Below are 72089 nucleotides of genomic sequence, written 5' to 3'. Positions count from 1 at the left end.
TTCTGGTGCTGGTGATAATGTTGTTCTAGTGCTGGTGATAATGTTCTAGTACTGGTGATAATGCTGCTCTGGTGCTGGTGATAATGTTGTTCTAGTGCTGGTGATAATGTTGTTCTAGTGCTGGTGATAATGTTCTAGTGCTGGTGATAATGCTGTTCTAGTGCTGGTGATAATGCTGTTCTAGTGCTGGTGATAATGTTCTAGTGCTGGTGATAATGCTGTTCTGGTGCTGGTGATAATGCTGTTCTGGTGCTGGTGATAATGCTGTTCTAGTGCTGGTGATAATGCTGTTCTAGTGCTGGTGATAATGCTGTTCTAGTGCTGGTGATAATGCTGTTCTGGTGCTGGTGATAATGCTGTTCTGGTGCTGGTGATAATGCTGTTCTGGTGCTGGTGATAATGTTGTTCTAGTGCTGGTGATAATGTTGTTCTAGTGCTGGTGATAATGCTGTTCTAGTGCTGGTGATAATGCTGTTCTAGTGCTGGTGATAATGTTGTTCTAGTGCTGGTGATAATGTTGTTCTAGTGCTGGTGATAATGTTGTTCTAGTGCTGGTGATAATGTTCTAGTGCTGTTGATAATGCTGTTCTGGTGCTGGTGATAATGTTGTTCTAGTGCTGGTGATAATGTTGTTCTAGTGCTGGTGATAATGCTGTTCTAGTGCTGGTGATAATGTTGTTCTGGTGCTGGTGATAATGTTGTTCTAGTGCTGGTGATAATGTTGTTCTAGTGCTGGTGATAATGCTGTTCTAGTGCTGGTGATAATGTTCTAGTGCTGGTGATAATGCTGTTCTGGTGCTGGTGATAATGTTGTTCTAGTGCTGGTGATAATGTTGTTCTAGTGCTGGTGATAATGTTCTAGTGCTGGTGATAATGCTGTTCTGGTGCTGGTGATAATGCGGTTCTAGTGCTGGTGATAATGTTGTTCTAGTGCTGGTGATAATGCTGTTCTGGTGCTGGTGATAATGCTGTTCTGGTGCTGGTGATAATGTTGTTCTAGTGCTGGTGATAATGTTCTAGTGCTGGTGATAATGCTGTTCTGGTGCTGGTGATAATGCGGTTCTAGTGCTGGTGATAATGTTGTTCTAGTGCTGGTGATAATGTTGTTCTAGTGCTGGTGATAATGCTGTACTAGTGCTGGTGATAATGCTGTTCTAGTGCTGGTGATAATGCTGTACTGGTGCTGGTGATAATGTTCTGGTGCTGGTGATAATGCTGTTCTGGTGCTGGTGATAATGCTGTTCTGGTGCTGGTGATAATGCTGTACTAGTGCTGGTGATAATGTTGTACTGGTGCTGGTGATAATGCTGTTCTAGTGCTGGTGATAATGCTGTACTGGGGCTGGTGATAATGCTGTTCTAGTGCTGGTAATAATACTGTTCTGGTGCTGGTGATAATGCTGTACTGGTGCTGGTGATAATGCTGTTCTAGTGCTGGTAATAATGCTGTTCTGATGCTGGTGATAATGCTGTTCTGGTACTGGTGATAATGCTGTTCTGGTGCTGGTGATAATGCTGTTCTGGTGCTGGTGATAATGTTGTTCTAGTGCTGGTGATAATGCTCTAGTGCTGGTGATAATGCTGTTCTGGTGCTGGTGATAATGCTGTTCTAGTGCTGGTGATAATGTTCTAGTGCTGGTGATAATGCTGTTCTGGTGCTGGTGATAATGCTGTTCTAGTGCTGGTGATAATGTTCTAGTGCTGGTGATAATGCTGCTCTGGTGCTGGTGATAATGCTGTTCTGGTGCTGGTGATAATGTTGTACTGGTGCTGGTGATAATGTTCTAGTGCTGGTGATAATGCTCTAGTGCTGGTGATAATGCTGTTCTAGTGCTGGTGATAATGTTCTAGTGCTGGTGATAATGCTGCTCTGGTGCTGGTGATAATGCTGTTCTGGTGCTGGTGATAATGTTGTTCTAGTGCTGGTGATAATGTTCTAGTGCTGGTGATAATGCTGCTCTGGTGCTGGTGATAATGCTGTTCTGGTGCTGGTGATAATGTTGTTCTAGTGCTGGTGATAATGTTCTAGTGCTGGTGATAATGCTGTTCTAGTGCTGGTGATAATGCTGTTCTAGTGCTGGTGATAATGTTCTAGTGCTGGTGATAATGCTGTTCTAGTGCTGGTGATAATGCTGTTCTAGTGCTGGTGATAATGTTCTAGTGCTGGTGATAATGCTGCTCTGGTGCTGGTGATAATGCTGTTCTGGTGCTGGTGATAATGTTGTTCTAGTGCTGGTGATAATGTTCTAGTGCTGGTGATAATGCTGTTCTAGTGCTGGTGATAATGTTCTAGTGCTGGTGATAATGTTCTAGTGCTGGTGATAATGCTGTTCTAGTGCTGGTGATAATGTTCTAGTGCTGGTGATAATGTTCTAGTGCTGGTGATAATGCTGTTCTAGTGCTGGTGATAATGTTCTAGTGCTGGTGATAATGTTCTAGTGCTGGTGATAATGCTCTAGTGCTGGTGATAATGTTCTAGTGCTGGTGATAATGTTCTAGTGCTGGTGATAATGCTGTTCTAGTGCTGGTGATAATGTTCTAGTGCTGGTGATAATGTTCTAGTGCTGGTGATAATGTTCTAGTGCTGGTGATAATGTTCTAGTGCTGGTGATAATGCTGTTCTGGTGCTGGTGATAATGCTCTAGTGCTGGTGATAATGCTGGTTTAGTTCTGGTGCTATTGCTAGTTTTGGTATTGGTGCTAGGACTGGTGTTGATGCTATTGATGTTAGTGCTGGTGTTGATGCTATTGATGTTAGTGCTGGTGTTGATGCTATTGATGTTAGTGCTGGTGTTGATGCTATTATTGTTAGTGCTGGTGTTGATGCTATTGATGTTAGTACTGGTGCTGATGTTGGTGTTAGTGCTGGTGTTGATGCTGTTGATGTTAGTGCTGGTGCTGATGTTGGTGTTAGTGCTGGTGCTGTTGGTGTTATGGTTGGTGTTGATGCTATTATTGTTAGTGCTGGTGTTGATGCTATTGATGTTAGTACTGGTGCTGATGTTGGTGTTAGTGCTGGTGTTGATGCTGTTGATGTTAGTGCTGGTGCTGATGTTGGTGTTAGTGCTGGTGCTGTTGGTGTTATGGTTGGTGTTGATGCTATTGATGTTAGTGCTAGTGTTGATGCTTTTGATGTTAGTGCTGGTGTTGATGCTCTTGAAATTGGTGTTGTTGGTGTTAGTGCTGGTGTTGATGTTATTGATGTTAGTGCTGGTGTTGATGCTATTGATGTTAGTGCTGGTGCTGTTGGTGTTAGTGCTGGTGTTGATGTTATTGATGTTAATGCTGGTGTTGATGCTATTGATGTTAGTGCTGGTATTGATGTTAGTGCTGTTGGTGTTAGTGCTGGTGTTGATGCTATTGATGTTAGTGCTGGTGCTGTTGGTGTTATTGCTGGTGTTGATGCTGTTGATGTTAGCGCTGGTGCTGTTGGTGTTAGTGTGGTGCTGTTGGTGTTTGTGCTGATGCTCTTGGTGTTTGGGCTGGTGTTTGTACTAGTGCTGGCTTTAGTGTGATAGTGATGGTGCTGATGCTGCTAAAATTAATATAAACAACAATGGTAAATAATAATACAACAACAATGATAAATAATAAAACGAAATAATAATAATAAAAAAAGACAGTGGTTAATTACAAGGCAGGAAGAGAGCGTCTGAGCCAACAAAGCAGCACCCCTTCCCTGGGCCTGCCATAATTATGTCTCCAAAATCCCTCATGATTATAAGTTTGCCTCAGACTGGGTAATGAAAACGGTGAGCAAGTTTTTGCGCCAATTCTAGCGGCGAGAGAAATGTTTCTAATTTCTTGCTAGCAGCTAGCTCTCTCTCTGGCTCTTTCTCTATATTACTATTACTACTACTATTAATAATAGTATTACTACTACTGTTACTACCACTATTATAACTACTACTGATAATAAAATACATAATTATATAATAATATAATTAATAATCAGCCTTCCACCAAACAACGAATTCGCTGATCAATTAGTGGGCGAGACATGACCTGATCACGGTGGGAGAACGACCTCATTAAGTGGTTCCCAAGACAGCTTATTGATCATTAGGTTGTAACAGCTAGTCGGGGTTTTTGTCGCAATTAAGGACAATTAAGGGTGTCAGAATGGTTGTTCGCCAGGACCTAAAATATGCTGAGGTGATTTAGTCTCCTTGTATGGTTGATATGGTAATAAGATTAGTTTTTGTCTTGGTGGGTGGTGATAGACGGTGGTGTAGTTGTAGATGGTGGTAGGGGGGGGTAGATGATGTGGTAGATGGTGGTGGTTTGGTGGTAGATGGTGGTGTGGTTACTGTGGTAATAGATGGTGGTGTGGTTACTGTGGTAATAGATGGTGGTGGTAGATGGTGGTAATGGTAGAGGGTGATGTAATAGATGGTGATGGTGTAGTGGTAGATAGTGGTGATGATATAGCGGTAATGGGTCATATTTTTTCCCTCTTGAATTAAAAAATGAATACATCCGCACTGTGATGCTACCTCACTCCTACAAGTAATTCGTATAAATCTCTCTGCTCTAGATGACAGGTTCCTGTACAATAGCTCCACAGTGGGAACTAAAGTCTGCGATGTTTCCCTGTCACATTCCATCACATTTCCATCCACACCACAACATAGAGAACGGGTTGAGTGAGTTCTCTAGCTATGTCGACGTGAAAGATGGAGTTACTGACGAGGTAACTACCATCTCTCTCAAGATGGCATATCGCCACCATCTCGCCAATACCACAGAACAAAACAAAGGGTTGTAAATATTGTCACACTACATTGCATAAATAATCTTGGATTAATATATTTAACAAAAACTACCACAACCTGACGTTTCGATTTCACATCTTCCCAGCATAACTTGTCCTCTCTGCAACAGCACCTGACCTGTCCCCCGGCATCTGACCTTCTGGTGGCAACTGAACCATCACCATACCTCATCTGATTACCTCATTCTCCTCCTGTTCTTCAAGATTCTCCTTTGTATGGACTGATGAAGCCACTGTGTGGCGATACGTTTCCTCAATACACTGTGGTGTATGGCCATACACTGTTGTGTATGGCCCATCACATGCACTCTCAGTGTGCTTTTGAGCATCTGGCGAAATCTTTTTTAGAGCACCTTGAGATTTAGCATGTTATGCAGGAGAAATCCTGCTGGCTACTCCCAACTGGGAAAGAACTTCACGAAAAATATTAATGTGAAGTTTAATCCCTGGTCTGGTTGGATTCCCCGCGGTGCCCCTGCTTATGCAAAAAAAAAAAATCATACTGTAGTTTATACAGCAGAGCACACATTGTTGCATTGTATAGGTATTGCTTTGGGATAATGAGTAGAAGTACACATATTTGTAAAGAGGAATTCATTACGAATGCGAGCCTGAAGCATGGGGCCAACCCAGTCTATAATAAGAGCCTGGATAACTAGGCTTCCCTATAATTTAAAAAAAAACATGGCACACATCTGGACACCAGCAGACACATCTGTTGCTATTCATGGCCAAACAAAATTCTTGGCAAGTTTTGTAAAATATAAGAACATAAGAAGGAAGGAACACTGCAACAGGCCTACTGGCCTATGCGAGGCAGGTCCAATCCTCCCACCGACTTAAGCCAATACCTTAACCTAGTGAGGTCAGACACGTCACTTAAGGGAGGAGCAGTGCATCCGACCTAGTAGCACAAGCTAGTCAGGTCCAACTCACACCCACTCATGTAGTTATCGAACCTATTTTTAAAACTACACAACGTCTTAGTGTCTATGACGGTACTCGGGAGTTTGTTCCACTCATCTACAACTCTGTTACTAAACCAGTGCTTTATTATATCCTTCCTGAATCTGATTTTTTCCAAATTTAAAGCCATTGCTGCGATTCCCACTCATGAGACTGTTCTGTGCCACCTCCATCACTCTTCTCTTGCCGGAAACGCCAAAGCATTTTCGGATTTTTATCATCTGGTGTTTCTCCATATTAGGTGGCGAATCCTTTCTGTTATAAGTAAACTGGAATGGGTTGTGTAAAATGTTACACTCCTACTGACCATGTCTGCTTCCGAGATGGACCGTGCACAAGCAGAAGAAGCAAGGGTATTATTCTGTCACTTCTCTGTTGGCAAACGTGGTCATGCCTATTACAATATGAACACTGAATCTGATACTGGGACTTATACTGGAGAGCCATTTTGTAGCCTCTGCTGTCCATTCACGGATCGCCTGTTTATAGGCCCAGCTAGGTTTTAACTGATTGTGCCGAGGCTGAACGAGTGATATTTGGCGTTCAGCTGTGTAATGCACCTATTAGGTATCCGCCAACTCACTTACCTCCTCGACTGATGGGTATTCCTTATCTTTAAGATAAGCCCGAGCATTATCCGTCGTGTTGGTTATAACGTTTTCAAATACGATTCAGTTTACCAACCCTTGGAAATAGTATTCTGTCTCTCCTAGACACCAATGTAGGAAAGCAGTCCTTTTCCTCTGAGCCAAATCATTGTCTCTCTCAGGTCTTTCAACGGAGATTATGAATTTTTGTTGGTACTTGGCGACTGATACTCCTGAGAGGACATGGTAGAGGTTCTCTCCTCAACCTTGCCATGTAATTAGGTGTGCAACAGTGCTGCCCAGTGGGTTTTAAGCCAGATGAGCGCAGCTGCCTAGTTGATGAGGATAATGTTGGTAACTGATGGTGGTGTGGTGGTGATGGTAAGGTGAACGGTGGTGGTGATGGTAAGGTAGCAGCAGCAGCAGCAGTGATGGGTGGTAGAGCCGGGGGCAGCCCGTGCATGCCCTTGGGCATCTTGTTGCTAAAACACAGATCATTATTTTAATTGCCCTAACTGGGTGGTTTTGCAGCAGTAGTTAATACCGAGGCACATAACGCCCCGTGATTGGTTGTTGCCGAGACTGATGCAACCTGATTGGCTGTAATTTTGATCTGAGAAGGAAATTAGTTTCAATTTATATGACAGCGATTATTATCTCGGCTGGGAGAACATACGCCAGGAATGACGATGAGTGCAGGTGTATGTACCAGTGGTGGCTACCACACGGTCCCAATACCACTGAGATGATGGTTCCTATCACACGGTCCCAATACCACTGAGATGATGGTTCCTATCACACGGTCCCAATACCACTGTGATGATGGTTCCTATCACACGGTCCCAATACCACTGAGATGATGGTTCCTATCACACGGTCCCAATACCACTGAGATGATGGTTCCTATCACACGGTCCCAATACCACTGAGATGATGGTTCCTATCACACGGTCCCAATACCACTGAGATGATGGTTCCTACCACACGGTCCCAATACCACTGTGATGATGGTTCCTATCACATGGTCCCAATACCACTGAGATGATGGTTCCTATCAGACGGTCCCAATACCACTGAGATGATGGTTCCTATCAGACGGTCCCAATACCACTGAGATGATGGTTCCTATCAGACGGTCCCAATACCACTGTAATGATGGTTCCTATCACACGGTCCCAATACCACTGTGATGATGGTTCCTATCACATGGTCCCAATACCACTGAGATGATGGTTCCTATCAGACGGTCCCAATACCACTGTAATGATGGTTCCTATCACACGGTCCCAACACCACTGTGATGATGGTTCCTATCACATGGTCCCAATACCACTGTGATGATGGTTCCTATCACACGGTCCCAATACCACTCTGATGATGGTTCCTATCACACGGTCCCAATACCACTGTGATGATGGTTCCTATCACACGGTCCCAATACCACTGTGATGATGGTTCCTATCACACGGTCCCAATACCACTGAGATGATGGTTCCTATCAGACGGTCCCAATACCACTGTAATGATGGTTCCTATCACACGGTCCCAATACCACTGAGATGATGGTTCCTATCAGACGGTCCCAATACCACTGTAATGATGGTTCCTATCACACGGTCCCAATACCACTGTGATGATGGTTCCTATCAGACGGTCCCAATACCACTGTAATGATGGTTCCTATCACACGGTCCCAATACCACTGTAATGATGGTTCCTATCACACGGTCCCAATACCACTGAGATGATGGTTCCTATCAGACGGTCCCAATACCACTGTAATGATGGTTCCTATCACACGGTCCCAATACCACTGTAATGATGGTTCCTATCACACGGTCCCAATACCACTGTGATGATGGTTCCTATCACACGGTCCCAATACCACTGTAATGATGGTTCCTATCACACGGTCCTAATACCACTGTGATGATGGTTCCTATCACACGGTCATCATAAAACCACTGTGATGATGGTTCCTATCACACGGTCCCAATACCACTGTGATGATGGTTCCTATCACACGGTCCCAATACCACTGTAATGATGGTTCCTATCACACGGTCCCAATACCACTGAGATGATGGCTCCTATCAGACGGTCCCAATACCACTGTAATGATGGTTCCTATCACACGGTCCCAATACCACTGAGATGATGGTTCCTATCAGACGGTCCCAATACCACTGTGATGATGGTTCCTATCACACGGTCTCAGTACCACTGTGATGATGGTTCCTATCACACGGTCCCAATACCACTGTGATGATGGTTCCTATCACACGGTCCCAATACCACTGTGATGATGGTTCCTATCACACGGTCCCAATACCACTGTAATGATGGTTCCTATCACACGGTCCCAATACCACTGTGATGATGGTTCCTATCACACGGTCCCAATACCACTGTGATGATGGTTCCTATCACATGGTCCCAATACCACTGTAATGATGGTTCCTATCACACGGTCCCAATACCACTGTGATGATGGTTCCTATCACACGGTCCCAATACCACTGTGATGATGGTTCCTATCACACGGTCCCAATACCACTGTGATGATGGTTCCTATCACACGGTCCCAATACCACTGTGATGATGGTTCCTATCACATGGTCCCAATACCACTGTGATGATGGTTCCTATCACACGGTCCCAATACCACTGTGATGATGGTTCCTATCACACGGTCCCAATACCACTGTGATGATGGTTCCTATCACACGGTCCCAATACCACTGTGATGATGGTTCCTATCACACGGTCCCAATACCACTGTAATGATGGTTCCTATCACACGGTCCCAATACCACTGTGATGATGGTTCCTATCACACGGTCCCAATACCACTGTGATGATGGTTCCTATCACACGGTCCCAATACCACTGTGATGATGGTTCCTATCACACGGTCCCAATACCACTGTGATGATGGTTCCTATCACACGGTCCCAATACCACTGTGATGATGGTTCCTATCACACGGTCCCAATACCACTGTAATGATGGTTCCTATCACACGGTCCCAATACCACTGTGATGATGGTTCCTATCACACGGTCCCAATACCACTGTGATGATGGTTCCTATCACACGGTCTCAGTACCACTGTGATGATGGTTCCTACCACACGGCCCCAATACCACTGTGATGATGGTTCCTATCACACGGTCTCAATACCACTGTGATAATGGTTCCTACCACACGGCCCCAATACCACTGTGATGATGGTTCCTATCACACGGTCCCAGTACCACTGTAATGATGGTTCCTATCACACGGTCCCAATACCACTGTGATGATGATTCCTATCACACGGTCCCAGTACCACTGTGATCATGGTTCTTATCACATGGTCCCAGTACCAGTGCTAGTGTGATGATAGGTACAATCATACGGTCCCTGAACCACTGTGATGGTTGTCTCGCAGGGACCAGTACCAATGTGATGATGGTTACTATCACACGGACCAGTAGCAATGTGATGATGGTTACTATCACACGGACCAGTAGCAATGTGATGATGGTTACTATCACACGGGCCAGTAGCAATGTGATGATGGTTACTATCACACGGGCCAGTAGCAATGTGATGATGGTTACTATCACACGGGCCAGTAGCAATGTGATGATGGTTACTATCACACGGACCAGTAGCAATGTGATGATGGTTACTATCACACGGGCCAGTAGCAATGTGATGATGGTTACTATCACACGGACCAGTAGCAATGTGATGATGGTTACTATCACACGGGCCAGTAGCAATGTGATGATGGTTACTATCACACGGACCAGTAGCAATGTGATGATGGCTGTAATATTAATTAAGTAGTATTGAAGGAAGGACGTGAAGACTCCACGAGCCACAACCATCCATTCAATTTTCTTACCTTAAGCTTCGCTTCCAGTCTTATCTTTCTTTTATTGAACTTCTTATCAGCTCTAATTTACTTTGCAGTTTTTCACCCGAATGTTTCTATTTTTGTTGTCTTCCATTACCTGCTCAAATGTATATATAAAATTGTTCAGCTGTATTTTTCTAAAGAATTTCGCCTCTATAATTTTTGGGACGCCAGTCGCATATATTAATTTATTTTGTTGGCTATAAATAGGAGAGGTGGATTTCCATTTACCATGGTGAATTTGTGTGTGTGCACTCACCTATTTGTGGTTGCAGGGGTCGATTCATAGCTCCTGGCCCCGCCTCTTCACTGGTCGCCATTAGGTCCACTCTCTCCTTCCTCCATGAGCTTTATCATACCTCGTGTACTCACCTAGTTGTACTCACCTAGTTGAGGTTGCGGGGGTCGAGTCCGAGCTCCTGGCCCCGCCTCTTCACTGATCGCTACTAGGTCACTCTCTCTGAACCGTGAGCTTTATCATACCTCTGCTTAAAGCTATGTATGGATCCTGCCTCCACTACATCGCTTCCCAAACTATTCCACTTACTGACTACTCTGTGGCTGAAGAAATATTTCCTAACATCCCTGTGATTCATCTGTGTCTTCAACTTCCAACTGTGTCCCCTTGTTACTGTGTCCAATCTCTGGAACATCCTGTCTTTGTCCACCTTGTCAATTCCTCTCAGTATTTTGTATGTCGTTATCATGTCCCCCCTATCTCTCCTGTCCTCCAGTGTCGTCAGGTTGATTTCCCTTAACCTCTCCTCATAGGACATACCTCTTAGCTCTGGGACTAGTCTTGTTGCAAACCTTTGCACTTTCTCTAGTTTCTTTACGTGCTTGGCTAGGTGTGGGTTCCAAACTGGTGCCGCATACTCCAATATGGGCCTAACGTACACGGTGTACAGGGTCCTGTGTATGTGTGTGTAAGTTTATTTAGGTACAGGTATACACAAGTCCAGTTACACAAATTATCATTCATTTTAACGTGTGTATATTACCTAAGACAACCCGAAAAAAAAAATCAGACAAAGTGTGTGTTAGGAAGCAAGATCCACCCCTATAAGAACGATAGATCGGAAAGTTCAACACAAGCAGTGTCTCTGCTCGCAGAACCCACCGCAACAAATGCTCAAGCCTCGAGTATATAGATCAAGCAAACACTAAAGTCTTCTGCCCGCTCCATTATTTACGCTCTTGTTAAACCCCGAAAATGAGCGCAGTCACCCCTCTTGCTCTATCTGGGGTGAGGAGAGACTCAGGTGGTGAGAGATGGTTCTGTCCCAAGGTTTTGTGTGTGTGTGTGTGTGTGTGTGTGTGTGTGTGTGTGTGTGTGTGTGTGTGTGTGTGTGTGGTAATTAATGGGTGTGGCATCAATGTTCTGTCTTTCAAACTCGCTACGTAGGCTGCTTAGCGACAGTTCATATATTATCTTTATGGCACTTAATTATGATGCCACACTGGCAGTTATGGCTGCCGATTACGACGATAAGATGGAAGGGGGGGGGGAAGAAGGGAGAGAAGCGAAGACGGTGAGGGAGACACGAAGGCAGGGAGAATATCCCCCCCCCCTTCCTTCCTTCCTTCCCGGCCTCCTAGTTGTTTACCGCAGAAGGCGACCCACCAATCTCTCCGGAGAGTTTGATTATATTGTTAGGTTAATTGAAAAAATATGATGGGGTTGGTTGGAGGGATACGTATACCGCTCAATTGACTACTGTTTTTAATGTTAGTGAGAACAGACATGTGGTTCCACCTTTGCCTCCGTCTCCACCAGTTTGTCCTGGTGGCGTGTGTGCTGGTGGAACGTTGGTATTGAGTGGGGCTATATACTATTTCAGGGGTAAGTGCTAGCTAGCCTCGTAGGAAGTCATACAGCTCTTAGGGAATGTGAGGCAATCAAGTTTGACCCAGGGAAGGAGAGGGTAGTTCTAATTTCTTGGATCAAGAGACCTTGGTCAGTGTCAGATGCAAGTTGTCTTGGAGTGTAAGGCATGAACTCTTGTTATTACTTTTAGGGGAGATTTTAAAATGGAATATCGAAACAGAGAACACTGGTGCAGTCTACCTATGGTTATTTATGGTGAGCCAAACTGACTGATTGTTTTGCAGTTCGAGATAGCCACCACAGCCTGGCTGATCAAGGACGGTTTACAGAAAGTTATCAAGTGCTCGAGTGCACACAGAGGTCTATCGATACTCCCTCTAATAACTGAAAAGAAGGACGGAGTTAAGAAGTCTTGGATCCAATTTGATACGGGAAGTATATGTCAGTGTTGTTCGACGTTCCGAGAGCTTAAGTGTTTAAATGAATTTGGGCATCAAATATTCTTTAGACCTTCTAGTTCTTGTCGCTGTTTTTATTTGTTTAACCTGTATTTCTTCACTTTTTCTTTGTGAAGCTAAATAATTTCAACGTTGAACATCATGTTATTTTCCGTGACCCGCTGGAAGATTGAATTAACATTGTCTTGAGGGGGAAGTGTGCTGTGTCCTCGAAGGATGCATAGCATCGCACCATGATTTATGTTTGCTTGTGGCACACTGATAAATGAAAAAGAGGATTGAGGTATATACAATGTTAGAATTACAGTGGACCCCCGCATAGCGAACGCCTTGCATAGCGAACAATCCGCATAGCGAACGCTTTGTTCGCCAAAATTTTGCCCCGCATAGTGGACAAAAACCCGCTCAGCGACCTTCGTCCGAGACACGTTCATTGTTTACCAGCCAGCCTCCGCGGTAACATTACTTTTAATGTTACTTTACTTTAATGTTTGTTTTGTTAGGAAATTCACGATCCTCTTCTAGCTTTTCCAGCTGTTTCTTTTGAACGCATTTTCTTTGCTGTTACACAGTAGTCACACTTTTAGAAAGCTTTCACTAACTCTTTCTATTTTATATCGGCATTTTTCTTGTTTTTCAGTGTATTCAAAACTGTCATAGTGGTCAGGAGAGTCCTGCTTTCGATCTATGTTTTCATGGATTGTTTAAATGTTGTGATTCCACGTGTTTAACAGTTATACTTCTTAGCACTCTTTCAGGTATTCTGATGTATAAATTGAGTACTCAAAGTCTAGACCTTTGTTTTCGATTGTTTTACTGCCATCTTTGTTTAGCAGGATTATGGTAGCTTTTCACAAATAACTTGTACTTAGAGGAGGAAGAAACTTACGACGACGTTTCGGTCCTGTGTAATAAATCACCTTACCTAAGTGCTGGTTATTAGTTAATCGTCCCAGGCACGGTATTGCGACTTTTATTCTTCATGTCATCGTTTTTCAGGGAGTGTTACCTGTATTTAGACTGTCTCTGTAGGATAGGCTTATTTTTGCCATTCTTGATCATTATAACTTCATAACGATGGGTGTGATACAGAGTGCAGTTAGGTGAAGGTTCACAGGCGGGGCCAGGAGCTGTCGGAAGGTCAAGTTGGTTAGTACAGCTCGATGACACCCACCCGGAAGACAAGAACAACATAATGCTTTTGGAAGAAAAGGTAAACATTTACACCGAGAATCTAAAACAATATTAAAGGATGAGAAACAGGAAATAGGGAAGGGATGGAGAGACTCAAGAGGTAGAGAAAATAGACTCTGTGACGTAGTTATTGTTGCTGTTATTTCCTGTGGCAGATAAGAGCGGTGAGTGGCGTATTAGGTCTTCATATCATACCCTCAGCTGTCTATTGCTTTTCTTTCCTTCCAGTTTATTCCCTTTCTTTCTCCCCTTTCTTAAGTCTTGGTCGGCCTCTACCATCTGTCCTGTACCTCCCTCCTTCCCATCTCTTCCTCTCCTCCCTTCTTCCCATCCTTGCTCTGCTACGCAGGCTCACGCCACAGACACCGGACGCCTAAGAATCATTTTGACGTCAGTGTTAATATATTTCCTTCGAAGACCAGACGACAGCAGCCTGAAACATTTGTGTTTGTACTTATCTATTTGTAGTTTCATGCCTCCTTACTGGCCATTATCGGGGTTCACTCTCTCAGCCTCGTGTGTCTCATCATAGTGGTCATTCCACTAGGTTATTTAGCTTCATGACCACCCTAAAGCTGACTCATCTGTGCCTTCGTGCACCCGTTTTCCACCTCTGGAACAGTTATCTTTGCCTACTCTATCAAGCGTCTTCCCTCGTCAGATTAAGTTCCTTTGGTATTTTCTCATAGTTAAGTTCCTTTAACTCTGAGATTTGTCATGTTAAGATTTCTCCAGTTTCATGACAAGCTTTATGCTGGTGCTGCATACTAAAAGTATCCTGATGTATGCCATATGTAGGGTAACGAAAGATTCTTCGTTGAAATTCCTCGGAGCTAATTTTAGATTCACCTATCGAGCATTTGCTGAGTAGAGATTATTCGATTGATGTACGCCTCAGGTGATATGCTCGGTACTATGGTTACCCCTGGGTCCCTCTCCTTGAGTTTGGCTCAGCCCCTTTCTCCCGAGTCTGTATTCAGTTTCCGGTCTTCGTTTTTCCTAACATAATTTTTATAAACTTTACTCAGGGTGAAGATTATGGTTGAGGTGTAGCCTTTCCTTGCCCTCGTGGGTTTTTATTCTTCTCATTAATTTCGCATAATCTGAAAGCAGGATATATATGACTCTTCCATAATGCCGTTCACGTACACAAGAAACGTTACCGATCCCAGTACCAGTCCTTATGGAACCCCTGTTATTACAGTTGTCCAGTCTGGCACCTCTTCCCGGACAATCGCTGTTTCTTTCCCATTATGTATTCTTTGATCTACTTTTGCGGCTTATCTCTGCCAGCTCCTCAAATTTTAGGCTCAGTCGCCTTTGCGACAGTGTGAAAGGCTTTCAAGTATTCCAAGAATATGCAGCCCACCCTTGCCATTTTTTCTTGTCTCACCTGTTATCTTGCTATAGAAGTCCAGTAGTTTTTCGATGCAGGAATTACTATCTCTCAAACTGTGCATGGTGTTGGATATGAAATACTTCATACTAAGTGCTCCACTTCTCGCCTAATTATATTTTCCATTACCTTACGTCACAGACCGGGCCGCGGGGGCGTTGACCCCCGGAACTCTCTCCAGGTAAACATGCATGATGGTAATACTGGCCTGTAATTTAATCTTACCATCTTGTCCTTAATCCTACCAACTTGTCCCCATTTTTTAAATGTTGGGACTACTTTTGCTGTATTTTGTCCTGGTAATTGTCCCGTATCCATATAAGCGTGTGTATGTGAACTCACATATATGTGGTTGCAGGGGTCGATTCACAGCTCCTGGCCCTGCCTCTTCGCTGATCGCTACTAAGACCATTGTGTGTGTGTGTGTGTGTGTGGAGCACTTCTCGACGACCTGTGTTCCTTGGAGGTGTTTGTACTGCTGAGCTCACCGGCTCTTCACGTCCACTTACATGGTTACGCTTCAGTTCGGCGCTGACATGATCACTGCGGGAGCTGTCATGATTCAAGCTCTCGGCGTGATGTCATAGCCTAGTGCGTGGGTGTGGGACCTGGCTCCTGTCCTCAGCCCGGGCCTGGTGAGAGTCTGGTGCTGATGGGGGTGTCACATGAGTGGGGTACGGGTTAAGGAGTGGCGCCGATGGGGGTGTGGTATGAGTTGAGTATTAGTGAGGGTGTGGCGCTGATGGGGGTGTAGTATGGGTGGAGTATTGGTGAAGGTGTGGTATGGGTGAGGCAATGGGGACGATGTGGTATATACTTGTAGCCGAATTTCAGGGCTTGTCTGCCCTACCAGTATGACCTTTGGTCAGAATTTCCTGTTGAGTTTCTATTCAGCCAGGCAGTTGCTGTTAGCGGCCCGCTGGCCCACATAGTCATCACAGCCTGGTTGATCTGGCACTTGGCGGAGGCAGTGATCTGGTTTCCTCTTGAAGACTTTTGCATTTGTTCCGGCAATATTTCTATTATCTGCTGGTAGCAAGTTGAAGAATCTTAGCCCACGGGTATTAACACAGTTCTCTTATTGTTTCTACCGCACTCCTGCTTATCACCGAATTTATTTACACTTCCTCCCCTATCTCTCACACCAGTAAGTTGCTGTAGTAGTATGTAGATTTTGGACCTGGTCTGGGACCAGGCCGCGGTGGTCAACGCCCCGCGTATCCTTCGGATATTCCTTATCTTCCAGGTGTACATTACCAGGTATATAAGAACATAAGAAAGACGGAACACTGCAACAGGTCTGCTAGCCTATGCGAGGCAGGTACAATTCTCCCACCGGCTTAAGCCAATGCTTTGACATAGTCAGGTTAGTCACGTCACTTAAGGGAGGAGCACGGCATCCGACCTAGTAGCACAAGCTAGTCAGGTCCAACTCACACCCACTCATGTATTTATCCAGCCTATTTTTAAAACTACACAACGTCTTAGCATCTATAACTGCACTCGAGAGTTTGTTCCACTCATCCACAACTCTATTACCAAACCAGTGCTTTACTATATTCTTCCTGAATATGATTTTTTTCCAATTTAAAACCATTGTTGCGAGTCCTGTCTATGTTAGATCTTTTTAGCACGCTATTTACACCCCCTTTATTAATTCCTGTTTTCCATTTATACACCTCAATTATATCCCCCTAATTCTACGCCTTTCTAGAGAGTGCAGATTCAGGACCCTCAGTCTATCTTCATAGGGAAGATTTCTGATACATGGATCTATTTTCTTCGCTCCCAAAAGTACATTCCTAGTATTTTGAGGCATTCCTGGTAGCTTAAATGCTGGATTGATGCAGACACACTAGTGTGCTGGTTATGGCTGCCTTAAAAGACTGATACGAAATCTTTCTCTCTTGCCTCAACTTTTTTTACTAATACCTCCATTTACTGTCGTTTTAAACACCTATTTTTATATGTATCTTTGGTGTCTGTTACTCTTGCACTGTATCTTCATCTTGCAGAATGTATGGTGACATCTGTTTTGTTCCTTCATGTACTTCTCCTTTCTTTCTTCCTCTCTTTCTATGTTTCTCTTTCCCATTCATAATATATATGTACCTTCAAGAGAGGCGAGGTCCACACAACTGTCCTCTCGTCCTTCCATCTCATTTCTTCCTGCCCCGCCCATCCCGCCACACCCTATCCACCCACCTCCACTTATATATATGCCCAAACTTATTCACTCTTCTATATTTTTCTGGGTTTCGCATTTTGCATGTTAATACTTATTATTCCTTAGAAGTAATACTTTAACGACCTCTGCACCTTATGGGGAAGACACTTAGCTGCCTCATTAACCAAAAATAATAGATTTTCACATTTGCATTTTGCACAGACTGTTTACATTCAGTGAATTAGTTTCTCCCATTAAGTTTTGTATATTATTGGATATTTTTTACGTGTTGGCTAAGTCGTTATTGATGTTGGTTCTAGATTGGTGGTTAATTGGGTTTTATTGGTAACATTAGAGTCATTAGGTTACAAGTAGCCGGTTCACCGGCAGTCAGGAATGCTTCAGTCACTAAAATAGGGATTAAAGAAAACTGTCAGTGGTATCTGGAGGTGGTGTCTGGAGGTGGTGTCTGGAGGTGGTTGTCTGGAGGTGGTTGTCTGGAGGTGGTTGTCTGGAGGTGATGTGTGGAGGTGGTGTCTGGAGGTGGTGTCTGGAGGTGGTTGTCTGGAGGTGGTTGTCTGGAGGTGATGTCTGGAGGTGGTGTCTGGAGGTGGTGTCTGGAGGTGGTTGTCTGGAGGTGGTTGTCTGGAGGTGGTGTCTGGAGGTGATGTCTGGAGGTGGTGTCTGGAGGTGGTGTCTGGAGGTGGTTGTCTGGAGGTGGTGTCTGGAGGTGGTGTCTGGAGGTGGTGTCTGGAGGTAGTTGTCTGGAGGTGGTTGTCTGGAGGTGGTTGTCTGGAGGTGATGTCTGGAGGTGGTGTCTGGAGGTGGTTGTCTGGAGGTGGTGTCTGGAGGTGGTTGTCTGGAGGTGGTTGTCTGGAGGTGGTGTCTGGAGGTGGTTGTCTGGAGGTGGTGTCTGGAGGTGGTTGTCTGGAGGTGGTGTCTGGAGGTGATGTCTGGAGGTGATGTCTGGAGGTGGCGTCTGGAGGTGGCGTCTGGAGGTGGCGTCTGGAGGTGGCGTCTGGAGGTGGCGCTTGGAGGTGGTTGTCTGGAGGTGGGGTTTGGAGGTGGGGTTTGGAGGTGGCGTCTGGAGGTGGCGTCTGGAGGTGGCGCCTGGAGGTGGCGCCTGGAGGTGGCGCCTGGAGGTGGTGTCTGGAGGTGGCGCCTGGAGGTGGCGCCTGGAGGTGGCGCCTGGAGGTGGCGCCTGGAGGTGGCGCCTGGAGGTGGCGCCTGGAGGTGGCGCCTGGAGGTGGCGCCTGGAGGTGGTGCCTGGAGGTGGCGTCTGGAGGGATGCCCGGACGTGGTGTCTGGAGGAGTGCCTGGAGGAGTGCCACAGCCGCTATGTCGTCAATTAGCCTCCGTAGCTTCTGTCTTGATTCATATGACGTCATCACTGCCTGGCACAGACCAATGCCTTGTTGTTTATATCTCTGTTAACCGATAGTAGGTGCCTGGCACTCTCCCCTCCCCTATTTCCCTACCCTCCAAACTGGCTTTCTCTCCCGTTGGCATCCTCCCCTCACCCCTCCTCCCCTCCTCGAAGGAATACCCTCCTCCCCCGCCCACAATGACACTCTCAGTTCACAGAATCTATGTCTGATTTTGTTTTAAATATAACAGAAACTGTATATCATATGAGGTGTGTCCAGTATACCTGATATGTATAATATACTTGATATGTTTATTATATATGTATATTGTAATGACCGTCAAGTGTTTACACATCCGCAGTAAACATATACTGTTACATACTGTATGTGCCCATGTGTGTGCGTGCGTGTGTGCGTGTGTATGGGTGCGTGTGTGTGTGCATGTGTGTGTTTGTGTGTGTGTGTGTGTGTATGTGCGCGTGTGTTTGTGTGCGCGCGTGTGTGCGTGTTTGTGTGTGTGTGTGTGTGTGTGTGTGTGTGTGTGTGTGTGTGTGTGTGTGAGCATGCGTGCGTGCGTGCGTGTGCGTGTGTTTGTGTATTTACTCACTTGTTTGTACTCACGTAATAGTGTTTTCAGGGGTCGAGTCTCAGCTCCTGGCCCCACCTTTCAAACTGGCCACTACTGGATTCACTCTCTCCTGGGTTCGTAAGCCTTATCATACCCGTTCTTAAAGCTAAATTGTGTGTGTATGTGTGTACTCACCTATTTGTATTCAACTATTTGTGGTTGCAGGGGTCGATTCATAGCTCCTAGCCCCGTGTGTACTCACCTAGTTGTGGTTGCGGGGGTCGAGTCACAATTCCTGGCCCCCGCCTCTTCAACTGGCCGCTACCCGGTCACTCTCCCAGCTCCGTGAGCTTTATCATACCTCTTCTTAAAGCTATGTACGGTGTGTGTGTGTGTGTGTGTGCTCACCTATTTGTGGTTACAGGGTCGAGTCTTAGCTCCTGGCTCCGAGTGTGTGTGTGTGTACTCACCTATATGTGGTTGCAAGGGTCGATTCACAGTTCCCGGATCCGCCTCTTTGCTGTTCGCTACTATGTGTGTGTGTGTGTGTGTGTGTGTACGCGCATGTGCGCAAGAGATGCGTCAGGGCAGGACAATCTCCCACGGTACACGAGCGAGTGTCCTCCGCGCCGTCATTGTTTATACACTGGCTCCCTCGGTCTGTCAGTTGATACCTACCTTAGCAACTGGACCACCCCACTTAGGCGAAAACTTAATAAACAATTTGACCACAATGAGAGAGAAAATAAATCCCAAGCGCATTGGTGAGGTATTAATCGTCTTCTGAAGGACCCTAGTGAAGGATTACAGCAATAGTGTGGTTGACGCTAGGATTGCACACTTTTGTAAATACATCACTTAAAGAACAGACTTGCTCATATGTCTAAGGTCAGGTCAGGTCAGGTCAGGTCAAGAGTGACTAGGTCTCTCGGTATAGCCTAAATATTTCAGTCTTAATAGAGTCATGGAAATATCCAATAACTATCACAGATTTCTTATGAATAAGTGAAGTCAGCATGGAGATAAAAGGTATAAACTACCGACACGATGGAAAAATAAACACCAATGCAGTATAATGTCTAGTCAGGTCAGGTCACATTGACTTAAGGGAGGAACACGGCAACCGACCTGGTAGCCCACAACAAGCTATCAGGTCTAACTCACACCCACCCACATCCACTCATGTATTTATCCAACCTATTTTTAAAGCTACACAACGTTCTGGAATTATAGGCTTCTTCCTGCGTGCACTCAGAATCTGCAGCAATGAGTTTCTTGAAGAATGCACGATAATTGAACAAGTATTTTCTAACTCCACTATCCTCGTCACTTCATCAGAGACTGCAGACGACGGGCATTAAACATCTTCAACACACCCAGAGAAGACACTGCCGAGAAGAGATACATAGTCCTCCCCACCAACTCCATTGCCAAACACGTTTCTAACATCTTTTCCAATGCCTCATTCCAAGTATCTACCTCCACAACCACGACCATCAAGGACATTACCAGTGATAGACAGGACAAGCTTCCACCCTCTGCAGGGGTATACATAATCCCTTGTAATGACTGCAACAAATTATACGTGGGCAAAACATCAAGGACCTCCAAACACGTATTTCAGAACACCAATACGCAAGCAGGTCTGACGACACAAGGGATGCCTGTGTACAACACCGTAATTCACACAACCACTTGATAAACTACAGAAACTCAAGACTTATCACTACAGAAGACAACACTCAATACCGAAGAATCCTGGAATCATCATCATCCGACAACTTCAACCAGAAGTGGCTTCTATAACATAAGAACATAAGAACATAAGAACGATGGAACACTGCAGAAGGCCTACTGGCCCATGCGAGGCAGGTCCAAGTCTCCTACCGGCTTAAGCCAATGCACCCAACCTAGTCAGGTCAGGTCACATTGACTTAAGGGAGGAACACGGCAACCGACCTGGTAGCACAAGCTATCAGGTCTAACTCACACCCACCCACATCTACTCATGTATTTATCCAACCTATTTTTAAAGCTACACAACGTTCTGGCCTCTATAACGGTACTTGGGAGTTTGTTCCACTCATCCACAACTCTATTACCAAACCAGTACTGAGTACATGAGTTAGTGTGGAGAATCAAGTGGAGATTGTTGGGTAGGTTGTATTAGAGACTGACCTGCATGGGACGGGCGATATTCTCCACCTGACTCCCCACACTATATATACTCATGTACTTTTTACCCAGATAGATATGTTTGTGACTTGACAAAGCCCACTGTGCGGGCGAAACGTAGTCATTAAAGAATCACATTATACTGCATTTGTATTTTATTTTTCCACGTAAAGTGCAGGAAATATGTTGGAATAAATCTTTCATAGATTTCTTTAACTAACAAATTCAGCCTCGATACAAAATCCTGGACGTATATTTAGATTAAAATTAGTTGTAGACTACATTATGCAGAAATTAATTTTATAATGTTCAGCCGCTGATTTATATGTACAAAAAATGTAGATTTTAACTAGTCACTAGGATGATCAGAATCTCTTACATGAATAAACACAGCATTCCACTCCTGGGGTGATCTAATGCTTTGTGTTGTTTTAATTTTAAATTTAGCTTCTAGGATAATGCATAATGGGTGGTATCTGTATGTCAGCTTAGTATTGTTATATGTGGTTGTAAGACTGTGGATTGTATTTCATGAAGAGCTACACCCACGGGAACACAAGAACGAAGGAACACTGCAGCAGGCCTTCTGGCTTCTGCTAGGCTTGTCCCACTCAAACCAACCAAGGTTTTGCCTCAGTGATGCTTCATGGGAATTTATACCACTCATCCGCAACCCTGTTGCCAAATCAGTATTTCCCTATATAGGTGTTAGTTATTCAGTGCGTGGAATGATGGAAGCTCATCCTCCGTCAGCTGTTTTTAAAAGGCGTACAGACAACACAAAAGAAAATAAACATATTTAGCAAAAAGAGTTTATATTGGGACCGCGTTTCTAAGTAGCACTCAGACTGTTGTGCTCACTTATGGTGGCAAGATTAGTTAATGTGTGTGGGAGAAGTGTGGAAGGAATCTTATTTTAGTTAAAAGGTACATGATTAATTATTGATCACATTAGGTTAAGTTCGGTAATATTCGTCAGGAAACTAGACCTGGTTCCTGGAGCTTGAGTCATAACCCATATCTTCCATTGACTTACTGCTTCTCATTTAACGTTTTCGAGGTTATTAGTCAAATTACCCACAATGTTAGGTACTATTCCATTAGCTGTTCTTGTCTTCATTTACTCAACAAGTGTAAGGTGATACAAAGATATCGCTAGATTCTGAAGAGATTCTGAAGAGGAACTGCAGAGGGCAGTGGAGGAGTTTAAAACGGTGTTTGAGAGACAAAAGCAGAGAGTTAAAATTAAATTATTATTATTATTATTATTATTATTATTATTATTATTATTATCATTATTATTATTATTTCATTAATTTACTAAACATATCTGGATCATCCTCGCATGGTAACGAGAATTCATTAATTATTGGGAATGAGTAGAGTAGACAACCTTGAAATGCATCTTAAAATGTCATTGTCACTAAGTATTAGTGTTAGTATTATAATGTAATGACATTGTCATTATCAGTGTTCAATATTGTTATCGTTACTTGGGTTGATTCACCCACCTGCCTATTATTCCTCGTGTTTTTTCATTATCAGAGAACATGAGAGGGAAGGTGAGAGAAGTGGTCTGAATATATATATATATATATATATATATATATATATATATATATATATATACATATATACATAATGTCGTGCCGAATAGGCAGAACTTGCTATCTTGGCTTAAATAGCAACGCTCATCTTGCCATGTAGGACAAGCGAAAATTTGTGTATGCAATAATTTCGCCAAAATCATTCTGAACCTAACGAAAAAAATATATTTCACGGTGTTTGTTTAGTATTAAATTACTGTAAACAAATCTAAAATATATTTAGTTTGGTTCGGCTAAAATAAATTGTGCTTGTTAAAACAAGGTTAGGTAAGTTTTCTACGATTCTTTTGGAGCTAAATTATATTTTTTTTCATTAACATTAATGAAAAAAATATATCTTTAAACGTATAAGAGAAAAGTTTTGAAAGGACTTAATTTTAAATGAGTTCTTGCTAATTGACCAGTTTTACATATTCGGCACGACATATATATATATATATATATATATATATATATATATATATATATATATATATATATATATATATATATATATATGGAATAGGTGGTAAGTTACTAAATGCTGTAAAGAGTTTTTATGAGGATAGTGAGGCTCAGGTTGGGATGTGTAGAAGAGAGGGAGACTACTTCCCGGTAAAGGTAGGACTTAGACAGGGATGTGTAATGTCACCATGGTTGTTTAATATATTTATAGATGGGGATGTAAAATAAGTAAATGCTAGGGTGTTTGGGAGAGGGGTGGGATTAAATTATAGGGAATCAAATTCAAAATGGGAATTGACACAGTTACTTTTTGCTGATGATACTGTGCTTATGGGAGATTCTAAAGAAAAATTGCAAAGGTTAGTGGATGAGTTTCGGAGTGTGTGTAAAGGTAGAAAGTTGAAAGTGAACATAGAAAAGAGTAAGGTGATGAGAGTATCAAATGATTTAGATAAAGAAAAATTGGATATCAAATTGGGGAGGAGGAGTATGGAAGAAGTTAATGTTTTCAGATATTTGGGAGTTGACGTGTCGGCGGATGGATTTATGAAGGATGAAGTTAATCATAGAATTGATGAGGGAAAAAAGGTGAGTGGTGCGTTGAGGTATATGTGGAGACAAAAAACGTTATCTAAGGAGGCAAAGAAGGGAATGTATGAAAGTATAGTAGTACCAACACTCTTATATGGGTGTGAAGCTTGGGTTGTGAATGCAGCAGCAAGGAGGCGGTTGGAGGCAGTGGAGATGTCCTGTCTAAGGGCTATGTGTAGTGTAAATATTATGCAGAAAATTCGGAATGTGGAAATTACGAGAACGTGTGGAGTTAATAAAAGTATTAGTGGGCTGAAGAGGGGTTGTTGAGGTGGTTTGGTCATTTAGAGAGAATGGATCAAAGTAGAATCACATGGAGAGCGTATAAATCTGTAGGGGTAGGAAGGCGGGGTAGGGGTCGTCCTCGAAAAGGGTGGAAGGAAGGGGTAAAGGAGGTTTTGTGGGCGAGGGGCTTGGACTTCCAGCAAGCGTGTGTGAGCGTGTTCGATAGGAGTGAATGGAGACGAATGGTATTTGGGATCTGACGAGCTGTTGGAGTGTGAGCAGGGTAATATTTAGTGAAGGGATTCAGGGAAACCGGTTATTTTTATATAGTCGGACTTGAGTCCTGGAAATGGGAAGTACAATGCCTGCACTTTAAAGGAGGGGTTCGGGATATTGGCAGTTTGGAGAGATATGTTGTGTATCTTTATACGTATATGCTTCTAAACTGTTGTGTTCTGGGCACCTCTGCTAAAACAGTGATTATGTGTGAGTGAGGTGAAAGTGTTGAATGATGAAAGTATTTTCTTTTTGGGATTTTCTTTCTTTTTGGGACACCCAGCCTCGGTGGGAGACGGCCGACTTGTTGAAAAAAATATATATATGTCGTGCCGAATAGGTAAAACTGGTCAATTAGCAAGAACTCGTTTAAAATTAAGTCCTTTCTAAAATTTTCTCTTATACGTTTAAAGATACATTTTTTTCATTAATGTTAATGTAAAATATTTTAATTTTGCACCAAAAGAATCTTAGAAAACTTACCTAACCTTATTATAACAAGAACAATTTATTTTAGCCTAACCCAACTATATATATTTTAGATTTGTTTACAATAATTTTATACTAAACAAACACAGTGAAATATATTTTTTTTCGTTAGGTTTCGAATGATTTTGGAGAAATTATTGCATACACAAATTTTCGCTTGTCCTATATGGCAAGATGAGCGTTGCTATTTATGCCAAGATCGCAAGTTCTGCCTTTTCGGCACTACATATATATATATATATATATATATATATATATATATATATATATATATATATATATATATATATATATATATATATATATTATATATATATATATATATATATATATATATATATATATATATATACATACACATACGAGTATATATATAACCCAGCGGAGCAATCTCAGGTCTGGCCATATGACGAATGTAAACAGTGGCGGCCGTTTTCCCACAATGCAATGTATTGTTTACATCTCTTTATTTGGAGGGCGTGAGATCATCCTCCTCCTCCCCCCGCCGTAGAGGTTTGACGTCAAGACCTGCAAGGAGTGCAAAGGGTATGTTCTCATACCAAAGAGTGTATACAGCAAATTTTCATACCAAAGAGTATAATGAGTTGTCATAGCAAAGAGTGCAGAGAGGAAGTTTTTACATCAAAGAAGGACTGTGTGAGTGGCAGGAGGCGGAAGGAGGACAAGAAGCAACAGAGGAGGAAGGAAAAGTCGAGTAACAAGCAGAGAGGTGTGGCGAAGGAGAGGGATGATGAGGCTTGAGATCTGTCTCCTTACTCATGTACATTATTCGCTGCTTTTAAGCAAGCTACAAGTCCATTTATCGAGATTATGTAATTATTTTTATATTGGGCTGCAGTGACTTGGCATTAATTATTTTAATAGGCTGGGTGAGTTGACTGGTTTGCAGTTTATCATGCTGGGTGCAGTAGTGAGCTGACTAGCTCCTGGTGTAGAAGAAATTCTTATGTGTGTAGTTTTTAACTCTTTTTTTTCTGTTTTATGATTGAGAACACTGAAAAATTTCTGTGGTAATGAGTGAATATCATTCTTTAAAAATAGGGTGTAGTTATACCTCACCCTTTGATTCTGTTTCTCTTTATTCATTTTCAGTCTGTCCCTATCTGCACTATTCAGTCTTCAGATTTTGTATATAGTAATCAATTCCCTTGTCCTCAGCCAAGGTGGTCAGGTTCGGTTCCTGGCATATAATAACATTTGACGAGGGTTGAATCACAAAGAACTGTTGGAAGTACAGAAAGATAAAACACGAAATAGTGGCATGAAACTCTGTGGAAAGAGTTGCAACAACAATGAGAGTATAAAAAAATTTGGGGTAGAAAAAATAAAGCATTATTTCCTCTAAACAACCTGTGAGCACTAAAGCAATTGAGTCTCATTAAAGTAGCACTCGGATAAGCACTTTGTAAATATAGGATTTAAGTAGATACAGTCATGTTCAATGTATTTCTTAAATGCTCGCGCGAGAGAAAGAGAGAGAGAGAGAGAAAGAGAGAGAATCGTGTGTATACGTACTTCAGACAGCAGCAGTGCCTCCCAGTCACTTATCTCCTTGAGGTGGCAACCTGAAATAGTGCCTCTGGTGCTAGCCTCTGGTACCTGCCTCTGGTGGCACTGTCATTGTAGTGACGTCCTGTTGTGACATGGTGGCTGCCTTGAGACTGGTGATGGGCTCTTGATCCAAGGAACTGGGGCTATCCTTGGATGAAACTTGAATACCTACTGTTCCCCAGATGCTGTAACACACATTTAGTTCTTCCCTGTGAATAATATAATAAATTTATCCCATTATATATGTGTAAAACCCTTTAATTAATAAATGAATTGTAAATCATAATAATTATAACTTAACTATGATAATTTTGATGATAACTTACAATATCTTAATTATAATTATGATAAATGGATTTTAATAATTGATCTTTAATAATTGATCATTAATAACTGAGCTTTAATAGCATAATTATAATAACCTATAACTATAAAATAACTGTGATCGCTATCAGTCGTTACACGAATGTTATAAACAACACGGTAATGAAATTATCGAGTTGCGTAAGCAAGTTTGTTATCATGGCAGTGTAAGGGAAGATAACTGCGTTATCTTAAGTCCTAGATCACTGCCCCAGTGGGTCAGACAGGCCAACCTGTCTCATGTGTTACCCCTTTTAACCACAACAGTAATATCAGTCAGCTGCAACAACAACAGCAACTATAGCAACAGTAACGAACTATTGTAGCAATAATAACAGTAAACAACAGTAACCTATTGTAGCAATAATACCAGCAGTAAGATTCAAGAACAACAGTAACCTATTGTAGCAATAATACCAGCAGTAAGAGTCAAGAACAACAATAACAACAACAGCAACAGTTATCACCACCAGCAATAACGATCACGAAAACAAAATAACGAATATCACCACCACTAGCAAGAACCACCAGTATCAACAGCAAAAAAACAAGAACCAACAGCAACAACAGTCAACAACAGTAATAAAAAACGAATAATAACAATAAACACCCAGCAACAACATATTTACAACAGCAGCAGCAAAAAACAACAACCAACAAAAGCAATTAACTACAGTAAACAACAAAAATATCAATAGCATCACCACCATTAACAACAGTCAACCAATACCACCACTAACAACAAAAATTACAACCACCACCCCTACCACCATCCAAGCATATCAAAGTAACACATAATCAAGTAATAAATAAACAGAGACTACGAATTTCAGCTAATTGTTGTGTGCCGCGCGAGTGTTGATTTAAGTGGTTTTTATATGTAGTTATTGATATAAATGGATATTAAATTACTGGAGAAAATAGCCTGGTATTTATATTTGCATGTTGGAGTGGGGAGAGGGGGAAGGAGGATGGGTGAAGGGGGGAATGAGAGGAAGGAGAAGGGTGGAGAAGAGGAAGATTGGTAGAAAAGGAGGTGGCGGAGGTTGACAGCCTGTACACACACACACACACACACACACACACACACACACACACACACACACACACACACACACACACACACACGCACGCGCGCGCCACAGGCAAAGACAATTAAGTTTCGTTGCTCTTGTGTTACTCTGCCATTTGGGTAATGTAATAATGTTGGTAGAATTAGCAACAATGTTAGGTAAAAGGACACAAGTGCACGTAATACGACATTTTATTATGGCAACGTCTCGCTCTCCAGGTAGCTGTGAAACATTGTGACTAACTAGTGCTGTTATTGTTAGAGACTCTGGGCCATATTGCACCTTACTGTGGTCCTCAGTAATCAATGTTCAGACTTCCACATATATTGTGGGTTAACGTCTTCTTAGAAGCCTGCAGTGGGACTATTTATAGCATACCCAAGTACAGCTTTTTTTCTGGAAAGTAAATTGCGCGCTGGAGATGTGTGTTTGTGTGTGTGTGTGTGTGTGGGGGACGGGGAAAGCTCGTTGGTATATTCCCCGCTCGTGACGCACAATTACTGGTTAGAAATGATGTGCTAACGAACCTCGTGTGGTTTCGGATAATCGAGCAGCAAGTTCTGGACTAGACAGTAGGTTCACTACTGGAGTTAATTCCAGTGGTGGCTGTGTTGCGGCCAATGCTTGTTCCACAGGCACTGAGGAGTGACACTGATGAGCCAACACATAGGGAAACAGTTTTAGTTCCTCTCTTTGACGGACCCAGGTACAACCGTGCCTCCCACCTGCAAAGGCATTTTCCCGAATTCCATTTCTGTAACCTCAGTTGGTATCCCTCAGCGCTACGTAGCCTGTTATTACGGTGGTAACAGAGAAACGTCAGGGTAATACACTTGCGTCTGCTCGCACACGTTCCGTTCCGTTAACAAATCAGTAAGAGTACAACGTTCAAGTACGTTTATGGGAAGATTCGCCAGTTACTACGTAGAAAGACCAGATGTGGAAAATTGAACAGACTTTAGTACTTCGAGTAAGAGAAGTAGAGTAGTGGAGGTGGTACACAAGTACCATGCGTTGGCTTCTAGGTGTATCTGTGAAGACTAATTAGTTAGGTGTAAAGCTTTTGGAATGCACGATGCACGAGTGTGTATTCCATGCGGCCTTAAGGCAGCGTGTCATACACATACTCGAATTATGAATACCTTAATGCCTCAAAAAGGAAGTAAACTCTGTATATTCAATGAAATATATACATTTCAGAGTATATAAACACTAAGAGATATGCGCCTCGTGGTGTATACGTATTTACTATTGTAAACGAGAAGAAAGGTAATGATTGTGTCATCAGGAAAGAGGACTGTGTCTCCTGACAAAGGTCTTTGTCATGTAATTAAACGAAGAAAAGTTAACTCTTAGTGTATATACACCAACGTATTGCCCTTCAGCCTGAATATAATCCGGAGTTGATAGACAATCCTCCAGGTTCCTCGTCTGGGCCTACTGCTATATGACTTAATATCAAACACAAAAACAACAGACGACGAAAGAAACGTGAAAACAAAATATATAAGAGAGGGAATCCTACATCAGCTGATCACTAAACAAAAGAACATCACAAGACCCAGGATCCTTTCCGAGTATAATCGCTGAGAAAGGTTGCAAAACGCGTCTTAAAAGCAATTATCTCAGACGAGGTACAAGAACCTTCCTCAACCCCAAGTAACAGATTGTTAAACCTCCCACAATATCGCCTGTATTATGCAGAGGGAAATATCTATATGAGAAAGGCAAACCCTTCCGGTAAGTATGTTAATTAACACGCAGGAAGAGGTAAACAGCTTGGATTAACCTGCCACGCTCAAAGACGCTAATTAAAATTAATGAGCGAGAGACTACACGAATATGGATATATATTTGCATTTATGACTCTCTGGGGTAAATTATCTGCTGTGGGAAAATATTAATGAGATTTTATTCCATAACATAAATATTAAGTTATTATTATTATTATTTATTATTATTATTATTATTATTATTATTTATTATTATTATTATTATTTATTCTCGTTTGTTTTATGATTTCTTATGTTTATTGGCAACCAGTAATGTTTATTTCCTATATAATTATAAATATTAACTGGACATAAACTTTGTTCATTTGTGAGAGCAAAGTAATCCGAATGTAAAAAAAATCGAAAGCTTCAATGGAACATAATTGAAGCCAAGAATACTATAGTGAGACACATTTGAAGCCAAGAACACCATAGTGAGACACTTGAAGCCAAGAACACCATAGTTAGACATATTTGAAGCCAAGAACACCATAGCTAGACATATTTGAAGCCAAGAACACCATAGTGAGACACATTTGAAGCCAAGAACACCATAGTGAGACACTTGAAGCCAAGAACACCATAGTGAGACACATTTGAAGCCAAGAACACCATAGTGAGGCACTTGAAGCCAAGAACACCATAGTGAGGCACTTGAAGCCAAGAACACCATAGTGAGGCACTTGAAGCCAAGAACACCATAGTGAGACACATTTGAAGCCAAGAACACCATAAAGAGACACACTTGAAGCCAAGAACACCATAGTGAGACACTTGAAGCCAAGAACACCATAGTGAGACACATTTGAAGCCAGGAACACCATAGTGAGACACATTTGAAGCCAAGAACACCATAGTGAGACACATTTGAAGCTAAGAACACCATATGAAATATTTGAAGCCAAGAACACCATAGTGAGACACATTTGAAGCTAAGAACACCATATGAGATATTTGAAGCCAGGAACACCATAGACACATTTGAAGCCAGGAACACCATAGTGAGACACATTTGAAGCCAGGAACACCATAGTGAGACACATCTGAAGCCAGGAACACCGTAGTGAGACACATCTGAAGCCAGGAACACCGTAGTGAGACACATCTGAAGCCAGGAACACCGTAGTGAGACACATCTGAAGCCAGGAACACCGTAGTGAGACACATCTGAAGCCAGGTAGGCAGTGTTGTGAGGCGGTACAAGAATATTCAACACAGTTTTAATCTTCACTGGTAGAGACTTCAAGTTTGCCTCCGAGAAAATCATGCCTATTCTGCCTAACTAATGGGTGCTTCCTATATTGTTAGATTTCTAGCTTGTTGATAGGCTGTGATGTAAGTTGTTAGGCTCTAACTTGTTGAAACGTCCTAGTTTGTTGCAGGGTCTTGCTGCTTATTTTTCTAACTTTCTGGTACGTCCTAACTCCAACTACATAGCAAACTCTCCCATTCCCACATACACCCCCCTCCACATAGCAAACTGTCCCTCCCCCACATTTTCGTACAGCACTCCCTCCTCCCTTCACAGACTGACTCATGAAAGTCAAAACTGGTAATAGGTGCTACAGTGTTTAAGTCTGATGATTATATTTACTACTGGACTAATGTATTGCTTAATAATAGCCGAAGATAATGTATGCTGCGTGTGCTTACTAAAGAACCAGCTGTGTGGCACCACCTGTTAATTCCCTTACTATACAACCAGATGTTTTGGCACCATCTGCCTCCCCTCTCACTACGTACTGTGACATGCATTGTCTGCACAGTGACGAACTAGAATGCATATGTGGTAAACATACACTTATACTATAATATATATGTTAAGCATAGCCACATACTAGAGAATCTCGGGTAAACATAGGCGTATATAGAACATGTATAACCAGCAAAGCGACATAATGTTTTATGTATGGTCTACATAGCCGTACACTACATTATGTATATTCAGCATAGCTGCATGTAAGCATGTATATTCAACACTACCGCATACAAGGACACTGTATAGCCAGCATAGCCGGATATACTCGGACATACGTACCAAGGAAGAGCTTTAAACACTGCGGCTCCCAGGTTTAAGTATAGGAGCGCTGACATATGATTGCATTGTTGCCAGATATACATAACCTGGGCTGAGGGGAAAAAAATATGTAATCCAGTTTGTGTTGGGTGGAGTAGAGGATAGTTACTACTTAGAAGAAGTTGAAGCTATTGTAGTGTGCTCTTACCAGCACGCAATGGTTAGGGTCCCTCTCGGTCCTGCAGGCTGGCCGGCTTGTTCCAGGAGCTGTGGTGGTGGTTGTACCAGTTGCTGTTGTGGTTCTTGTAATGTGGTGGTGGTAGTAATAGTTGTTGTTCTTGTGGGAGTGGTTGTACCAGTTGCTGTTGTGGTTCTTGTATTGGTGGTGGTGGTAATAGTTGTTGTTCATGGGATGGTTGTACCAATTGCTGTTGTGGTTCTTGTAGTGTGGTAGTGGGAATAGTTGTTGTTCTTTTGGGGTGGTTGTACCAGTTGTTGTTGTGGTTCTTGTAGTGTTGGCGGTAGTAATAGTTGTTGTTCTTGTGGGGGTGGTTGTACCAGTTGCTGTTTTGGTTCTTGTAGTGGTGGTGGTGGTGGTAATAGTTGTTGTTCATGGGGGGGGGTTGTACCAGTTGCTGTTGTGGTTCTTGTAGTGGTGGTGGTAGTAATAGTTGTTGTTCTTGTGGGAGTGGTTGTACCAGTTGCTGTTGTGGTTCTTGTAGTGTGGTGGTGGGAATAGTTGTTGTTCTTTTGGGGGTGGTTGTACCAGTTGTTGTTGTGGTTCTTGTATTAGTAGTAGTGGTAGTGGGAATAGTTGTTATTCTTTTGGGGGTGATTGTACCAGTTGCTGTTGTGGTTCTTGTAGTAGTGGTGGTAGTGATAGTTGTTCTTTTGGGGAAAGGGAAGTTGTTGTGGTGGTTATTCCAGTGGTGGTCGATCTTGTGGTGGCAGTTGTTTTTGTTGTAGCAGTTGTACTAGTAGTTTATTTGGGGTAGTGGTTCTTGTAGTTCTTGCTTTTCATAATGTTAGTAAGTGTATTAGTGGTTGTAGCTGTAGTTGTTCTTGTGATGACAGCGTTATAGACCCTGGCAGCGTTGATATGTCAGTGAGAGCATTAATTGTAACTGACATAACTGCATGTAGCTGACAGCTTTCGTATGTACCTGACAACTTTCGTATGTAACTGCCAGCTTTCGTATGTAACTGACGCCCTTCGAATGTAGCTGACACCTCTCGCATGCAGCTGACGCCGTTCGTATGCTGATCACACCGTTCATATGTAGCTGACACCGTTCCCATGTAGGTGACACCACTCGTATGTAGCTGACAGCGTTCGTGTGTAGTTAACAGCATTCGTATGCAACTGACACCGCTCGTATGTTGCTGACGGCATTCGTGTGTTGCTGACAGCATTCATATGAAGCTGACATCGTTCGTATGGAGATGGATTGAGATACTGAGTCGCCTCTCACACACTGTTAGTCGCGATACATCGGACTACTTTAAGACAGTGTTGTGATTGTCTTCTCTACCGATTACAGTTGACCTCAGCAACTCCCTCCCTCCCTCTCTCTCTCAGACCCTCCTAACTCCCTTCCTCTAACCCCTTCCTACCTTCCTCCCCTTCATCTCCCTGGTTTTCAATGGATGGCTTAAGACGCTACTAAAATCCTTTACAATGTTCTTAATGCCAAACAAAAAAAATAATTTGCCTTTTAAGCGTATTATGATAATTGCAATTAATTTGCATGTTCCACGAATGTGAGTTTAGTGTGCGTGATGCGCATATATGCGCGTTTGAGCGTATGTGTCTTTGAGTGTATGTTTGTGCGTTTGAGTGTATGTATGTATGTATGTGTCTTTTAGTGTATATATGCCCGTTTGAGAGTATGTATGTGTCTTTCAGTGTATGTCCGTTTCCGTGTACGAATGTGCGTCTGAGTGTAAGCATGTGCGTTTGAGTGTGTGTGTGAGCGTATAAACGCACCCAGCTATGCAAGTGATCCTCCATTATCAGGACACACGTCAACAGCGACTATAGACCTTGTAAACTAGAGCTGAGCTCACTCATGAGATGCAAATCCTCTTCCAGATAAGATCTCCCGGGTGTGGAAGGGCATTAAAGCCTCTTAAATCCTCTTTTTAGTCTCTCATATGTGGCATTCTGATGCTCTTTTGTTTCCTAAAGAGGTCTCCAGGGGCCAAGTGGATCTGGAAAGAACATCGCTTATCCGCAGTAGAAAAAAATTTCGTGTTTATACACACAAATCCAAATGGCGGTAGTTTATATAGTAAAAACAATCATATAAACACTGAATATATCATACTCACGGTGCGTATTATGTATATAATTTATTTTAATGTGAGGAAGCTGTATATTAATTTTTTACTTTTTTTTTTTAAATCACTATTTTGTATATTTTAAAGTTTGTAATAAGATTTAAAAAAAAATAGCTTCAGGGAGGGGGGGGAGAGGTGTGCCTTGATGCTGGTGAAGGGCTCTTGATCAAAGGAATTAGAGTTACTCTCCCCTGTCCTTGAAGCAAACCTCATTACTGCCCATTTTGCAGGCTGTATGGACCCACATTGTTTTAGTTATAACAATGCAAGAGTCTATGTAACAATGAACATCTGAGTTAACATGTGTGTATATCAGCAATGTTATCAGCGTAGACATTTATAAGTTAAGCTTATCAACACACGCAATAAACAAACACATATAGTAAGTAATATCTGGGAAAATCCTTCTCCTTATCATAATTCTTACTTCTAATATACCTGTAACTAGCTTCCAGAGTTTTTCTACCCTCGCAACCCTACCTGGGGCTAGATTTTTCTGTGGTGCTCGTTCAACCAGGCTGTTGATGTTCTTATTCCTCTGGCTCACATATCCATTACTCCCTGAGTGATCTGGCACTTGGTGGAGGTAGTGATCTGACACCTGGTAGAGGTAGTGATCTGGCACTTAGTGGAGGTAGTGATCTGGCACTTAGTGGAGGTAGTGATCTGGCACTTGGTGGAGGCAGTGATCCAGTGTCCTCTTGAAAATATTGCTCCGACAATATTCCTAATATTTCCTAGTAGCAGTTTGAAGAATCTGGACCCACGGATGTTGACAGAGTGTTCTCTTATTGTGCTTATTGCTCCCCTGCTCTTCACTGGATCTATTATACACTTCCATATCTTTTATTGCAGTACGTCACTATGGTAATAAGTAGATTTACTAGGCCCTCAGTTATCTTCCACATATATATTATCATATTATCAGGTATCTCTCTTCCGTTTCAGAGTCCATTCCGGGTACTTTGATGCATTCCCAGTAGTTCATTAAAGGCAGTAAACGATCTCTGTAGTTTTCCCAGCTCTGATATTGCTCCTGCTTTAAACGGAACCGTAAACCCCCGCTAGCTAGGGACAGTGTCAACAACTTCTTGCATTCCAGGAAAATACAATTCACCTAGAACTGTACTCCCTCGTACTCACCACCACCAAACACCTACCTTCGTGAAGGCTTGTCCCACAACCCATCCCAAAAGTCACCCCACACCCATAACAATTCATCCAACTTCTTTCGTCCATAATTTACAAAACCACTTCACAATTTAACCCCACCACCCCACAGTTCATTCCATCATCCCACAATATACCTTACCACCCCACAATTCACCCTACCACTCCCAAAGTTCACCCAACTACCGCACAATTTACCCTACCACCCCCTCAGTTCACCTTAGCGCCTCACAATTCACCCTACCTATCCCCCCACAATTCACCCTACCTATCCCCCCACAATTCACCCTACCACCCCCACAATTCACCCTACCACCCCCCACAATTCACCCTACCACCCCCACAATTCACCCACCACCCCCACAATTCGCCCCACCTTACAGCCACTACTCAACACTCAGGATTCTCAGGACTAAGAGTCATAACACAAATATTTTCCTGCCAAAAACCCTGACTTGCGAATTATGTTTACACAGGCGGCGCACCTTTCCTCTGTTGCTGTCTGTTATCTGTTGCTGGCTGTTATCTGTTGCTGATTGTTATCTGTTGCTGGCTATCTGTTGTCTGTTGCTGGCTGTTGTGTATCTGAGACCTAGGCTGATTGAACACTAAATTATTATTATTATTATTGTTTTATTATTATTGTCATTATTATTATTACAATTATTATTGTTTGAGGCGCTAAACCAGTGTGGATCATTCAGTTCAGAGACTAATGGAGACTCGCTCCTCAGTACGGTAATCGCTGCCCAGTCTCTCACCTAACCAATGAAGGTGTGAGAGATATGCTCATACAAATTCTACGCAGGAGCACCGAAGTGAAACAAAAACCCTTGTCGATGGAAGGGAACAAGAAAGTAAGTTTATTCAAGTATAGCATAAATATAGTTAGATAAATGATCATGCATAGCATATGTAGATTACCCAGGATAACCCCCCAAAAAGTCTAAGTGACCTATTTCCACTGGGGTCCTTGAGGACCAAACCAAATGTAGAGAAAAGCACAGGGATAATAGATAATCAGGTGGGGGGGGGGGGGGCCTAGCCTCGGAGAAGACAATAAAAAAGTCTTTGAGGAAAAAAAAATGTGAATACCTGTATATTTTGATCTATTGCCAAGATCTTGATGAATAAGACACATGCGCAGCACTTTGGTATTTTTGTTTCCGGAGCGCCTTGCGTGCTTAGCCAGTGTCTTCAGTCGAATACAGAAGTGAGTAAAATACCGGAGACAGTCGTCTACTTGTCTGTGTTGTACACTGTTAATGTAATAACACTGAGATCATATTCATTATATGCAAGGTAGGAAACGCGATGCTGAGGCATAGCTGGAATAATGCATCTCATAAAAAGGCATCCACAAATGAAAAAAGATAATAGAGTTTGCTAATGTGTAAGACTTCACCAAATTTTAGCATTTTATCAGGAGGGCGTCGATGAGAGCAGGTTTTAAGAAAGCTGATACAACAAGCATAGTTCGCATCAGGTGAACTATCATATGAATTCTCCTTGATTCACATATAACCCTCACCTTGGAAAGAAAACGTCAGACAACGTTTCGGTTATTGTTGGACCATTATGAAGTTACCAGTGAGCGAGAAAATGGAAAGGAAAACAGAAGCTGGATGGGGAAAAAAAGAAGAGATGGAAAGGAAGTTAGAAGAAAGCTTCAGGTGACGAAAATATTTCCTCAGTAAGTTATACAAATCTCTGCTGAGGAGGATACTCTAGAAGGAATCAAAGCATTAACATAATGTGAGTTTTCCGAGTCATTTACAGGCTGGCCATCCCTCTTATTTATTTGCTCTGCCTCGAAAACCTTAGATGACAAACATACGAACAGATACGAGGGAAACTGTAAGAAGCTGCAAATGATCGTAGAAAAAAAATGAGTTATGGTCTTAATAACACAGTTGCAACCCGTACTTTCGTCCGCAGTTAATTGCTTTCGTGTTTATTATGTCCGGAGTGAACGGAGAATGTAAGTCATTGCATTTGGGAGCTGGCTGACTTGACTGATGCAGAGTGAAGGCTTACATAAGGCCGAGAAATAATTGTACAGCGAAGCTCCAGTGTTGGAGGAGCAAGACGGCAAGCAGCAATTTTGCCAGAGTGCACTCAGAGTGGCTGTCACACTGTCAGCGAGCTGACGTTGAGCTCTGCAACTTATCACCATGAGTGAGAAGTTGCATCTGCTTATTTCAGATTAGGTTATGCAGGCAGGTAACAGCGGGCTACCTTGTTTTGTTTTTTTTTACTGCTAAATTCTTCCCGTTAATGGTTCAGCGGTGAATGTAGTGAGTGCACCGGGCATTAGCTCCCCCTGAATAAAAGCCAGCAGTGTCACAGATGAGTGAGACTATTGTATACATACCAAGCAGGTTTTTATAGCTCACCTGAGCCTTGTTTTCACACGTCGTGTGTTAAGGGAGGTGTGATTTTTATGTGTTATAATTTATTCTCTCTCTCTCTCTCTCTCTCTCTCTCTCTCACACACACACACACACACACACACACACACACACACACACACACACACACACACACACACACACACACACATACACACACATACACACACATACACATACACACACACACACACACACACACACACGCACACACACACACACACACACACACACACACACACACACACACACACACACACACACACACACACACACACACACACACACACGCGCGCGCGCGCGCGCCACAGGAGGGAAGAGATAACCTTCCCTATCTTGAATTGCATCTTATGCTAGGGCTTCACTCCATTGCCTTGCTATATTATGTGTAAACGAAGACCTGCTTCAGTACTCAACATTTCTTTGTTCTTACCTCTATCTTCCCCTCTTCTCTTCTTCTTTTCCTTCTTTCCTCTCTCCGTCCACGCTTCGTTAATCATCAGTCTATTAATTAAGGTCTACCTCCTCTATGAAGGTTCATTAATGTCTTATTTCACCTGTTCACTAACGTTAAGAATAATTTAATCCCCAGGATACCATTAAAATAGTTTGTGTATATACACTGAGAGATATATTACACTTCTCGATGTATATACCATGTGGCCCTGGTTGTCGGGAAGCAAGAAGGATTATATCATCTTCTTTACCATTACCCACTTCTTTCTTCCTCCTTTTCTCTCTCTCTCTTGTTTCCTTCCCCTTCAATCATCTCCTCATCTTTCCCCACAAAATAAACTGAAAACTTGGGCTTCTCCTGTGAGACCTGTTGTGTGACCTGTTGTGTACCTGTTTTGTGACCTGTTGTGTGAGCTGTTGTGAGACCTGTAACGTGGAAGCTCAGGTGAGACAAGAGTGAAGTCAGCATCGTTAATTAACTTTACCTATGTCGTCGAGTAGCTGACCAGATGCACATGTATGTAGGTCTTGCCCGCTGCTGTAGTTTGACCAGTGTCTGTAGTAGCTGTAATTCCTGTAAATTATGTAGCAGTTTGGGTGCCGGTAGCACCTTTCAGCGAGCGTAGTGGCTGTAGCTAGTCCCAAAACACTTGGGATATACTTCATTGCTAAACACCCGCCTATCTGGCCTGCCTATCTGGCCTACCTATCTCTTATTTCATCTGACCAGCTAATAGCTAGTTTTATTTTTAACCTTTCTCTCTCTCTCTCTCTCTCTCTCTCTCTCTCTCTCTCTCTCTCTCTCTCTCTCTCTCTCTCTCTCTCTCTCTCTCTCTCTCTCTCTTTCTCTCTTTCTCTCTCTCTCCTGTGTAATCTATTTCACAATATTCCCGAGAGAGAGAATGTTAATCCAATTTTATCCTTTTAAACTAAATATTCTTTCCTTCATCTTTCATAAGTTACTGGCATAAATCATGGCATCTGAGTTGGCATTACTTAGACATCACTGTTATATTGAGTAGCATTACTTTTTTGATCACTGTCATATTGAGTTACTGGCATCACTGTTATGTTGAGTCACTGGCATCACTGTTATATTGAGTTACTGGCATCACTGTTATGTTGAGTTACTGGCATCACTGTTATATTGAGTCACTGGCATCACTGTTATATTGAGTCACTGGCATCACTGTTATATTGAGTCACTGGCATCACTGTTATATTGAGTCACTGGCATCACTGTTATATTGAGTCACTGGCATCACTGTTATATTGAGTCACTGGCATCATATTGAGTCACTGGCATCACTGTTATATTGAGTCACTGGCATCACTGTTATGTTGAGTCACTGGCATCACTGTCATATTGAGTCACTGGCATCACTGTCATATTGAGTCACTGGCATCACTGTCATATTGAGTTACTGGCATCACTGTCATATTGAGTCACTGGCATCACTGTCATATTGAGTCACTGGCATCACTGTCATATTAAGTCACTGGCATCACTGTCATAAAAAGTCACTGGCATCACTGTTATATTAAGTCACTGGCATCACTGTCATATTAAGTCACTGGCATCACTGTCATATTAAGTCACTGGCATCACTGTCATATTAAGTCACTGGCATCACTGTCATATTAAGTCACTGGCATCACTGTCATATTAAGTCACTGGCATCACTGTCATATTGAGTCACTGGCATCACTGTCATATTGAGTCACTGGCATCACTGTCATATTGAGTCACTGGCATCACTGTCATATTGAGTCACTGGCATCACTGTCATATTGAGTCACTGGCATCACTAAACTTGATTATCTAGTCATATCACTGAGTCACTGGCATCACTGTCATATTAAGTCACTGGCATCACTGTCATATTAAGTCACTGGCAGTCACTGGCATCACTGTCATATTGAGTCACTGTTATATTGAGTCACTGGCATCACTGTCATATTGAGTCACTGGCATCAGTTATATTGAGTGTCACTGGCATCACTGTTATATTGAGTCACTGGCATCACTGTCATATTGAGTCTGTCATCACTGTCATATTGAGTCACTGGCATCACTGTTATATTGAGTCACTGGCATCATTAAGTCACTGTCATATTGACTGGCATCACTGGCATCACTGTTATATTGTGGCATCACTGTTATATTGAGTTATCACTGTTATAAGTCACTGGCATCACTCGAGTTACTGGCATATTAAGTCACTGGCATGACATGGCATGACTGTGGCATTACTGTCATAAGTCACTGTCACTGGCATCACTGTTATGTTGAGTCACTGGCATCACTGTCATATTAAGTCACTGGCATCACTGTCATATTGAGTCACTGGCATCACTGTCATATTGAGTCATCACTGTTATATTACTGGCATGACTGTTATGTTGAGTCACTGGCATCACTGTCATATTGAGTCACTGGCATCACTGTCATATTGAGTCACTGGCATCACTGTCATATTGAGTCACTGGCATCACTGTCATATTAAGTCACTGGCATCACTGTCATATTAAGTCACTGGCATCACTGTCATATTAAGTCACTGGCATCACTGTCATATTAAGTCACTGGCATCACTGTCATATTAAGTCACTTGCCTCTTCCAGTTTGATAACTGTAAGTTGGTGAGCTTAAGAATTAACTTAGTCTACATTAAGTTCGCTTTTTTTTTAATTCTCTGTTATGTGTTTGGTATACAGTGAGTATACTTTTGTATATCTCTAGTGGGCTGGTGAAGCTCTTGATCCGAGGGATTGGAATTAACCCCTCACCTCCCCTGTCCCTCCTTTCTTGCACTAAACTTGATTATCTACCGTTCTCGTAGAGCTGTATTAACCTTGCAGATTTAGCGCTTCCCCGTCCATATAATAATAATATAACAATAACAAAATATTTATAAACAGTAATAATAATAATAATGAATATCAGTGTAATAATGAAAGTAGTAACATATAGTATAATAATAATGAAAATAATAATAATAATAATAATGATAATAATGATAATGGACGCAAATGTAATGATGTCAGTAACATCGGGGTCGAAATTCGATAGTTTGTTTCTGGGTAGATAGTCTGGAATATAGAGCGTGGGGGTCCCCTATAAGACGCCTCAGATAGATTGGAATATAGAGCGTGGGGGTCTCCTCTAAGCCGCCTCAGATAGTCTGGAATATAGAGCGTGGGGGTCTCCTCTAAGCCGCCTCAGATAGTCTGGAATATAGAGCGTGGGGGTCTCCTCTAAGCTGCCTCAGATAGTCTGGAATATAGAGCGTGGGGGTCCCCTCTAAGCCGCCTCAGATAGTCTGGAATATAGAGCGTGGGGGTCCCCTCTAAGCTGCCTCAGATAGTCTGGAATCTAGAGCGTGGGGGTCCCCTATAAGCCGCCTCAGATAGTCTGGAATATAGAGCGTGGGGGTCTCCTCTAAGCCGCCTCAGATAGTCTGGAATATAGAGCGTGGGGGTCTCCTCTAAGCCGCCTCAGATAGTCTGGAATATAGAGCGTGGGGGTCACCTCTCTAAGCTAAGCGCCTCAGATAGTCTGGAATATAGAGCGTGGGGGTCTCCTCTAAGCCGCCTCAGATAGTCTGGAATATAGAGCGTGGGGGTCCCCTCTAAGCTGCCTCAGATAGTCTGGAATATAGAGCGTGGGGGTCTCCTCTAAGCCGCCTCAGATAGTCTGGAATATAGAGCGTGGGGGTCCCCTCTAAGCCGCCTCAGATAGTCTGGAATATAGAGCGTGGGGGTCTCCTCTAAGCCGCCTCAGATAGTCTGGAATATAAGTCTCCTCCTGCCTCAGATATTCTGGAATATAGAGCGTGGGGGTCTCCTCTAAGCCGCCTCAGATAGTCTGGAATATAGAGCGTGGGGGTCCCCTCTAAGCCGCCTCAGATAGTCTGGAATATAGAGCGTGGGGGTCCCCTCTAAGCCGCCTCAGATAGTCTGGAATATAGAGCGTGGGGGTCTCCTCTAAGCCGCCTCAGATAGTCTGGAATATAGAGCGTGGGGGTCTCCTCTAAGCCGCCTCAGATAGTCTGGAATATAGAGCGTGGGGGTCCCCTCTAAGCCGCCTCAGATAGTCTGGAATATAGAGCGTGGGGGTCCCCACTAAGCTGCCTCAGATAGTCTGGAATATAGAGCGTGGGGGTCTCCTCTAAGCTGCCTCAGATAGTCTGGAATATAGAGCGTGGGGGTCCCCTCTAAGCCACCTCAGATAGTCTAGAATATAGAGCGTGGGGGTCTCCTCTAAGCCGCCTCAGATAGTCTGGAATATAGAGCGTGGGGGTCTCCTCTAAGCCGCCTCAGATAGTCTGGAATATAGAGCGTGGGGGTCCCCTCTAAGCCGCCTCAGATAGTCTGGAATATAGAGCGTGGGGGTCCCCTCTAAGCTGCCTCAGATAGTCTGGAATATAGAGCGTGGGGGTCTCCTCTAAGCCGCCTCAGATAGTCTGGAATATAGAGCGTGGGGGTCCCCTCTAAGCTGCCTCAGATAGTCTGGAATATAGAGCGTGGGGGTCTCCTCTAAGCCGCCTCAGATAGTCTGGAATATAGAGCGTGGGGGTCTCCTCTAAGCCGCCTCAGATAGTCTGGAATATAGAGCGTGGGGGTCTCCTCTAAGCCGCCTCAGATAGTCTGGAATATAGAGCGTGGGGGTCTCCTCTAAGCCGCCTCAGATAGTCTGGAATATAGAGCGTAGGGGTCTCCTCTAAGCCGCCTCAGATAGTCTGGAATATAGAGCGTGGGTTCTCCTCTAAGCCGCCTCAGATAGTCTGGAATATAGAGCGTAGGGGTCTCCTCTAAGCCGCCTCAGATAGTCTGGAATATAGAGCGTGGGTTCTCCTCTAAGCCGCCTCAGATAGTCTGGAATATAGAGCGTGGGGGTCCCCTCTAAGCCGCCTCAGATAGTCTGGAATATAGAGCGTGGGGGTCCCCTCTAAGCCGCCTCAGATAGTCTGGAATATAGAGCGTGGGGGTTCCCTCTAAGCCGCCTCAGATAGTCTGGAATATAGAGCGTGGGGGTCCCCTCTAAGCCGCCTCAGATAGTCTGGAATATAGAGCGTGGGGGTCCCCTCTAAGCCGCCTCAGATAGTCTGGAATATAGAGCGTGGGGGTCCCCTCTAAGCCGCCTCAGATAGTCTGGAATATAGAGCGTGGGGGTCCCCTCTAAGCCGCCTCAGATAGACTGGAATATAGAGCGTGGGGGTCCCCTCTAAGCCGCCTCAGATAGTCTGGAATATAGAGCGTGGGGGTCCCCTCTAAGCCGCCTCAAATAGTCTGGAATATAGAACGTGGGGGTCTCCTCTAAGCCGCCTCAGATAGTCTGGAATATAGAGCGTGGGGGTCTCCTCTAAGCCGCCTCAGATAGTCTGGAATATAGAGCGTGGGGGTCTCCTCTAAGCCGCCTCAGATAGTCTGGAATATAGAGCATGGGGGTCCCCTCTAAACCGCCTCAGATAGTCTGGAATATAGAGCGTGGGGGTCTCCTCTAAGCCGCCTCAGATAGTCTGGAATATAGAGCGTGGGGGTCTCCTCTAAGCCGCCTCAGATAGTCTGGAATATAGAGCGTGGGGGTCTCCTCTAAGCCGCCTCAGATAGTCTGGAATATAGAGCGTGGGGGTCTCCTCTAAGCCGCCTCAGATAGTCTGGAATATAGAGCGTGGGGGTCTCCTCTAAGCCGCCTCAGATAGTCTGGAATATAGAGCGTGGGTTCTCCTCTAAGCTGCCTTTCCCATGTATCTTTGAAACAGCTCCCGGACAAACTTGTAAATTATCAATGGCACTGTAATTGCTTCAATGGGACTGTAATCGCTTCTAAACCATGCTTGTTCTTCTACTTGAGTAAAGTAGTCTGTTTTAAAGTCTAAGTACCTAATATTTCCCTTCAAGGCTTATACAAAACATCTGGTAGAAGGCAAATTGGGCTGTACCATTTTTCAGCCTTATGCATTTCCTTTATTTCATTTAATTCCCTAATAATATACGGTTTCAAAACTTTTACATATATACGATGAAAGGTAGGACCTGGTTGGGGTATTAAATGCAGTGTTCCACGGTATTAAACGCTGCTCAATGCTACCCCTGGCCGTGTACTTAGGCTGGGATTACAATCACTTGTATAGATACTCTGGCCAGGCTTGGTGCTTATCTTTTCAGTGGCCGTCAGCACCGCTGGGTAATTTTCTACCTTGGTGATGGTAAGTCCGGCTATTTTATGCCCATCATTTGGCTCCGGCGTGAACAACTCCTTACGTAGCGCAGCTCCCTAATTGCCTCTGTTTTAAACATGGCCTGTGTGTGTTTTAAACATGGCCTGTGTGCGTGTGTGTGTATGTGTGTGTTTTAAACATGGCCTGTGTATGTGTGTGTTTAAAACATGGTCTGTATGTGTGTGTGTGCGTTGAAGACATGGCCTCTGTGTGTTTTAAACATGTGTGCGTTTCAAGCATGGCCTGTGTGTGTGTGTGTGTGTGTGTGTGTTTTAAACATCACCTGTGTGCTTTAAGCATGGCTCGTTTATGTTTTTTTCTTTAACATCGCCTGTGTGTTTTAAACATGGCTTGTGTTTTTAAACATCGCCTTCGTGTCTTAAACATCCCTTGTGTGTGTTTTAAACATTCTCTGTGTATTTTGATTATCGTAGATGTACTTTAGCAATTGCGGAGGCGTTTTAAAGATCGTGCATGTTTATTAAGCGTCATTTGTGTATTTTAAACATTGCATGTTTTAAACATCGTCTACGTGTTTTGAACATCGTCTGTGTGTTTTGAACATTTGTGTGTTTTAAACTTCGAAGATGTGTGTTTTAAACACCAACTGTGTTCTTTGAACATCGTAGGTTTGCTCTAAACATATCAGATGCGTTTCAACATTTGTGTGTTTAAGCGTAATATATTTTAAAAAATATTTTTTTAAACATCCAAGACGTGTGTTTTCAACATCGTAACTATTTTAGGCATTTTAATTGTTTTAAGAGATGTTATAAACACACTTTGTTTTTAAACATAAATGTTTTAAACATACCTTGTGATTTTTAACATCGTAGATACGTTTTTTTCTTTTTCAAGTAATGTGTTTGTGTTTGCTCTTTGTGTTAACATCGCCTCCGTATTGAACATTGTGTTCATTAATCATGTTTTTTTTTGTGTGTAAAACATTGCATTTACGCTTTAAACATTTCCTCAAACATCGCTGGGGAATTATACACATCATCTTACCTTACGTTAGAGCCTATAATTTTATTTTCTGATAATTTTATACATAAAGTTTGTAAATTATCTTAAAGCTTTGTTGAGTGCGATTATGGAGAAGAGTCAGTGATTGGTGTGGTCAGAGCAGTTCCCAACACTGCTAGGTGACCCCAGCTGGACCCCAGTACTGCTAGGTGACCCCAGCTGTACTTTGACCCCAGCGGTGCCTTACCCCGCCAACTGTAACTTGAAGCCAACGTCATCTTAACCCTTAGAGCGTCTCTAACCCCAACCACCATCATCATCTTGACCCCCAGCCACCGACATCTTGACCCCAGCTACCAGCAATATCTTAACCCCAGTCACACCATCAGCACCATCATGATCACATCTGCGTCTCGACCCCAGTCATCTTGTGGCTGGGGTCAAGGAGCTGCCAGGATCCCAGCTGCGTCTCGACCCCAGTCATCTTGAGGCTGGGGTCAAGGAGCTGCCAGGATTCTCGGAGATGATTGAGGATGAGGGAGTCAGGATCTCCTCTATTATTTGATGGTCTAATGATTGATGGAATTAATATCTTCGTTGACGCAAGTGCGGGGGTAGCCAGGGAAGTAGGTAGGGTACAGTGGTAGCCAGGGAAGTAGGTAGGGTACAGTGGTAGCCAGGGAAGTAGGTAGGGTACAGTGGTAGCCAGGGAAGTAGGTAGGGTACAGTGGCAGCCAGGGAAGTAGGTAGGGTACAGTGGTAGCCAGGGAAGAAGGTAGGGTACAGTGGTAGCCAGGGAAGTAGGTAGGGTACAGTGGTAGCCATGGAAGTAGGTAGGATACAGTGGTAGCCAGGGTACAGTGGTAGCCAGGGAAGTAGGTAGGGTACAGTGGTAGCCAGGGAAGAAGGTAGGGTACAGTGGTAGCCAGGGAAGTAGGTAGGGTACAGTGGTAGCCATGGAAGTAGGTAGGGTACAGTGGTAGCCAGGGTACAGTGGTAGCCAGGGAAGTAGGTAGGGTACAGTGGTAGCCAGGGAAGTAGGTAGGGTACAGTGGTAGCCATGGAAGTAGGTAGGATACAGTGGTAGCCAGGGTACAGTGGTAGCCAGGGAAATAGGTAGGGTACAGTGGTAGCCAGGGAAGAAGGTAGGGTACAGTGGTAGCCAGGGAAGTAGGTAGGGTACAGTGGTAGCCATGGAAGTAGGTAGGGTACAGTGGTAGCCAGGGAAGTAGGTAGGGTACAGTGGTAGCCAGGGAAGTAGGTAGGGTACAGTGGTAGCCAGAGAAGTAGGTAGGGTACAGTGGTAGCCAGGGAAGTAGGTAGGGTACAGTGGTAGCCAGGGAAGTAGGTAGGGTACAGTGGTAGCCAGGGAAGTAGGTAGGGTACAGTGGTAGCCAGTGAAGTAGGTAGGGTACAGTGGTAGCCAGGGAAGTAGGTAGGGTACAGTGGTAGCCAGGAAAGTAGGTAGGGTACAGTGGTAGCCAGGGAAGTAGGTAGGGTACAGTGGTAGCCAGGGAAGTAGGTAGGGTACAGTGGTAGCCAGGGAAGTAGGTAGGCTACAGTGGTAACCAGGGAAATAGGTAGGGTACAGTGATAGCCAGGGAAGTAGGTAGGGTACAGTGGTAGCCAGGGAAGTAGGTAGGGTACAGTGGTAGCCAGGGACGTAGGTAGGGTACAGTGTTAGCCAGGGAAGTAAGTAGGGTACAGTGGTAGCCAGGGAAGTAGGTAAGATAAGTTGTAGCCAGGGAAGTAGGTAGGGTACAGTGTTAGCCAGGGAAGTAGGTAGGGTACAGTGGTAGCCAGGGAAGAAGGTAGGGTACAGTGGTAGCCAGGGAAGTAGGTAGGGTACAGTGGTAGCCATGGAAGTAGGTAGGGTACAGTGGTAGCCAGGGTACAGTGGTAGCCAGGGAAGTAGGTAGGGTACAGTGGTAGCCAGGGAAGTAGGTAGGGTACAGTGGTAGCCATGGAAGTAGGTAGGATACAGTGGTAGCCAGGGTACAGTGGTAGCCAGGGAAATAGGTAGGGTACAGTGGTAGCCAGGGAAGAAGGTAGGGTACAGTGGTAGCCAGGGAAGTAGGTAGGGTACAGTGGTAGCCATGGAAGTAGGTAGGGTACAGTGGTAGCCAGGGAAGTAGGTAGGGTACAGTGGTAGCCAGGGAAGTAGGTAGGGTACAGTGGTAGCCAGAGAAGTAGGTAGGGTACAGTGGTAGCCAGGGAAGTAGGTAGGGTACAGTGGTAGCCAGGGAAGTAGGTAGGGTACAGTGGTAGCCAGGGAAGTAGGTAGGGTACAGTGGTAGCCAGAGAAGTAGGTAGGGTACAGTGGTAGCCAGGGAAGTAGGTAGGGTACAGTGGTAGCCAGGAAAGTAGGTAGGGTACAGTGGTAGCCAGGGAAGTAGGTAGGGTACAGTGGTAGCCAGGGAAGTAGGTAGGGTACAGTGGTAGCCAGGGAAGTAGGTAGGCTACAGTGGTAACCAGGGAAATAGGTAGGGTACAGTGATAGCCAGGGAAGTAGGTAGGGTACAGTGGTAGCCAGGGAAGTAGGTAGGGTACAGTGGTAGCCAGGGACGTAGGTAGGGTACAGTGTTAGCCAGGGAAGTAAGTAGGGTACAGTGGTAGCCAGGGAAGTAGGTAAGATAAGTTGTAGCCAGGGAAGTAGGTAGGGTACAGTGTTAGCCAGGGAAGTAGGTAGGGTACAGTGGTAGCCAGGGAAGTAGGTAGGGTACAGTGGTAGCCAGGGAAGTAGGTAGGGTACAGTGGTAGCCAGGGAAGTAGGTAGGGTACAGCGGTAGCCAGGGAAGTAGGTAGGGTACAGTGGTAGCCAGGAAAGTAGGTAGGGTACAGTGGTAGCCAGGGAAGTAGGTAGGGTACAGTGGTAGCCAGGGAAGTAGGTAGGGTACAGTGGTAGCCAGGGAAGTAGGTAGGCTACAGTGGTAACCAGGGAAATAGGTAGGGTACAGTGGTAGCCAGGGAAGTAGGTAGGGTACAGTGGTAGCCAGGGAAGTAGGTAGGGTACAGTGGTAGCCAGGGACGTAGGTAGGGTACAGTGTTAGCCAGGGAAGTAAGTAGGGTACAGTGGTAGCCAGGGAAGTAGGTAAGATACAGTTGTAGCCAGGGAAGTAGGTAGGGTACAGTGTTAGCCAGGGAAGTAGGTAGGGTACAGTGGTAGCCAGGGAAGTAGGTAGGGTACAATGTTAGCCAGGGAAATAGGTAGGGTAGAATGGTAGCCAGGGAAGTAGGTAGGGTACAGTGTTAGCCAGGGAAGTAGGTAGGGTACAGTGTTAGCCAGGGAAGTAGGTAGGGTACAGTGGTAGCCAGGGAAGTAGGTAGGGTACAGTGGTAGCCAGGGAAGTAGGTAGGGTACAGCGGTAGCCAGGGTAATAGTAGGGTACAGTGGTAGCCAGGGAAGTAGGTAGGGTACAGTGGTAGCCAGGGCCGTAGTAGGGTACAGTGGTAGCCAGGGTAGTAGGTAGGGTACAGGAATAGACAGAGTACAAAGGGAAGGCAGAGGGAGAGAGAGAATGTGAGAGAAAGAGAGAGCGAGAGAGTGAGAGTGTGTGAGAGTGTGAGTATGTGAGAGAGTGTGTGAGTGTGAGAGAGTGTGTGAGTGTGAGAGAGTGTGTGAGTGTGAGAGAGTGTGTGAGTGTGAGTGTGAGAGTGTGAGAAGATGTGAGAGGGTGTGAGAGTGTGTGAGAGTGTGTGAGAGTGTGTGAGAGTGTGTGAGAGCGTGTGAGAGTGTGTGAGAGAATGTGTGAGAGTGGTGTACAGCACATCAGGAAAGGCACAGAGAAACACATAAACAACTAACTCAACCAAATTAACCTTTCTCGTCTTGCTCCTAAATCTTCGACAATTTCCTGTTTGTTTTAAAGTTATCAGCCCAAGATGGACACTTTTATTGCCTCAATTATGGTTCAGTGTATCCTTATTTTTTAATATACCTGCGTTTAAGGAAGACTTGGTAGGTGCGTCGCATGTCGAGGGCGTCTTAACGTCGTATATGGTTCTCCAGACGGATGTCGTAAATCGTGGCTTGATTTAACCTTTCATCGGATATATATGAAGATGGTGTGAAAATACTGAGTGTTTAATATTTCGGACTACATGAGGCTCGCACCACCTACGTGACAGCTGGTGTTGGTGTGTTGATCACAGGTTTACACCACCTGTATGACGGCTGAGGTTGGTGTGTTGTTTAACACGAGGCTCGCACCACCTTTGTGACAGCTGAGGTTGGTGCGTTTGAATCGAAGCTCGCACCACCTGTGGACAGTTGGGGTTGGTGTGTTTTACGTGTTGCTCTTATGCTCTGTATTCATATCCATCCTCGCGAATAGTATTTTGTATGTCGTTTTCATGTCTTCTCTGCTTCTTCGGTCCTGTAATATTGTCAGGTTCAGTTCACTGAGCCTCTCATCACAGCTTATTCTCCTGAGCTCTGGAAGCTTTCTTACTGCATGTCTCTGCACTTTCTCCAATTTTCTTAGCATAATTTATCCGGTGAGGGGGGCTCCACGCTGGTGCTGCATACTCCAATCCAGGCCTGACATGAGTCTTCGTAAAGATACCTGAAGCCTACTCCTAGATATGTCAAAGGAACACTGACGGCAGAGGTTATTCTAGTTGACGTATGCCTCTGTTTCCATGCGTACATCTAGGTCTTTCTCCTTGAGTCATAAGAAACCTCTCTTTCTAACTCGGTTTCCTCTCTTTTCCCTTAGTTTTCATAACCTTGTATTTATTGGGGTTGAATTCAAGTAGCCACTTGTGCACTCACCTATTTGTGCTTACCTGTTTGTGGTTGTAGAGGTCGAACCTTAGGTCCTGACCCCGCCTCTTCGCTAGTCGCTACGAGCGAAGAGGCGGGGCCTTATCGTACCTGTGTGTGTGTGTGTGTGTGTGTGTGTGTGTGTGTGTGTGTGTGTGTGTGTGTGTGTGTGTGTGTGTGTGTGTGTGTGTGTGTGTAAGGAGAGTACGGTGGAGTATTTAGGTCAATAAACGTGGAACTTGTCGCTTCGAGATACGTGTCACGGAGAATGTTATCAGGGCTGTCACTTCTGGGAGTGATTCTGTCAAAGCTGTCAATCATCCTGCATCTCAGATTATGTTCCTGTGTACGTGTGTATATGTGAGTGGTGTACTCATGTGTACACGTGAGTGGAGGTTCCTTGTGTGCATGTTTGAGCGGAGAGCACCGAATTGTGCTTCTGTGCATGTGAGTGTGTGTGTGCTTGTGTGTACGTGTGAGTGTAGCTGTGCTTGTGTGTACGTGTGAGTATAGGTCACTATGTGGATGTTTAGGTGGGAATAAAGAATATCAACCTGAGTGCTGGTAGATAAGAATTTATTTCCGGGAATGTGTCCCTTTTATTGTAGTCGGGGAGACTTTAATTAATAAATGCACTTCTGGGTGCAGGTGTGCTGTGTTGGTGGGCTAATGTAGCAGCAGGTGGGCCTGTGAGAGTGGGTGTAGGTGGGCGTGTGTTGGTGGGCTAATGTAGCAGCAGGTGGGACTGTGAGAGTGGGTGCAGGTGGGCTTGTGTTGGTGAGCTAATGTAGCAGCAGGTGGACTTGTGAGAGTGGGTGTAGGTGGGCGTGTGTTGGTGGGCTAATGTAGCAGCAGGTGGGCCTGTGAGAGTAGGAACAGGTGGGCTTGCGTTGGTGGGCTAATGTAGCAGCAGGTGGGCCTGTGAGAGTGGGTACAGGTGGGCTAATGTAGCAGCAGGTGGGCCTGTGAGCGTGAGTGTAGGTGGGCGTAAGACACTTGTCTTGACTGGTGGTTGAAGGTGTCGATTTTGGCACTTCCTCGCCCGTGTCATCAACACTGGTGGACTGTGGCAATTCCCAGATGCGTCATCGGTTGCAAAATTACGTCATCGCCTTCATGATTGCGTCGGCATTGACTCATGATTCACACGAAAAAGTAGTTGGTTAGGTTTAAAACCCAGCGAATTGATTTCACAAGCTCGGGGTTAACGATTCTTATTGTTTTCACTTTAAAATTGTTTAGATAACGACAAAATGTCTTTCACTCTTTATTCTCTGTGCTGGATTAAAAAAACCGCTGGTGGGCGAAACGTCTCCACACTGACGATGCTCAAGTGTTGCACAAGAGTCTTCTTCATCTATTTCAAAGTGGATTTGATTGACAGGTATCTAACTGATGATGACTTCCGGGTAAATGTTTCAAGATTGGCTTCGTAATTTTTTAAAAGTCAGTAAACATCAAGCCATAGACCAGACAAGCAATTAATTTCTGTATAAATTTTCTTAAAACTGGAGTTTAACACCTGCTTATATACTGTTCTTAAATAATAATAATAATAATAATAATAATAATAATAATAATAATGATAATTATTTTTTTATTATTATTATTAAAAATATACGAGCACGAACCCAAATTCTTGGTTGAAAGTTAAACTAGACTATCAGACCAGCCATATGGCACCCCTTGAATTTTCCCTAAGTGTACACAAGGCTGTCAACTATGTGGCTGGACTCAACATTCGCAAGTGGGCCTGGCGCTACGGCAACTCTGGCAGTGATGACTACGAAGTCAGCAGCGAAGATAGCTTCTAACGTCACCTATAGGTGTAAACCCTGTCTTACACAGACAGGTGAGGAGACACGATAGAAAAACTCTTAGTAAAATCACATGTGGTATCGGGACGCATGATTGCAGATTTGGAATGTGATGGTGGGATATGAGGCAACAGTGAGAGAGATCCCAGATGTGAGATAAAGAAAGGTGAGAGAGATTACATCGTTCTTGGAGCCCAGATGCTGTGAGATAATGGAAATGAGACGACACCGATCTCAGATACTATGAGATAAAGAAATGTGAGAGAGATAACATCAATCTTGGAGCCCAGATGCTGTGAGTTAAAGGAAATGGGAGATAATGATGATGAGAGATAGCACTGACCCTGAGAGCTAAGAGAGATGCTACGAGACAGGAACTGTGAAACTCCAGATATTGTTAGGATACAGGAGCCCAAATGTTGAGAGATAGGCAAGAGATAGAGGAGATATATTCAGAGATACATCACATGTTGGATAAATAGATAATATACAGGTTTGGAAACAGCCCCTCCTGGATTTTCCAGGTGAAGATTATAATGTACCTTTCTTGCTTACATTCCAAATAATACTGTTAAAGGGACTTCAGGTGTTCCCATTAGTTCATATGTTTCAATTTACGAGTGGCAGTGGAAATATAATAGATGTGAATATCAAGAAATAGATCATTCGATTATTACCCTATTACCTTATTAAGTAAAAGTCTTTTTATTATTAGGAAGCAAACTTTATTTCACTAAATAGGAACTTTACCTTACTAAGCTGGAGTCCCTGCCTTACTACGTAGGAATCCTTACTTTAATAGGCAAGAGTCCCTACCATACTACTTAGGAATCCTTACCTTACGTAGCAGGAAATTTAGAAGTGTCGTGAGCCATCTGCCGTGCCTTCCCATACCTCTTCCCCTCTCCACATTTCCCTCACGTTTTCTCCCTCTTTATCCACCTCTTCTCCACCCATTGCAATCTCCCTCTTGCTCATCACCTCCCACCTCTACCAATTCAACCGACACCGCATTAATGCCATAGTACTGGCACTCAGACACTCCTCTCAACTTGTGTCTGCGCTGCCACTCACATGACGGCCAGCAGTGTCTAGAGAGTACGTGGGAATGTCAGCACTAGACTTGTAAGTTCACAAAAAGGCTATCTCCTGAGATCTATGTCTACCTATATTAAGGAAAATCGTGTATATCTAGGCGTATGAGTCAAGGTTAGAAAGCAGGGGAGAGAGAGAGAGAGAGCGCTTGGGAGTGAGAAAGAGGAATATCTTCCCTGGATCACCCCAGAAGGGTGTGTATCTCCTAGGTTGCTTCTCCGTAAGCCAGTTGTCTCCTCTCCTTAGTATTATAGAAACGTCTTGTAAATCAGGTGGGTGGGGCCTATAATTGCGCCTGATGATACTACGCCTGATTGCGTGGTTTTAGAGTAATCACAAGCAATTAGACTCCTGCTGATAACGTCTGCCGTTTTTTGGTAGGTTTGTCGACCATCCCGAGACTGTGGTGGTTACGCCTTGTGCCCCTCCCTGGGCAGAGAGTGGGGAGAGAGAGGGGAAAGAAAGGGGCGTGTGAGGGAGAGGGGAGAGGAATTGGAGTGTGAGAGAGAAGGGAGTGTAACGTTAGCATAATAAAATCTTTCGTTGTGTCGTGTCTGTTATCAAGGAGTCTGTGCGAATGTCTGTGTAACATTTTGTATAGTATTTGCATATTAAACAAATTCTTTGTTTTCGTAGGAAGAGGTGAATAAACCAGAATGTAACTATTATTCATATTCTTCAGAGGCTTGTACATTTTTATATCACAAACACTGGAAAAGGAGAGAGAATGACATTTGTTAACCTACGCTCTTACATGCCTTTTCAGTCTCCTTTACTTATGCCGCCTATTCCTCCTCCTCCTCTTAATCCTCCAGCTCCTCCATCTATCTTTTTTCTTATTTCCTTCTGTTTCTCTCCTCCTCTTTCTATAAATCCTCTTCTTATCACCGAGGTGTTGTTTACGTTGTCGCTTTGGGCCGCAGTAAGTACTCAGTGTAAAGATGACTGTTGACTTGAGACTGATTAATTAACTCCTCTTCCAGTAAACAAATTAATAGATCTTCCAGGAGACTAATTAACACATCTTCCAGGAAACTGATTGGCACATGTCCCAGAAGATTGATTGACACGCTTCCCGGAGACTCGTTGACTATTGGCGTCGTAGAGACCTACAACTCTTCGCTTACTCTTTGGGGTTCGATTCTCACTATTGTGTCAGGATGCAAAGTGAGAGGTGAGACTGCCGTCTTACAGTAATACATCAGAAATCTTTCGCTTCATAGACTTCCTGACTACTGATTGGTAAGGCATGTAAGACCTTATGGCTCTTCTTTAGGCTAAGAGACTGACCACCACCTATCATGGCTGAGGAAATGATTACCTCAAAATTTCCTCTGTTTCCGGTTTTATAATCACCTGCATACAACTGAAGAAGCCTACTGCGCAGGCGAAACGTTTCAACAATGGGATACCTAGGCGTTTGCCCCTTTATTTTACTCACCAATGTGTCGGTAGCAAATACCATTTTTAATGAGAACAGCTTGTGAGTTCTTTATAATGGTTCAGTATCACTCAGTCTTTCACTGCCACCACCTCCTCTTCCTCCTTATCTCCCTCATTTTTTTTATCTTTATCTTCTTCCTTTCTCCCCCCTCCCCCCGCGCCCTTCTCCCAACCCTGCATTATGAGTGTAAGAGCAGTAATGCAGCGGAAGGTGATGGAATGTTGATAAAAGATAATGATTGTCTCAAGTCTGTGGCAGATTTGGGTAAGATATGACCGATAGGCAAGACACTAGCATCACCCAATAATGAACCTCCCTTGCTACTCCCTCATGTAATGCTACTCAGGTCAGGGAAGGAGAGGGGAGACACGACAAGTAAGGAGGGGAGAAAATGAGAAAAAACAGGATGAATGGAGGGGTAAAGTGAGAGAGAAAATAAAGGAAGAGATTTATGGAATGGACAAAAGAGGGAGGTGGTTGAGGATTGAGGCAGGTAAGGAGGCAGGTAGATGGGTTGGTAAGTGGGTAGAGTTGTAGAAGGCATGACCTATCGCCTCTCATTTAGCGGTCTATTTGCAACGTGAAGATCGATACCAACCTGTACTTGCCGCCGTTAATGACCGGGGCTGAGTTCTTGTGTATGGCTGGTCCAGTCTTCCTCGTGGCTGGGACACCATAATGATGCTCACCACCCTACTGATGGGAGGTATGGAATGTCCTCTCTCTCTCTCTCTCTCTCTCTCTCTCTCTCTTCCAGGGAGCCAGGCTGGTAATGCTTCCTTCTGCTGCCTTCCACTTCTTGAAGACGGAGGAGCGTGTGTACTCACGTATTTGTGGTTGTAGAGGTCGAGTCTCAACTCCTGGCCTCGCCTCTCAACTTACCACTCGCCAGTTTCGTTTAATCCTAGCCTCGTGGGCGCCCGTACAACTGTGTATGGAATCTGCCTCCACCACTTCATCGCGAACATTCCACTTTCTGACCACTCTGTGACTGAAGAAATACTTCCTGACATCCATGTGGCTCGTCTATGTCTAATTTCTAGCTGTATCCCCGGGTACCTGTTTCTTACCTCCCAAACTTCCTGTCGTTGTTTACCCAATTAATTCCCCTGAGGCCAGGTAAGATCCGTCAGCAAACAGGACAGTTGTTTCCTGACGCGGGTTTAGTCATATGATAGCCCGCAGCTGGAGCTTTTGGTCATCTTACCGAGGCCTTCCGCTAGCTTGCCGGTTCACCCCTTTAAAAATTAAAATTATTTAAGTTTTTTTTAATTCCCATGAGCATTTTGTATGTTATTATCATGTCACCCATGATTCTTCTGTCATCCAATGTCGTTAATGTGTGTGTGTGTACGTGTGCTCATCTAGTTGTAGTTGCAGGGTCGATTCATAGCTCCTGGTCCCGGAGCCATACTCCTGTGTGTGTGTGTGTGTGTGTGTGTGTGTTGTGTGTGTGTTGTGTGTGTGTTGTGTGTGTGTTGTGTGTGTGTTGTGTGTGTTGTGTGTGTTGTGTGTGTGTGTGTGTGTGTGTGGTGTGTGTGTGTGTGGTGTGTGTGTGTGTGTGTGTGTGTGTGTGTGTGTGTTGTGTTGTGTGTGTTGTGTTGTGTGTGTTGTGTGTGTTGTGTGTGTTGTGTGTGTTGTGTGTGTGTTGTGTGTGTGTGTGTGTGTGTGTGTGTGTGTGTGTTGTGTGTGTGTGTTGTGTGTGTGTGTTGTGTGTGTTGTGTGTGTGTGTGTGTGTGTGTGTGTGTGTGTGTGTGTGTGTGCAGGTAGTTGCATCTTGAAGGTTTAAACTTTTAATTACAAGCTTCTCAACTCCGCGGGAATTAAATTATATTTTAGATTGTACTGATAACGCGTGGTTGGGCGTGTGTGTGTGTATGTGTAAGTATATGTGCGTATGTGTGCGTGTGTGCGTATGCATCGTTATGAGTAAAGACTGCGTCTGCGTCTACGCCCATGCACGACGTCGACGCTGTTCGTGATAAAGATTATTATTACTTCGTGCGTAAGTTCCTTACGCTTGACCCCTGCCTATCTACCATCATCCTCCCTTCCCCCTGCTTCCCCTCCTCTCCCTTACTCCCTCCCTACTCCCCTCCCACACTCCCTCCCTACTCCCCTCCCACACTCCCTTCCCACTCCCCTCCCTTACTCTTTCCCTCCCCTCCCTCATTCTCCTCCCCCCTCCCCTCCCTCACTCCCCCTCTCTTCCCTTACTCTCTTCCCCTCCTCAATATCCCTCCCTCTCTCCCTTCTCTTCCTTCTCCTTCCCTTCCTCCTCTTCACTGGGGTTTAGAGAGGAAGATTGATTTAAAATTATGATAATTTGTGTCTCTGCGCAATATAATATCAATTCTGTTGTTTATACACTTATTGAACCTAAATTTTTAAATATATCAGAAAAAGCCTCCAACCACTTCTAAATCCCTACTCCTTCCCTTCCATCCCCCCCTCATCCTTCCATCCTTCCCTTGCACCATCCCTCCCATCTCTGGCCCTTCCCTTCCATCCTCCCCCTCCCCCTTCCTTGCCATTCTCCCTCTATCCTTCCCTCCCATCCTCCCTCTGGCTTCCTCCAGCTCCCTCTCACACTAATCCAAAACACTGGTCCACAATTGTAACTATGTAATGTTGCGGAAAAAAGTTCATCTACTCTCTCTTGGGTAGAAATGATATCTGGCAACTCAGACAGTAAACACGAGTAGACTATTTTCATAAATGAATTAGCGCGGCTCTTAACGACGATGATGATTGGTTGACAAAATTAATTGCCGGTACATGATGTGTATCTGTATAAAAGAAGATTTATGAATGCAGATATACAATTAATTACCGTTCGGATATTATATCCAATGTTAAAAAAAAACAATGAAAGTTATTTGAAAAGGTGGGGGGAGAGAGGGTGATGCGAAAAAGAAACACTTTCACCATCATTCACACTATCACTGTCTTACAAGAGGCGCGCAGATACGACAGTTTAGATGTCACTCTAAACAACAAATATTCCAAACCCCTTCTTTAGAGTGCAGGCATTGTACTCTTCACCTCCAGGACTCAAGTCATCCCTGAGGATGACAGTTATTAGGTATCCCCGAACGAGTAAATTTAAATTGTTACTTGATTCTTTTTTTTGTTTTTCTTCCTCCAAACATTCGTTTATAACTTTAAAATGCCTCTTTCGATCGGCTTCAAATTCTCAAAGCTGGTGTATTTTAACAGAGGCAAAGCTCAGGGTACTAGTTGGATATGTGGGGTGTCATATGGTCAGTGTTATATATCCCATTCCTGGGGACCATGGAAGCTGGGACCATGGGAGTCAGCCATACTTCTAGCCCTGAGATGGATCTGAAACCACGAAATTTGAGCTACCGTTCCCTTCAGACTGGGACTATTAACCTGAGGTTAATACCATAATGAGTTCCAAGCCCGGCCTCTGTCTTCTGGTTCTGATGTCTGGCTCAGGCAGTCAACAGGCTGAAAAAGTAATTTTTACTAATACTGCAACCGTCAGAAAAAATAATAGAATAAAGCTTTATATGTATGTTGTAGGCTCGATCCTCCTCCGACAGGGGTGGGCAACCACTCACTCACTAATCTGATCTTTGGGAGGTCTCACTTGACGACGATGACGCCACCATAGGGGTAATACCATCGTTCAACCTCCATAGGAGGTTTCACCACTCCACGACGAAGCTGGTGTCTTCCATAATGACACGACATCGTCGTATACTGATGAAACCTCCATAGGGACGACATCGTCGTATACTGACGAAACCTCCATAGGGGCGACATCGTCGTATACTGGTGAGACCTCCATAGGGACGACATCGTCGTATACTGGTGAGACCTCCAATGGGACGACATCATCACACAGTGAGGCCTTGGTCCACAGACTTCGTTGTTCCTCCATAACCACATGCTGTTTTGTTCTTGTTTGAGTACCTCCTGGCGGATCGGGGCTTATCGTCAGGCGCTCGAACTGGCTGCAGAGACTGTCTAGGTCGAAGCTGAAGGCAGTGTTTGTGACCAGCTGGAAAGTGGAGGGGCACACACCTGCCACAGGTAGGAAGGAGGAACTCCTCTCCCAGGAAGGTTTTGACACGACGGCGGGTGTGACCTGGGTGCCCCACACCAGGTCACACCTGCCGTACCCTCTTCCTCCTCCTTCCTCCAGGAGCATCCATGTACCGTCCTGTAAGGAAACTACCCACTTACGTCCAGTGACGGGAACGTGAAACTTGAAGCAGTACATAGCGTTAACCTCCTCCATTGACACTTCATGTGTCCCACGTTCTCATTTTAAAGGAGAAATTTTTTTTTTAATGATTCAAAATTAGATAAGATGAAAAAATGAAAATTAACGCAGTGATGACTGTTTTTGTTTTTAGATTTCAGATGGTGAGGATTGTAATGCGAGAGGCGCTAAACTTGTGTGGGTTATTCAAAGTAGGGAGCGGTGGAAGCCCGAACTTCCATCCCCTGAGCGTGTTCCAGTGTCTGACAACCTTGATGCTGTTAAAGAATTCGTGATAAGATAATATGCAAATACGTACTTGTAATTCACTACAATTCCCTCACCTTTGTCGCCTACCGGTACACATTTGTTACCCGAGCTGGGTCGCTCCTACCTGTGGTGTTGTTATGTAGGTCGAGTCCTGGACGACCCCCTCTACCTATGCTATTAAAGGTCGACTGGTATTAAGAAGACAAACGACTTCTGACAACTTGAAGGGAATTGATATTAATGCATTCACTCGGGACACTCTTTTTAAAGTGTTTTCCGTCTATGGAAGTGATCACTTCAAAGAAGTGAGTATGAGAAGTGACGGGTTATATATAAGACCAGGAGAACGTAGTAGTAGTAGTAGAAATAACAGTAATAGTAATGGTGGTGGTGGGTGGGAAGAGAGTCAGATATCTGGAAAAAGATCTCTTGGAGTGTCTACAAATGTGTTAAAGTTTAAGGCCCAGCGAATGCCCGGGTGATCAGTGCAGCGTTGGTGTCTTGTTTCTGGTCTTCTAAGATGTTTTAATTAGTAGCTTTATTAAGGCCTAAAATAATCTTACTGTATGTGCCGTGTTTTTTTTTATTAAGACAATAACAATAATTCATGTTAAGCGCTAAACCTATGTGGGTCATTCAGCGCAATACGTTGTGGAGGCTTGATCCTCCGTTTGCTGAGCACCAGACCGATGCGCTTCCTATCTGTACTCACGTAATGTCCCTTTTATTATTTATTTATTGATTTTTATTAAGAGAACTCGCCGCTTCGGCTTATTCAAAAACGATGGTATTGCTCAAATTGTTATAATCGTAAATATAATTTTTAAAGGGGTGGAGGGATAAGCCAGCGGAAGGCCTTGATCAGATGACTAAAAGCTATAGGTATTATTGGTCCAGCGCTGTATGGCCCTTGTGGCTTAGCGCTTCTTTTTGATTATAATAATAATAATATAGGTATTAAATTGTGCTCAAACTCATTAATATATCAGTAGCAACATTACGAAACTGACTTAATTATCTGCTGTTAAATAACACTAAAAAAAAATTAGGCTGACTTCAGATAGGCTGGGTAGATTTAAGCTATACTAGGTTAGGCTGTTAAATTTTTTTATTTATCTTTTGCAAATCATGTTTCTTTAATTAAATATATCTATCAATACAACATATAATTTTTTTCTCTTATAAAATCTGTTTTGAGTTCGGTTAACTGTTTTAGTTTATTAAAGACGAGATAATACACCGGAGAAGTTAATGTAAGAGTGTTTACTCTGTGTTATCTGTGGGACATTGATTTATTGCTGTTGTCTGAGGCTGTTATTGCTGCTGTTTCTCTGGTCCCAGACCAGATGTTATGACGCAGGTTGCCTCAACAGATGATAAGGTTTTCGGTGTCAGTTTTTGTTTGATTATCATTCAGTTTGTTGTCCTTTCATATGCAGTGAGTTGTGAAATTAGACGAAATAATTTGTTGAATACTTGTATTTTGAATTTGAGATCATATTACGACATACATCACTCTTTTTCGTGTTTTAAATCTCTTTTTTTTTTTTTTAATTTCTTCATAAACTGGTAACGTGTATGTCTGGTAGTTCGAAGGGAGCGGCTAGATTTAATCTCGTGATAAAGTCGTCCTAGAACTGGTAGCCACGCACATTAGCTAACTGCATCACTGGAAGCTGTGAAAGTCCTCTCTCTGGGTCCCTATCACACGTGACGTATAGATGGTGCAGGAGAGGGTCTAGGAAAAGTGTAAGGTGGTTCACACACCCTCACATCCACTCATTCTTATATGACAACACTCATAATCACTCTCTCTCTCTCTCTCTCTCTCTCTCTCTCTCTCTCGCACACACACACACACACACACACACACACACATCCATCCATTCTCACATCATACACTTATACTCACCCTAACTCTCACCCACCTATAACACCCTTTACACCCCTTACACCCTCACCTTCTTGCCCTCACGCCAAAAGAATCCGCAAACACACATCCACCCTGTGTACCAACTGTAAACAAATCTTAATCAGCTGGTGTGGGAGGTACAAAAACCCACCTGAGCTTAGGTACGCCAGAGCAGGCGACGACCGTCTCCACCACAGACACAACAAGGTAGAGAGAAAAGGTCGACCTTGAGTGAGGGAAGGTGAGGGGTCACATAGGAGGGAAAAGGGGTTGGCGAGAGAAATCATAACTCCTTGAGTTACCGGTCAAACAATGTCCAAGAATCTAGGGCCTATTGTGTGTGTGTGTGTGTGTGTGTGTGTGTGTGTATGTGTGTGTGTATAATGTCGTGCTAAATAGGTAAAATTGGTCAATTAGCAAGGAACTCATTTAAAAGTAAGTCGTTTCTAAAATTTTCTCTTATACATTTTAAGATGTGTTTTTTTAATTTGTTAATATAAAAATTAACGATTTTGTACCAAAAGAACCTTAGGAAACCTACCTAACCTTATTATAACAAGCGCAATTTAATTTAGCCTAATCCAGCTAAGTATATTTTATATAAGTTTACAATAATTTAATAAACAAATACAATGACCGGAATAATTCGCATGTAGTTTAAACTCCCAAGTGAAACTACACAAGTACAGAGGAACTCTGCAAGAGGCCTACTGGTCCATCCCAAGAGCTGCGTGAGCTGCGGGGCACCGTGTACAAAATAGCACAGATTCCTAAGGCAAATTGGTTTATTTTGTGTGAAAATATTTTTACCATTTTAATTATGAACTATATTCCAGAATATAAAATTGCCACACTTATAAATGCCAAAACTCAAATTTAAAATGTGTAGCACATCAGGTGAAAAAGTGATGATTCCACAATATTTTTTGGAAGATAGAGATACATGGTAGTAATTCTGTGCAACAGCGGACATTGCCCTCCTCTCCTATATTCTTTCCAGCTTATTGATTTAACTGGGCCGCAATGTTCCTGGTTTATCTGATAGAAATATAGACTTATCAATCTTCCAGGTCTGATGGAAATATAGTCTTATCAGTCTTCCAGGTCTGACAGAAATGTAGAGTTATCAGTCTTCCAGGTCTGATGGAAATATAGTTATCAGTCTTCCAGGTCTGATAGAAATAGTCTTATCAGTCTTCCAGGTCTGACAGAAATGTAGAGTTATCAGTCTTCCAGGTGTGATGGAAATATAGACCTATCAATCTTCCGCTTCAGATGCAAACATAGATCATTAGTCTTCCAGTGTTGATGGATACATTGACCATCAATCTTCTGCCTTGGCGAAGATAAAGTCCTCGGGAATTTCTGATAGCTTCCAGTCTTGAAGGAAGCCTTTCCTGTATCTCGTTTTCTAGTGAACTATCAATGAATTTTAATGATGCTTCCAGTCTTGAAAAAGAAGGGAGATCCAGGACTCTCCTGACTCGAAATTTTGACCTCTCTCACTTTCTCACTTTACTGTTAGTATTAATTGCGCCAAGTTGTCTCGTTGGCGTCCCGTCTTGACGGAAACACAAAAGACCAGAATGATTGAGAGACTTTTTAGATATTCATACAAAAGGAAAGACACTAAATTGTCTCCAGATGTAAAAGCTGTTGTCAGTGGTTAATTGTGGGCTTAACCACTGACAACACGTTAAGAGAACAATATATTTACCCACTTATCTTATTTTGTGTTACGTGTGATAATGAGTCGATTTGTTACTTCCCGCTGCCTACCCCTACACACACACACACACACACACACACACACACACACACACACACACACACACACACACACACACACACACACACACACACACACACACACAAATACAGCTACGTGAGTATACACATAAAGTAACCACATACACAAACACATACACAAACAAGTCTTTCCTCTTCCCTCCCCCGCCCCCATCCTCAGCGGCTCAGAATTAAGTGTAGAAAATCGCTTAGACTTCATTTGGTCTTTCTGCGATATAAATATAGCATCTTGCAGTGGGTATAATCTTCCCCTCACTCGCTAAGTGTGCGTAAGACAAACGATGGCCACAGAACAGGTACCTCATTTGCATACTGTGTCCGTTTCCTAAGTCATAGATATTCTCATGTTGCCAGAAATTGTTTCCTTTCTACTCAGTGACAGAGCAAAACATACTTTCTATCAGAAATTCTACGTGAAATATTCACGCGTCTAAATACTATACGAGTCTTAAAGATTTCCATTAAAAATTAACTATTTGAAGATTTTTTTTTTTAAGTCGAAGACACATCTATGTATTAAGGTTAGGACTCGCTATCATGGGTAAATGTGTTTATAATGAAGGGTAAGATGTTGTGTGGAATATACTACCTATCATAATCGTCTCTTCAACAAATTATTCACTACGGTAACCACACGACCTGAAAATAATAACAGCGTATGAAATTCAATTTGATGACATGATAACTTTTTCAGTATAAGGTCGACGAAGTGTTTTGCGTCTCTGTTGTGTACTCACCTAGTTGTGGTTGCAGGGGTCGAGTCTCAACTCCTGGCCCCACTTCCTCACTGGTCGCTATTAGGTTCATCCTCTCCTGACTTCGAGAGCGTTATCGTGCCTCTTAAAGCTGTGGTTGGATCTTGCCTCAACTTCATCCTCCATATCGTTCCTCTTCCTAACTACTCTGAGACTGAAAAAATTCTTCCTAACATCCCTATGACTCATCTGTACTTTCAACATCCAGCTGTGCCCTCGTGTTTCTGTTTCTCGTCTCTCAATCTGTCCCTGTCCACCCTATCAGTTCCACTTAGTATTTCGTGCGTTATCATATTACCCCTGGTTCTTTTAACCTCTAGTGTAATCAGGTTGAGTTTCCTTAACATCTCCTCATAGGACTTACCCCTTCGTTCCGGGACTAGTCTTGTTTTAAACCTCTGCACTGTCTCAAAATTCTTGATACGTTTGATCAGGTGTGAGTTCCATACTGGTGCATCACACTTCAATATGAGCCTGACGTACACGTATAGACTGTCGTGAGTGACTCCTTGTTTAGGTTTCTGAGAACTAGTCTTACATTTGCCAGATGCACATTTGCTGCTACATTTATTCTGTGTTAGTCCTTGTGAACCCCACTCGTCACATGCACCCATATCGCCACCTCGGTCAATCACTTGTTTCCTGTCTGCCCGGTAAGCCATGATCTACTGTAGTACCTTCCCTGTTGTCCCTGTCTCTTGTGTAGTAGTAGTAGTGTCAAACGACGTATATGTACCTATTTGTGGTTGCCGCTGCGCTAGTCACCACCAGGTCCACTCTCTCTGCTCAAAGTCTTATCCTACCTCTTCTTAAAACTATTTATGGATCCTGCTTCCACTATTTCACTCTCCAGATTGATCCACTTCTTTACAACTCTAAATCTAAAGAAATATTGCGTGTGTGTGTGTGTGTGTGTGTTAATGCATAATTTGATTATTGTGCTGATATATAGCGCCCTAATTATTATAAACTGGTTCATTATCATTGCCGATAGCTACCCATGTTACTGATAGTCCGGTAGCCATTCTTAGTACTATTCTTCTAGAACAGGATGTGGTCATGTTCCATCAAATATACAAAGAAAGTTACAATCAGATTACATATAAATTATTCTATATTATCAGTTACATAATGGGCTAATCAGGAGCTTTCAAGGTGAAATATTTCTTGATAAAACCTTGAGATTAGTGTTTGTGTGCGAGGGCGACCTACAGCCCTGTGGAGGTACACGAGGAGGAGGAGGAGGAGTAAAAGGATGCATTGACGATTCACTAAGGGAAAAGGATAAGAGGAGATCAAGAAAGTATTGGAGGAGGAAGAAAAGGAGGTAATCATAATATTTTAGTAGGAGGAAGAAGAGGAAGGGAAAGAGTAGGAAGCGTAGTGACCCTTGTTGCAAGTGTGTATTAAATAATAATGTGTGAAGCATGAAAGATGCAGTCTTCAACCATTCTGCATGATGAGCATACACAAAGACAGGGCCGGATTACTGCATAGGCAAACTAGGCATTTGCCTAGGGCCCCGCGCATTTGGGGGCCCCGCGGTCCAAGGGGTTCAGGGGCTCATCCAAGACTGCGCACATGGTGCAAATGCAAAGGGGTCCCTACCTAAAAAGTTCAAGTGTTTGGAGAGTAAAATTGATTTTTAAAAATTAATCAATGTTTGAAGAGAAAGCTAAACTGCTGGTGAAAGACTACAGTTACCGGGCTGATCATCAGCGGTCAAGGAAGAGGAAACGCAATTTTGAAGAGCCAGACAATGAAATTGTGTTGCTACCAAGGCAGAAATGTAAGACAGCTACATACTTCGTCATTCTGGATTCACTGATTACAGAATTGGTGAAAAGAAAAGAAATCTACCAGAATCTCAATAACAAGTTTGGATTTCTGTTCAAAATTACTACTATGCCAGATGCAGAATTGAGAGAAGCTGCATTAAAGTTGCAACAACACCTTTCAGCAGATGTTCAGGACACATTTGTTGAAGAAATAGTTCATTTTTCTGGGTATATGAATCAGATTAAAGCTCCACCTGAAAAATGTGCATCCTCAGCTGCTTTGAAACATTTAAGAAATGCAGGTATCTCAGAAACCTTCCCTAATGTTGACATAGTGTACCGCCTTTACCTAACACTTCCAGCTACTAACTGTGAAGGAGAACGTTCATTTTCTGTTTTGAAAAGAGTGAAAAACCAGCTCCGTTCAACAATGAGCCAAGACAAATTGTGTAACCTAGCCTTGTTGACCATTGAGTCTGATCTAACAAGAAATATTGATTTTCAGAATATAATTGACGATTTTGCCAATATGAAATCCAGAAAAAAGTTTATTTAAGAAGTGCCTGTGAATATAAACAATTCTTTACTTTCTTGAGTTTATATGATTTGATAGTCTTATGCATGATGCAATGATAACAATAATGGTCAGTGATTTACAAAGGGAATAATAGTGCTGTAGTGGTTATGCTGAATATAATAGGTACATGATGTCACTACTTTAATAGCCTAATCTAGTAATACTATGCTGTCTTGAGTTTATTCTCTTTAAAATGCATGATTTAACAAGCTGGTTATAATGGCTGTTGGTAAATGGTTTTGGTTGTCTTGATGTACTTTCCCTATTAAATTTAATCTAAATAGCCAGAATGTATTTAATTAGACCTTAAACAGGCTCACACCGACCCCCACCCCCCCCCCCACCCCCAAGCTGGAAGGGGTCGCTTCGGTTACCCGTAACTCAAAGGGGCCCCGTCAATCTGAATAGCCTAGGGCCCGGAGACTTCTTAATCTGGCCCTGCACAAAGATATGAATGTTGCACTTCCAAATGTTAGCACCTTCTGTCTACATCTCAGTCTCCCTCCCCGTGGCATTATATCGTGACCACGTGCTACACGGACGACGCACGTGGCACAACATGAGAAATGTCTTTCATCCCAAGTCATTTCCTCCCTGCGGTCCAGGAGTGACCCAAACTCGCATTTCCCAGTAAGGTCAGGAAATGCAGGGATGGACAGTGAGCGGAGGTGGGGAGGAGGGGGGGAGTTATGCTTGCTTACCTGCGAGGAAAAACGGTTTGGGCGTCGTCGTTCAAGTGGACACGCAAGCGTGGGCGTTGGACGGGCATGGCGCGTGTCCTAATTACCACGCAGTGACTGGGCAGCTTTCGTCTATATTTGGATTGCATGCCCTACTTGGGCACCTGGACAAGGGGTGGGGTAAGGAAGTTTGGTATTGTACTTACCTGGTATGGGAAATGGTTCTCAGTGGGTAATGGAGCATGTCCTTGAGGTGTGCTCCCCTAGCATGTGTGCGCGTTAAGTTTTTATGCTCAAGTGAGCACCTGTTCTGTTGAGTGTTGCAGAGACACCTGTTTGTATTACGGTCGAGGCGCGAAAACTGACTTAAACTTTGAAAAATAAACTTTGTGTGTGTGCGCGCGCGCGCGCACGCACGCACACACACACACACACACACACACACACACACACACACACACACACACACACACACACACACACACACACACACACTAACTCACTCACACACACTCACTTTCATCTTCTTTATCTAAGCTAATATATCATAAGCTTCTGGGAAAATATTACCTGTGCTGGTGTTTGGTAACTGACCCGTGAGGGTAGCGAGGCCAGGAAGGAATAGTGTATTATTATAATTATTTCATTCACGAGGAAGCGTTAACCCCTAAGGGATCATACAGCGCCCCTCGAAGGGGATCCTGTTAGATTTTATCTTAAAAAAGAGGGGAGGTATATACTGTCCAGACACAGACAATGTGAGCAGCTCTCACCTACCTTGCGTTACTGATGCCAACAATTACCCACAATACCCGGAACTCAGCATGTGGAGAAGGTGGCTGATTTTCGAGTTCCAAGGACTGGTGGAGAGATGGAGGAGGGACTGGTAGAGAGACGGGGAAGGGACTGGTGGAGAGATGGAGGAGGGATGGCATAGGGTGACTGAGATGAACCAGCATCTCAAGGTCACGATATGAAAGCAAAATATTGCGAGACAGATGCAAAGTTCATATCACATATCTTCTCAAGTGAGGCTGCACGATGATCACCTTGAGAAAAGATTAAACCATCGTGGAGATAAGCACTTTGCAGCTGCTGTAATTTTCTCTGCCTGGGTCTGAGGGCTATTGAAGACCAGTAAGTCTTCTCGGAGGAGGAGGAAACTTGCCGCAACATCGTTTCTTGCAATGAAACCAAGGAGAGAAGGAGCAGCCGAGATGTCTTCCAGTTTGACGGACACCTCGGGAGTAACACAGACTTTATTCTGCATTTCTATTTTTTTTGTTTGTCAAATAAGCTGATGTGGAAATGCACCCAAATAAAGCCTAATAACCGAGGACTCAGAGCACCACTGGACGAAGGACCAAAACAGACCTCTGTCAGTGGGTTCCCTTGCCCCTAGGAAATACCCTAAACTAGAAGGCTCTGAGATCTGAAAGTTTCTTACACTGGTGTAAAGACTTCCTTTCCCCAACGCTCATTATCCCAGACACCCAACCATTCAGCACATGGTAGCCTTCAGGAGGATGGTGCAGACTAGTATTTCTAACTTAGGATTGTTGTAGTTGCATGTCGTGTCTTGCCAGCAGACGGTTCGGTAGGAAAAACATCAGCCTTACCCAAAGAAACGTACCGAAATAGCCTGCTGAATCGTCGAAACAAAATATGTCTTCCACCACGACAAGGTTTATGTCTCAAAGGAAATAATTGTGCTGATATTATCAGCAGTATTGGTGCCAATAGTGGACGCAGCAGTAGTGCCAAGAGTAGCAACAATATAAAATACTAACAATAATGTATAAAAACTGCAACAAGAATAAAAACAACATTAAATAGAACGGCAACAGTAGGTTCTCAGGCGTACCTTAGCAGGAGCAAAGGTGAGAGAAGACGTTGCTGAAGGAAGCAGCGAGGTGTTAGTTGAGGTATTATCACTGCGGGAGAACCCTTAAAGAGAAGCCCCGGCTCCGTAGTGTCTGGCTCGACCCGCACCCTCTTGCAGATTACGAAATAGGAAGAGTAAAAGTGAACATGGAGAGAGAGAGAGAGGGGGGGGGGACAAGTGATCTCCCGTTAATGGTTGTGGTGTTGGAAGTGAGGTTGTACCACCTTGAGACAGTGCAAGTCTTCTTTGGAACTAGATTATGTTAATATAGGAAACCGGAACAAAAATGCAGCCTCAAGTACAGATTACAAAGATGCAGCCTCCACACAGACCATAAACAAAGATGCAGAAGAAGACAGACTATGCATTAACTTCTACGACGAAGCACATTTAGGTAGATCACCACTTCAAGGAATGGTACTTGATGCTGGTGAAGGGCTCGTGATCTAAGGAACTGGAGCTGCCCTTCCCTTTGATCAAGTTTGATTAGCTCTCATTTCCTAATCGCTCTATCACCCTACATATGATTCGCGCTTCTCCAGAAACATAATAATAAAATAATAATATTAGGCGTAGAAAATGAAATTAGAGAAGATAAAGAAGCCAGCGATGATACAAATCATAGCGTAGATGAGGAAGTCTAACACATCTTGATAAACTTGATGTGCGTCAGAGAAGGAAACTAGTCTGGGTTTTGCAGAGATACGGAAAATAAACATCAGATGTGACAAATTGTAGCTTGGAATGGCGACGACAGTTGGGATTATAATGAATACAAAAGCACAGTACCGTGACTGGAACAATGCACAAGTAACCAGCACATAGGAGAAACTTTTTGACGACCTTTCGGTCCGACTTAGATCATTAACTAGTCACACTAACACACGAAGATAAGGAAGCCAGTATATATACAACAGGAGGGCAGGGACGGCACAAAGAGAGAGGAGAGGGAAAGAAGGAATTGAAGATAGTAGTGGTAAAGGTAATGCTGGTAGTGGTAGTAGTAGGTAGGGGAAATAATGGTAGTGGCACAAGAAACAGAAAGTGGAGTGAAGCGAGGCAGCAGTAGTAGTACTAGAGTAGTAGAAATATTAGTGAAGTTAATGGTCCAGATTAGACCGAAACGTCGTCATAAAGTTTTTCTCCTATGTGCGGGATATTTGTGTATTACATTGAAGTGCTGAGGAATGGATAACACCTGAGAGAGGGGAAATACCCGAGAACTGCTGAAAGCTTAGGATACCGTGTGATTTCTCTGTTGTTTTAGTGCTGTGGTAACAATAAGCCAGACGATGCTACATCAAGGCTACAGAGTTTCGGTAAGCTAGGCGAGGGAGAGGATGCACTTTAAGAGCAATGAGAACAGAACATTTGCTATTCTTACGACTCGCGAAATCGTAATAATACGATTGCAAGCAAACCACGGAACTGGTGGAGTTTAAATCCATGGCGAGGGAGTCGTAAAACTCCAGGCCAGTGCGTAAGCCACTGGACCAACTGGCTACAATAAGATTCATCCAACTAGGTATATTTATATACCATAGGGAGGATAGCATGGGTCCTACTGTGACCAAAATGCAAGTTTTTACAGATGAATCTCACGCCAGCGTGACTCTGACGAACTCTAGCTCAAGTCTCCCTTAAAACCATCACGGCTACGCTGGCAGGAGATTCGTGGTCAAGTGGAGCCCATGCTAACCTCCCTATGGTGTATAAATATATCTAGTTTGATGAATCTCATTGTAGCCACCTGACCCACTGGCTTACGCACTGGCCTGGAGTTTTGCAACATACTTGTCACAGGTTCAAACCCCACCGTACCGTGGTTCATTTGCTGATCCTAGTGGTAAGAGAAAGTCATTGAGATCGTTGCAACCTGTAAGAGAAAAAATACTGGAGTGTTGTTAATATTTAAGGAGGCTAGTGGTGTTTTAAACATAGTAGGAGACAGCAAGCGTCCTAGGGAACCATGCAAGCAAGTTCCCAGCTGGGAACAGGGGTCCCTGTGATCAAAGTGAGGATCAGTAGTAATTGTAAAAATAATAGCATGAGCATCAGCAGCAACAGACGCATCAGGAGCAGTAACAAAGCATCAGGAGCAATAACAAAGCATCAGGAGCAGTAACAAAGCATTAGGAGCAATAAAAGCATCAAGAACAATAACAAAAGCATCAGGAGCAGTAACAAAAGCACCAGGAGCAGTAACAAAAGCATCAGGAGCAGTAGCAGAAGCAGTAGGATAGCACCAGCACCAGCTCCGATCTACAGTGATAACGAGTAGGTTGTCAGTTGTCACCAGCTAGCAAAAAAAAAAAAAAACCCGACTGACTCCTGACACAAGTCAAGTTGCTCATTTTATCCATTCCCATAACAAAAATGGACTTTTGCATGTACCAGCATCCATTCTTTCTCTCTTGTTTTATGATTAAATGTCCCTCGACATCAGAAACACTTGAAATTCACTAAAAACATCTAATTTAACATCTTATTGAGGATGTATTCACGAAGACTGGCTGGCATCGGTAACTCAGCAAGAGGGAGGAGTGGTTCCTCTAGTATTAATGAATTCTTTGGTAGACATTGGCATCAAATTCACTCGACAGCCTCGCTCAACACCTCTCAATCTGTGTGTTGTTATTTTGCTGTGGCCGTGGCTAGTGTTGTTTCACCTGCCATCTGTCGCTCTCCAGCCTGGCACTCTAGGACTGATTGCCTACACTCTAACACCGAGTGCGCCCTCATGGATACCTGAAAGATATTTTCAGGGGATCAACGCCCCTGCGTTGATCTTGGTGGATCAAGGCCTGATCAACCAGGCTGGTAATGTTGGCTGCACGCAGGCCAACGTACGCACCACAGCCCGGCTGATCAGGAAATGATTTGAGGAATTTCACTCTCTTGAAGACAGCCAAGGGTTTGCTGGCAAAAGTCTTGGGCCGCTCACGCTTATTGTTGTCTGAGTATATTCTAGTACTAAGTAAACGCACGATATTATCAAGTGCATGTACTCTTGCACCGAATGGATGCACTACAGCAGGCAGCAGTTGTTTATGCTACTTACACCAGCAGTTGTTTATGTTGCCTGTAGCAGTGTAGCATCAGGGGGCAGAAGTTGTTCGAGCTTCCTGGAGCACCGGTAGTTGCTCATGATGCTCGCAATGTTAGCATTTGTTTTTGTTGTTGACATCAGCAACAACAGACATCAGTTGTTTGTTGCCTGCAACAGCAGCGATTCTTTTTCTCGTTGCCTGCAGTAACAAAAGTTGTGTATGAGGCCTCCTGTAACAGCGGACAGCAACAGCAGCATTTATGCCTGCTGCAGTGCAGGCAACATCAGTTGTTAATGTTGCCTGCTGCAACATCAGTCTGTAGTTATTCGTGTTGCCTGCAGCAACAGCAGGCGACATGAATGGTGACACAGACAACTACTCAGAGGGTAGCCTAAATGTTACCTCAAGGGTAGTACAAGCAGCTCCTCGGAGGGAGGCCTGCCAAGAACCTCAGGCAGATTCTTGGAGGATGACTTGTATGACACCACAAACAGCGTTCAGAACCTGCTTGACACCGCAGCGTTCAGAACCTGCTTGACACCACAGACAGCGTTCAGAACCTGCTTGACACCGCGGAGAGCGTTCAGAACCTGCTTGACACCGCAGACAGCGTTCAGAACCTGCTTGACACCACAG

The sequence above is a fragment of the Cherax quadricarinatus genome, chromosome 33 (assembly GCF_038502225.1).
Source record: "Cherax quadricarinatus isolate ZL_2023a chromosome 33, ASM3850222v1, whole genome shotgun sequence".
Classification (NCBI taxonomy): Eukaryota; Metazoa; Arthropoda; class Malacostraca; order Decapoda; family Parastacidae; genus Cherax; species Cherax quadricarinatus.
This window is presented reverse-complemented; position numbering follows the sequence as displayed.